We start from the raw sequence: 60,948 nt of genomic DNA, 5'->3' as shown, positions 1-60,948 counted from the left end.
GACCGCAGACTTTACGTATGTGAGTCCCCCAAGTTAAGTCTTTTGTGAATGTGACACCTAGGTATTTTACCGTAAATGCAGATGAGATGCAGCAGTTCCTGACACCCGACTCCTCTTTGTGTCTAAAAAAGTTAAAGGTCCCCGGCCGAACGTGGAAGTGTATTGTGACACTTCATCCGACACGGTACGACCATACCTAACAGCCCCATTCCGCAAATGTGAGTTTAACATGCTACATTCCCGTGCACACCCTGGCATCTGAACCTTTGTCAAGCTGGTTGCCGAGCATTTCGTGTGGCCCTCCCTACTTAAAGATTGCCGCAATTGGGCCCGATCGTGCTTGGAATGCCAATAGTGCAAAATTCATCGCCACGTCCATTCACCTGTCGGGAGTTTCCCTCTTCCGACAGAGCGGTTTCATCATATACATGTGGACATCATTGGCATATGTGGTTGCGTATTAAAATGGCAAAAATTAATAAGTTATTGCACTGTTTATTGGACCTTACGATGAATATCTGTGGAAAAGTACGAAGTCTGTTTCGTAGGATAATAAATACTTCCACGAAGTGAAGTCTGAAACAGCAAAATACATATATCATTACTTCGTTATTATTTTTTTTTTAATGTTTTTGAGGGTACTTTTTCGTTTTTCCTTCAAAGTTATGAACTTAGCTCATGGAATTCAATAGATTATCTAGAATGAAAGAAGAATACTAGGTTATTTCCCCTCGCTTTCTATTTTGTACAACTAGTTTGAATGCATATGCGTCATCATCAGGCCTTAGTCGTAATATGTGTTGAAACTAGTTGTTCCATATAAAACGTTATTATAAAATACCTAGTATTCTCTCATGCCAGATCCACGTAGTCCAGCCTGATGCCGACGTGTGTATAGGTTAGCTACTTAAGGCAGGCAGATACATGTAAAACTAATGTGTGCACAGTTCTCAAATTTTTGCATACTCTTTCACTGATTTACCATTAACTCTCCAGCCATGTTGACCATGTACTCCCAATAATAGAGAAGAATGAATCGGTTTGAATTGTTCTGAACGCCCCCCACTTACATTGTGTGGGTCATTAAAGAGATCTCAGCGATAGAATTGACTGCCGTAGGGTCGATGGGTGGTCATTGAAACGCTGTTGAGGAATATGGGACGAAATTATGATGGGGACGATTGAGAGGAAGACAACAGGATAGCCATTAAATAAGGCAGGGAGGGAAAATTGGTTAGTTTAATTCGAAGTGAATCAAGAAGGTGTTCGAAGAGATGTGGCATCATAGCCGTGATTGGATAAAGGAGTTACGAGGTCGTTATTCTACCGTTTTGAGATATTAATAGACAAGAGACTGAACAGCAATATAATTCTTCGACTCTTCAAGAAACCCCTGATATTCCAATAAACCATCTATTATTTCTGAGGGGTGTTAAGCGTCAGGAAAGGTGATTGGTTGGTTCCGTGTTTAAATTCTTCCTGATTTCCAGCTATGCCCACTTGTCCATCCTCATTTGATGAGTATGGACAAGACATGGAGTTCGTTCTCCGTTTTTTTATGGTTACCAAATTTTCTCCCTTGACACCACTAAGGTGGGCATGAACAGAGAAATGCGATCCGTAGAGAAACTCATTTTGGGAAAAGGGTTTTTTTAGAAACCTGGAACTAACTTTTAGTTGGTAACTTTAGATCTTAAAATATGGTTTTCGTGCGATGTTTGAGGAATGAATAATGAAACGACGGATTGGGCATAATTTTAGCATATATATTTGAGCAGAAAATGGTAACAATATCTTGGGAAGGGCTGAGAGAAGTATTGGAAAGTAGTTGGAAACTGATTAATCCAGATTTACGGATGATCATTTAATCCAAGGGTTTGCAATTACGGAAAATTTTTAGGGACGAAATGGGAATTGATTATAATCGAGGAAGAGATAGGAAAATAGTAAAGATGTTGGACGGTATTAATAAGGGGACATTTATGCGGATTTGTAGAAGAGTTTCAGTGGAGTTGGGTGTTAGGTTTCCTCTTTATAGGCGAGGATAAGAAATGTTGGAGTGCACTGCTTGTGAACTAAGAGGGTATTGCGTTTTCATTTATTCTTTTTAATATCTTCAGATCACGACCTATCGACGGTGATGTCGGCAATAATATCCTCATCGTCAGAGATCATTAGATTGAGTTTCAAGTCCAGAAGAGCGCGTTTAGTAATTTCTCACCATTTTGAATTGAAAGCATTTTAACCGTTCATCTCATCGGAAAACGGCCTAAGTTCTTAACTAATATCACCAGCCACTAAGTGAGATGTCGTCGCTGAGCCTATTGATAACTTTTGGTAAGTAATATTTGTTGCTCTTCGCCCAAATATCTCTAAAAATGTCTGATTCTGGTGTTATATATATTAATATGAAGAGATGGGACTTTTCTGCTCATTTTCTTCTACCTCGTTATTTTGATGATAGATCAGTAACTACTTTATTTGGTAGCTATGGATTTTTGCGGCGTACTTTTTTGCACGAAATAAGAATATTATGGGACCAATATTGCATTTGCTTTGGAGCAGAATAGAATCCATCGACACTAAGTTGCCCAATATTTTACTTTAACGGTGATGAGATTCTTGGTTGTTGTGTTTTAAATCATTTCTCTAAGAAATTTTCCATATGATAAATGATAAAACTAGTGAATACCGCTGACTATAAAAATAGACACCATATGCTTTGTGAGTATTTAAGAATAACACTTTAATTTGTCTCAAAAGAAAATTACCATTGGCTTTCAAGTATTCCAAAATTGAATGTAAAATTATATTATCGGTTAAATTTAAAACATAAATAATATGGTTGACGAGTAGAGAGAAAATTGATTCTAAATATGGTTATAACATACTTTCATACTTTCACCGATTCCTGTTCATCGTTTCTGGCCGAATTCTGGTGAATTACGGTTTCTCTTCGAAATGTTTTTTTCTGCCTGACCCTATTTAAATGACTTAGTTTTCCGCTGGAGTTCATTCCTTAGCATTTTTATGTACATATACCAACAACCTTTAATGTGTATGTTTGTATTTCGTCTGAAAATAAGTTATTTTTCTTCTGTCACCCGAGGCAAGTGGTTTATTGGTCACAAAGTAATTATCTAACACTTTTTCAGTTACATCCATTTCGGTTTGCGACCATGGTTTCCCTATTTTTCGACATTAAAATTTCACTCTGGTTTTTAATCCATTTCTATTTTCATTGCATTTATAAATAATGATCTTCAATCAATTTAATCCCTTAACAATGGGGAAAGGAAAAACTTACCTCTTGTGTGGTTGACACCGAAAAACAGTTTGAAGAGCAATATTGCGCGCGGGAATAAAGGGGAATGGAGGGATAGAGAAATTGTGTCCAGGACGAATATTATTGATGATCCATGTTCTTCCTTTGTCAGGTGTTTTTATTACATTTTCAACAATTGTACTATCTGATTCATTTGAATCATCGCTGGAATACGAGCATTGGAAAGAATATTTCGAATGCCGAAGTAAGATTCGAGTAAGTATTTCTTAAATACTCTTTTAAATATTGGTACAACAAATTATGTCACTATGTTATCATGATTACATGTATAAGAATGAGTAGTAAAGAGTCCGGAAAGTACCAGGGATCAGTCGAGTATTATCAGAGGAGCGAGCTGTTTGCATGTTCGCAATCGCCCGGGAAGTGGTTGCATCGCAGTATGGTAATGGGAGCAAGTATTGTCCATCTATATGAGCACTGCAGTTTTATCCGCTTCCTTCCTAGAGGATAGATGAATGCATGAATTATAAAGTATTTGTTTAGATCACCTTTAGACCAAAACCTTCAAATCCATTCGAGTAGAGTGAAAGAATCGGTTGATATCAACAACATCTGCAACTGGTCACCTTTTTTCGAGGGGACCAAAATAATGAGATGCGTGCAATAATTTAAGTAGTGCGAAAATGCCATCTTTCTTAACAAGAAGGGGCCATTTAAAATCTTCAGCTATTGCAAGTACATACATTAAATAATCTAATGCTAGAAAACAAATCATGATTTTTTTTTAAATATAGTACAACCTTTGTGCAACAAAAGCAAAGGAAAATTATAATATTTTTTCTTATCTAATAACATATTTAATACGAGGTCTGTCCGGAAAATATCCAGCCTTGCATTATTTTGATAAAAATAGCCTTCCTAGAGCAGTGAGTCCTTCGGAATGTTCCCTTTGGATCTCAGTCACTTACTGGGCGTCCCTTCTGATTTTCATAACAGACAGAGTATTCCTTTTTCGGAATGGTCATCTCGTCGCAATCTGCCTTATCTCATCATCCGACTGTTGCAAGACTAGGCTTTTTGTTTCAGGGTGAAAAGGCGTACACTTATGAGTGAGTAACTCACCTTTAGTTAGGACCGTTTTTAGAAAATCTGTGTCATCGGATGCGGCTTGGAGCAAGTCCCCTACAACTGCAGGTCTACATTCACGACGCTGGGACATAAAAGAGAATGCTATGAGGCTACTGATAACCATTCCAAAAGAGGACTGTGCCTATTGTTTTGAAAATATAAAGAGACGCTGGGATATGTGTGTGTGACGCCTCAAGAGGAGTCATTTAAATGAAACTAAAGCCTCCTTGTGCTAAGAAGGCTATTGTTCACAAAATATTGCAGGACTGGATACCATCTGAACAGGCCTCGCATTTAATTTACTTCACTCGTTTTATCGTAGTCTCGAAACTCATCGAAACTTTTTTTTGTAGCGTTCATGAATAATGTATAAATTACTCGTATTATGCATAATTTCTTTTAATCAGAAAATAACCAACACGTTTGGTCAGAGGACGCCGCAAAAAGAAGTGCCGGAGCTCAGTTTGTGCATCACAATTATGGAGGAAAAACTTTGGCGATGACAAGTCACTTATATTTGGTGAGGAAAATCTACATTTGCGTTTTCAAATTACTCGGCCAGGCGCCGAAAGAACGCGTTCCCGGAGTTGTCTCATTTTACAAGGAACTTATGAAACTTCGTTTTTATGTATGCTATCTGTTATATTGCCCGATTGACCAACAAAATTTTGCATGGAATTTATCGATATTACTTTATCGAATTGAAAATTCATTCCGAATTCAACAATTAAAATGTTTAATAGCATTGTATTTAATTGATTGATGCAATCAAACGTCGTCGGGGGTCTTTGCTAATGAGTGCCAGAGAATGTCAAAACCCACCCATAAATTTAAGTCAAGGTTAACTTCACAAATCCTAAATTAATGATGCCTCTGAATAAGAATATTAATACATATTGACTAGCTACATACATTCATTTACACCTAAATGGGATTTTCTATACTACAGTGGAATAACATCACCTTTTTTGCATAGAATATTATTTCAAGGAATAAGTCGAAAGCACAAGTACGCTTTAAAACATCTGAAAGTTTATTACATATACATGTCGTGCCTCTTTCGATAGATGCACGATATCTTTACAAGAGACATTTCAATTCTGTTGAACTTTCTGATATCAATAATCCCTAAACAATTGCGAAAAGAAGGTTTATGTTCTAGTATTTGGGAGATATGGTGTATTTTTGACGCATTGCTATGCTTTGCATTGCGTAGACTGGAGGTTTTTCAAGTGATGGGAGTATATTCTCAGGTAGCTTGTTGCCGGACACATGAAAGAGAGGGATTTTAACATGCATATTCAGGGGCATCATTGATTGAGATAATAAATGGGAGAAGAAGATTTTCAATAGTAATAATATTGAAATGTTCCTAATTCATAAAAATAATTATCGTATTTTTTAATAGTTAACACGAATAATACTTTTTAATTTCAGGCCCAAAGAGATGTATTCGAAGAGTGCACTTCCAGTCACTTTACAGCCTTAGAATTGAATGAGACGCGGCGGATGTATAACAAGATTAATTGCGTCGAGTGCATGCATTCCTGCAGGTGAGAAAATGTTCTTCGTAAAAAAATGGTAAGTTGTGTTTCGCGCAATTATTCTTTAGAAAAAAGGTTTCTTTTGTACAAATGTGCGACTTAAACTGTAGTTTATATTGTCTTAAATTAAAAAAAAATTCCCAATGAAATCCCCTAAAACAATTAAGTTTTGATAGATGATTTAGTATTTTGTAATCATGGCATGCAATGATTTATGAAGTCGCAGTCTTTAAATGCATCAAAGGATCCTAACTAAGTAAATTGCATTTCCACCTGAAAATCAGTTCATTTAGAAACAATATAGGCAGCTGTTATCATTTCCCAAACTGAGAGCAGATTAACAGTTAACTTGAATGTAACAGGATATGTGGGGCTGAAGAATATTGTTCCTAAAGCGTTGCTCGATTCATCCACACACGTATCACTTTGTTACATGTGCATTCGCACTCATTCACACACTCGCCCGTCCATGCTGACAAACTTCTGCTTATGCAGAGATGAGGAAAATATTAATGGAAAACATACATGACGGATCCCCTCTGAAATCTCCTTTAATGTCAACTGAAATCTTTTAAAAATGTTTGAATTATCTATTTCCGGGAACAATGAAAGAGATACGGAAGGGAAGGGGAGTGAGAGGGGCTCTGCTCCAGTGATAAATTGAATGGTGACAAATTGCTCCTAATATGCAAAATGCATTACAAATAATTTCTCCAACACATTTTAGCAGAAATATATTTTAATCATGCTCCTTGTAAATGAATTTGACGGCATAAATAAATGATCCAATCAAGGATTTGATGTAGATTATGCGTATAGATTAGGAATTATTAAGGATAGAATGGGAAAAAAATAATTTGGGAAAGAGCTTATCTCTGGAATCCATATTTAATTGCTCGTAATTGCACGACGAGGTACAGAGTACGTGTGAGATATTCGATTGAGATAAGAATGAGACTGAAGTATATATTAACAGGTAGTGTGGCTTTTTTGAGGTTTAGAAGCAAGGTTATTACCCGAAGTGGAGAGACAGTCAAATGGCAATTTGTGACGCTCGTAAGTAGAAACAGGTAATAAAGATCTGATGAATCATTGAATAGAAGAAACAGTCGTTTTTAAATGTTGAAGTACATGGTCCACATGGTAATGTAAAGAAATGGTTTATGTTTTAATTAGATATTAATACTTTGCAACGTATAATGACAATAATAGTTTAATTATCATTAATAATATCCAAACGCTTATCATTAATTTTATTTGCATCTATGTCATGTATTAAAAACTAATATTGTACCTATTTTATCGCAGAAAGCAAGAAAATATCATGGAGTGCTTTAGGGAGTCCGCCTTGTCCCTGCAGTTACTCTCCAATAGGTCAGCTCACATGATTCCATTTGTGGAAAAGTTTGCCGAAACAGCGCTTACAACCATTTGTGATAATGACGGGAAAATGATTACTGGTAGCAAGTTACTTGATTAAAATAGTCATGAATGAAACTAAGTCTGCTGTAATGCACAGTTGTTTTTATTAATATATTTGCATCTTCTCTCATTTACTCTATTGCACATTTCAGTATATGACGATGAAGATAATAAAAACTGCATTCAAAAGGGTGAGCAGGAATGCAGAGTTCGTTTGGGAATGGTGAATGACTTAGAGAGTGTTGCTTACTGTGACACTGCAGATCCAGAAATTGAAGCTTTTACAAAAGATAACATTTGTCAGTAAGTATGGCCAAAAGAGGCGCACTTTTTTCAAATATTTTCTTAAGCTACCATAACAGCAAGTATTTATTAAGGGTCTTCTACCATGGTTGTAGAATGGCTTCTTCTACCAATAGTAGCTTAATTCTTTAAAAGAACAATTAATATCTTTATTTGATGAATGCTAATTTTAAGTTTTTAGCAAAGTGGGGGAAAGTTATTTATTCATAGAAATCTTTTGAAAACCTTTCCAATTTGACAAATAATTGTACCTTTTCATTAACACATTGCTACAGGAAAATGCTGGACTTCCTGGAATGCGCCGAGAAAAGTGTTAAATCATGTTCAATAGATGTCCAAGATTCTGTATCCATCTTAATGACTAAATTAAGAAATATGGAGCCATGTTCTCAATATTTATGAAGAAAGGAAGAAATGTGCATAAAAAACACTGATATTTGGAAAATTTAGCAGACCTATCTAAGGATTTCTTACTGTAAAGTAATATGCATTTATATCTTTGTAATCAACCAGTGGTTGACCAATGATTTTCCTCATATTTTGTTTGGCATTATTAATAAGGGTTTTACCAATAATTTTTCTAAATAATACAATGTTGTGGATGCTTTGAAAAACACACTTTTCTTCAATAAGGTTATAATTTTTATTTAAAATACTTATTAGCTTACAATGCTTCACAAATGCCAGGAAAATGTCGAATGTTGATATTGAGATTTAAACCAAACAATTTATAATGAAAGAAATTACCTAAGACATATTGTGCATATCTTCATTTTTTACCTATTAAACACAACTCTTTTTCTATCGTAAATACTTTTTTTTGGTAGTGATATGACCGATAGTTTCTCTGAAACCCTTCATATTCATCTTAATTCTTTTACTTTACGTGCTAATCTCGAACCTCACCGCATTAAAATATATGGAATTCATCTCTTCGTATTAGTCCTCTCTAAAATACTCGGAATCTAAAGTCTTTTATGCTCATGAAAATTTTTATCTTGACATAAGCATCAAATTTAGGTTTTTTCAATTGTCCTTATCTTCAATTTATGGGTAGCTGGTCGGAAATTAGGATAAGGAAACTATTCATCAAAGATAAGCAACTTTCAAGGGAAGCGATGAAGTAAAACATGCGTTTTAATATTAATTTAGTTTTTTTTAATATTGAGCACATTTAATATTTTATTGTAGCACATATCACAGGAATCACACTTCCCTTGTAAATGAAAGATTGTAAGAGGGGTAACAAATAGAATACATTCTTTGTCTCAGGCGTGACGTAATGGACCGATATTTCAACCATGGTTATGAAACGGCGCGTAAATTCTGCTTTGTTGCTTAAAACTTTGCTGAACACTCAATTGAAACATCTTCACGAAACTGGTTCTGCTCGAGTGTGAGCAAACGCGGCAGCAATCTTGCACACAGATTTCTCATGTTCAAAATTTCCGTTAATATGCGATAAACCGTACTTTTGTAATGCTTACTATGTCTACTAGCTCGTGCACGGGCAGTCGACGATCATCCAGTGTCACTCGGTGGATTTTGTTCACCGTTTCTGGAGTCGTCACCTCATTTGGTCGACCAATGCGATGCTCGTCTTGACAGCTCGTACGGCCTCGTTTAAACTCTGCTACCCAATATTTGACTGCTGTAAACGAAGGAACAGACTCACCCTGAGTAGAATCCAGTTCAGCTTAAATATTGGTTGACCTAATACAGTGATATTTGTCAAACAAATACCGCCATCTCTAGGTCAGGGGGGTACTTATGGGCTTTCCCATGTACGTTAACAATCTTCCAAATTTTCCGAGAGTTGTTGGAGCAGTTTAGCAGTCTGTCAATATTGTATGTCAGTTTAGCAGTATTGAGAAGGGTCTGGTACGACCTTTTGAGAGATTTGTATTCAAGCTCTAGGTCCTTTTTACAAGAAGATTTATATTGGTTGATTAGGTCCTTGAGGTTCGTTGATAGGGCACGATTTTCATCTGTAATCCATTGATTTTTTTATTTCTCTTTGAAATGTTGCGAGAAGCTAAAGGAAAAGCAACATTAGAATAGTATTTAAATTTTTCATAAAAGAGAGAAAACTTTTTTCAAAGTCATTGCCCACATATACGTCAGTCCATGTTTCTGCATTTAGCAGAAAAATAAACGTGGTAATATTGAGAACAGAATGACTTATAATTTCACACATAACGGATAGAGGTTTGGCTTTGATGGAAAATTAGGCGGCGGGATAATGATCAGATACATCGGAGTGGATAACCTCAGATTTTACATCGTTGGGATCAAGATTTGAAATTGTGAGATCGAGTAAGAGTTGACGAGGAATAGTAGCAGGAGTGGCGTGATTTGTACTGACATTAAAGTTATATGACCTGAGTTAATTGAGGAAAGTTTTTGGTTATTGCCGACACAAAGTAAATTGAAATTGAAGTCATCAGCCAATATAATGAGTTACTAAAGTTTCCAGCTGAACATATGTATAGTCAAGCAAAATATCGAGATTTTGTATAAAAATTAGTAATTCACCCTGTGGATAGCGATAAACACAAATAACAACACATCCAATGTTGGTACAAATATAAGAACTCACAGAATACTCAAAGTTTTTCTCTGACACTAGATAGTCTGGTATCATCGGCGAAGCGATGGAAACTAAACCATCCTTCAACAGGATCACTTTACCACCATTTTTAAAAACAGACCGACATTAAATATCGACTATGGAATATAACCATAAACACAAAGATGGGTGACATCAACAAAAGTGATCCAATGCTTGCATAAACAAAGAAAGTCAGGTTGTAAGTTATCCAATAGAACATCTATCTTAAGCAGCTTATATTTTAAGCATTGAACCTCCATTATCAGTTGGCTTTGCAATATCGGGATTGGGGACAATGTTGGCACTTTTACTTTACCCACCTGCTTCAGCTCTGTCGCCCGTAGAAATCAAGTAAGGCTTCTTTAGTTGGGAAATTTCACTGACTAGAACACATTCGGGCCATACTGAGTAATTCAAGAGCTCATCACACAGCAATAGAGGAATGCTGGCTTTAAAAGAACAATGCACATCGTTCAATGAGAACTCATTGCAGGTCAAGTGATAATTAGGAAATTTCCGATATAGGAAATTTAGGATATCCTGGGATATGTATCTAGAGACACACGACCCACATAAAAAGTGGCTCGTTGAGAAACCCCTGTGAAAGAAACGTTATCAGCAGATTGGGTTTAACTTCCAACAATTACCAAAGAAACTGCGGGAGATACCGAAACATTAACTAATAACGGAGTCATCCGCTAATGTGCATTTCAATGCAACAATTTCAGAGTGTGAAAATCACTCGCCTTGACCGGGATTCGAACCCGGATCCATGTTCGGGAGAGTGCTTTACCGTCGTCACTACTTCCGTCCGCACAGGCACTTGCGGTCTTCGAATTACGAAGAGGATTTGAAATCGTTTCAGAATTAGTCTCTTCGGAAGAAGAAGATGACGCTTTAACTTGCGGCATATGCCCAGATATGACTTGACATATGATGATATGATATGACTGGCAATTGAAAACTTGTTTACTCGTCAGGAGAAACATTTTAAAAAATAAGCCTCGTTCAAGGCTTTTATATAAAATTCACTTAACTTGGAGCACTTACAATGAAAAATATACATATAAGAACCACGAGAAATGAATTTTTCACTCTAATCGACAGCTTTTTGGCAGGAGCCGCAATGCTGACCATTAGATGAACCCACTGTCTTGAAAATCGTCTGGTAATTGTGCATCATGTTTTAATTTAAACATTTTCATCACCTGCACTCCCATTATTATTTCATTTGTATTTATTTGCCTTTGGAATACCATTTTCTTCTTAAAGGTGAGCAAATATATAGCTACTATGCTTAAAATTAGTCATTAAGTATCTACAGGGCATTCTTTTGATTTGTATAATTTGTATTAGCATTCCTTTTTTATTTGTCTTCTGCCAGTCATTTGTTATTTCCTGGGTACATGATTGACTTAACTCTCAAAAAATATCATTTTATTATAGCTCTATGTTCTTGTAAATCTATATTTTCATCCCTATAAAATGGATAAAGAAATGGAGAAAAATATACTTTCCTTTGCTAAAAAACTCAAATTAAACACACGGAATAAAAAATGAGAGTTTCCATGCATTTGTAGATTGAATATTAGGGTCAGGATGGTTTTGTGAGGCGTGCTTTAAAGACTGAGCTGAGGACATTGTGGAAGAGAAGTAGTTAGAGCTCCACATTCAGGTCTTAGTTCATGGGATGGTGGATCAGTCGGAGGAGGATGACCTATTGCATTAACTGATGAGAGGAAGGATTGCTCACGGCGATCATTTAACTGGCGTTCGGGTAGTTCATCAATGACTTTTTTTGGAATTTTGCTGGGATTTTGGGATAATGTTCATGAGGATTCGGGAATTGAAGGTGTCAGGGGTGAAACTAGGACGTTCATATGGCGCTTCTATAGTATTTGTTAATGAATAGTCATTAACGACTGGGCTCAGACCGTGGCAAGAGGCTTGGGGATCCATGGCTAGGATTCCCAGCTAAAGGGGGCCGGTAGAGTACTGTTAGCGTAGAAAAACACAGATGAACAGGAATATGTTCAACAGCAATCGGGAGATTACAACTACCGGGGCCATCTGCTGAATCCCAGTAAATAGAAATTAGTACGGGAGAGATGCATACCTCAAAAGCATTGGAGACTTCAACAGGCAGGGCAACCTGTTGATTCTTAGTCAATGGTTTGTATGATTTGCACGGGTGTCGCCACCGTTGCCGTCTTTAAGGAGGGTGGACTGTAACTCCTAAACGGTAAAACTTAGGACTTTCCAGAGTGAAAAGGAAAAGGTGAAGTGGGGGGCAGAGGGGACTAACAACCCCCACTACAAGTTAAGGCTCTTATAGGGGGAAAAAGTGGGGTTTCAATAATAAAGAAAAAATAAAATGGTAATTAGGTGTGAGTAAAGTGTTATACCCGTTAGTGTATATGAGTGAGTGGAGTAAGTGTGGGCAACTTGAGACGTCCCTATGGGAAGGAAAGGCGGAAAATGGGGGACACCGAGGACACCCCTGCCGATCTGCAAAGCGGGCACAGCAGGTCCGTGGCCAGGTATCTTCCTGCCCTAACGCCCTAAGAAGTGGACCCGCCCGGGTCCCACAGTGCCACTCCGCATTCAGCTGTCCCATGTACATGAGCCCACGGGTCGGGTGACTCGTAATTGGTCCGTGGTGGAGGAGCCTCCCGATTGGTCTCAATGGCCCGCCCCGTCTCTCCAATGTAGGCGTCTCCGCAGGCACACGGGACTTGGTAAATGCCATGGGTCTTTCAGCCGATTGGGTCCTAGGCTTTGACATGAAACTTTCTAATTTTTCCCGGTGGTTTGTGGGCTGCCTCAAATTTGTGTCTTACCAGTATCGTGGATATTTTCCCGGAAATCGAGGACTTATACGGAAAGCAGGCCCTGGCTATTGGCTTCTCTTTTTCCTCCTGAGTCGTGCGCACTTGCGGGATGAAGGACCTTTTTAGGGCCAAAGAGATACCCATTTTGGAGGAAGGTTGTCTTGAGGTGGCTAAAATCTCCTCTGGTAAACTGCTTTTGTCGGCGATGGCTTTGGCTCATTGGAAGAGTGTGCTCAGCACTGCTCGCTGCCGGGCTGGGTTGTGGTGGCTCTTTCCACTAAGAGACAGACCAGTGTGCGTCGGCTTCCGATACACCGCATGTTCGATTGTGCCCTTCTCTTCCGTTGAATCAGGATATCTAGAAAAGGGAGTTTGCCGTCGATTTTCAATTCCATTGTGAAGGAGATATTGGGGTGCTGGCATTTCATGCGCTATAGGAATTCATTTAGGGCATCCTTCCCATGCACAGTAGCACTCATGGCCTGAGGACGATGCACAAGCCGATCATCTAAACGTCGACCAATACAGAACCCCTGACCCGGTGGAATACCCGGGGAAACTTCAAAAAACGTAATTGATTGTTCCCCATTGTTAAGTACGTACCATCGTATGTGAAGCCAAAGGCCAAGTCATATTTTTAAATTTAGATTCATAGGCTTTGTGCTAGTAAATAAAAATACATTTTTATATTGAAAAAACGTATTTTTACCCTTATTGTAATGTTTGCTATTTCACTGCCAATAGCAGTGGCGTATCATGAAATATGGAAACCTCCCGCCGATGAACATAAATTGGGTTAGGATACCGGGATATTAGGGATTGCGATCTCTTTAGAAAAATAAAAGTTGCAATTGCCCAAGAAGGAGAACGATTCATTTGAGTTTGAGGCAAAATGATAGATATTATGCAACTTCTCATTATTTGACTAAGATCCTTTCAAGGGAGGTCCAAATAACGACATTCCACTGAACGACGTTGGTGCCTATCCTTTTGTATTAGAATTTAATCAGAATAACCAGTACTAATGGCTACGTAGTAATTGCAACCAGCAGTTGATTGCAAAATATTTGAATCTACAGTAACATAATATTTGCTATACTGGGGAGACTCTTGAAATCACTTTTTCTCTTGCTCATCAATGATTATGATATGCCTTTTGAATTAACTTAAGCATTTGGGAAGAAGATACTGATAATACGAGTGATAATTTGACATGATTTGTTGGTATCGAAATAATAATTGGTTATCAATAAATGCCTCTGTAAACCTAAGAGTAAGCCCAAAATGGTTTAATTCTCCTATACAAGGCCCAGAAGGTTGAGAATTAGTACAGTTTAATAGCCTTTCATTGCAACATTAGGTCTCCAAACCATAGGAACAGAAGAATGAACTCACAATTTTAGCGATTCCTTGGACAAGATTGAAAAAACTAGTCACCGTTGGTCTTCTCAGAATAATAAAAATAGTATATGGTAAAAATTAATTCTAATAATAGTTAACTTAATTTTACATGAGGACATACCCCCGACGGATTCAAATGTTTCGGAGATGTCGAAAAAAAGTCATTTACAGAGTATCAGAAATCTCAAATGGGTTTCATGGAAGTTGATAAAATACACCTTAGGACAGGGAAAAAATTAGCATAAACTAAAGAGGTTGCAAATAAGACATCCCTCCGTCAAATCCGATTCACTTTAGTGCATCCATCTATCTACCATGCGTGTCTCTACCTTCCTGAGACAAAATTGAAAAGCTATAAATGTATTATTTGTCCTTTTTTCTATCCAATTATTGATGATCCTGAGAACCGATTTACCTGCGAACGATATCAAACTTATCGCTTTTTCTTCACATAAAAAGGCTCTCCAATTTTTGGAGTAGGAACTAAGACTGATTCAAACGAAGTTTTGCGGCCAAATTCCTCTCTATAAGAATTATTCTATAAAAGCCCTTCCTAAATCTTATGTCTTTCCGTGGAAATCCTTTCCTCCACCGCAACCATATTTGATTTCAATTCCTTCAATGCTATCAATATCTTTCAATCAAGTGAATTTAGGAAATGGTAATGTCGTAAATGCTCGTAATCTATCCTCATCAAGGTCACATTTTTTTCTACGGCTAACGTTAACGGTAGCTTAAGTATGTAGGTCATAAATTGCTAAAATGAGTATATCAAAGTGCCCAAGTTCACATCATTTCTATTTCCTAAACGGCGAAGTGAAAAAGATTTTTTTTCTAGTTAATTCGTTTACGGGGGGAGATCATAATCTAGAGTAGGTGGTACTCGTACAGGCATGAAAAATTCGTCTTGCCTCCCATTAGAACGCAAAAACACTGTGGTTAATTAAACTCCAGGTTCCATAATAAATCATCGTTCGATGCCCGCAGGTGATATTATTGCGGAATGATGTTAAGCGGGTGAACAGTTATAGACTTTTCTAGTACGGTGAGGGCACTATCCTACCGGCACTGTCAATATAATTGGAAACAAACGTTCAATACGAGAGTAGAGATTTGCAAAGGGGAAGTAAAAGCCAATGAAAATGCCATAGACAAAAAATAACCACTGTACTGTCGACTAGAGTTAATAAAGTGCATAATTAAGTACGATCTAATCGGGACCGGCTCCATCATGTATGATGGACATGTGTTGTCAAAAGATGATGCGGGTAAATTTAAAACGCAAACTCATGGACCAAAAACAAGGAAGGGCGTGGAAAGTAATGAGGTCTCCCAATCCAGAAAGAATATTCAATATCTTTTTCACGCTTTCACATAAAACACACTTTCGCTCACATTATTATCCTGAAAGGTACTGCTGGAACCCTGGCCTTAATTTATAAGGGTCGATTGTGCCGCAGAAATGGTATGCAAGGTCAACAGATACCGGCCAGATAAAGGTATGTGTTCTCTTACGACGAAGGGGACGTGAGATTGTATAAGCAGGGTAAATTGGCTCGTTTCGAAAATTAATTATCCTTCCAACTTATAAATATCAAATACTTCCAATTTTGAGACATAAAATAATAATTGATACCTCCGGCATTTAGCCTATTTATCCGCGCAGAAAATAATGCACGCTCCCCTATCTTATTTCATCCTGGACTAATTATGTAAAAACATTAGTGGAAACCTTTCTAACCGCAAGGAAATGTTGCGTAACACAACATAGCACTGTTCTGAGCTCAGAGACACAAAATATTTTGACCTTAACAGTAAACGAAAAGTCACGACACAAAAACCAAAAGAATAACTATAAAATTGACGCTTTATAGGCTGAAATTCTAATTACAGTTTATGCAATAAGGTGATTTTAAGTATTAATTCGCATTATAACTAGGAAATATCAACCGTTTCCATTATATGGTCACAAAAGTATTGATTTCTCTTGCATGTCGCCTACTTAACCACTTAGAAAGCGATGCATACTCATATACCTTAGTTATTCCTGGTCAACTACTGCAAAAACATGGTTCTGAAAAATTTTTAATAGTCAGGAGATGTTTCGATGCACTACATAGCACTGGCACTGAGTACAGTGGAACGTAAAATCTTATTACTTTAGCTAAAAACGAATTTACTTTAGAATGACCATTGACTGACGCCCTACAAAATAAGTAAACATATGTCGTGAAAAGTAAATCTTCTGAAAGTTGCACTTTGGTAACTTGGTACATGAAACTGGATTTGAGTGCCCTCCATTCTACAACCTATGCTCTAAGGAGCGGACCTGCCTCGGTCCCCTGTGAGTGACCTAGGTCCCCTAGGAGATTCAAGCCCTCTTCCCAGGGTTGCAAGACAAGACGACCAAACGTGGTGCAAGCTAGGCACCATCCGTAAGTGAGAAGGAGGATTTTAGTTAGCCCCCCCTCCGGATGCCCACGTTGCCTGGGTATATCAAATTGTCACATACCATTATAGAGACCGCTTTGGACGACTTGGGGCCTTTTCTTAATGAGCTACGGCTATTCTTTTTCACTCTTGCTCAAATACAATGAATATTTTTCACGCGGCATCTGGCGTATAGGAAACACAAGGTACGATAGCAATTCAAACTTTAATTCAAGAATTTTGGCCATTGCAATGACGGGCTTGTAAGCTGATGCATTGTCTCGATAATCATTCTAATGATTGGTTCTTTGTAGCCCATACAATGAGTCCACTTCACGGTGGTCATATTTATTGATATCACATTTAGCTTATAATCTGGACTACTTCCGAAGTAAATTAAAATAACTTCCCCAAGATATGTTGAAAAATGTGTTCATACTAGTCATTTTTGTTGAAGACAGCATAAGTCACCGTAGGCAGTTTCAATAGCCCATAAACATTCTAAATTGTATGACATTTACGATGGTCAATTGGTCTCACTCCTTTTAAATGCAAACTCCTTAAAAATATCAACCCTCTTGTTCATGAATACTTGGCATTGGTATCCTTGCGAAACGTTTGGTAATGGTAGTGGTTTATTCATTACGAGGTTCGTCTATTAATTATAAATATGAGGCCCATCAATTATTTTCAAAATTTTTAGAAATTCTAAACATTGTCTTTTGACCCCGGGAAACTTCTCAATTTCTTCATCCACTGTTGAGTTTTCAGACGTTTTGCTAAATTGTTTATGCTAATTTAGTTTATGTAATGTAATTGCTAATTTTGAGTTTCAAGTAATACAACAAGTACATAGTCAAAAGTGGCCAGAAATACTGCCAATCAGACTTCCTTTTTGAAAAATATTTACTGCCGTGTGAGAATTAATCTTGAAAGGTGAATATTTTTATTAACTTGGAATTAGCTATTACTGCAATAATGATGTTTTCCGTGCTTAAACTCTCGTAATTAAGTACAAAAACCATGAATTTCCCATATTCCTTTGCGTAACAAACTGGCTCACCCACATTCAACAACCTTAGAAAATGAATGATTTCAGTCAACGAATATACAGGATTATGTATTCCCGCTATATTACAAGAGTTCCTTTCGGAAAAAGAAGCTGGCACGAGCCAGAAAACTATTGAAGAGTAGTCAATGCCAAATTTGTTGAGCGAAATCAAGCCATTCTCAAACGTCAGGTTTTTGCCACCGCCAGATATGGAGAGTGGTTGGTTGTAAGAAAATGAAGGAACACGACTATTGTGGTCAATGCCATCCAACATAATGAGTCCATTCAGGGCATTGAAAGGAAAATTACGTATAAGTAAATGATCATCATCCTAAGAGTTCGGACTTAGTATGACATGCCCAGCAAAATCCATCACACATGAATTGAGGTGAACATTGAATATACTATGAATAGTAACCACCATCCGCTTCTGAAATAATGCAAAAGTCAAATACCCATATTATCCTATTTGATCCGACCTTACGTTAAAAGAAATATTATTTTGGCTGCTCTACACGGTGTATTTCCCTTTGTGTGCCAGTGGCGTATTTATTTTTCGGCGCAAAAATAATCGAAAAAATGCACGTGAAATAATCCATCCTTATTACTATATTGAAAGGGTTATCTTGAATGAACTAGTGCTATTAATCTTCTAAGATTGATTAGCTATGTTCAAGTTTTTGAAATACTTGGAATTTTATTCTTTTACTGCGGAATATTTGGAGGTCAGATGAGGATGTGTTTACGAAATCCAACTCTTCAGATCTTAAGGTCACGACCTTATTGATGGCGAATACCATACCAAATGGCGAAATTCTAAAAGATTGGGATTGAAAGGAACTCTTTAGAAGGAAGTCTTGAGAAGAACGTTTCATTGGCATGGACGGTTTCGATCTGGAAGTACTTGTGTCGTTCGCCTAAACGAAATACTGGTGAAATCAATATATACGTTACCGATCGTAATACCATTGGCAAGGATGACGTCATTGAATCTATCGTTAATTTTGGGTATGTATTACTCTTATGTTTTGATGTCGAAATACTTACTTATGCTTCTTTATTTTGGGAGGTACATTAGGGGATGAATCATAGGTGACCATGTTTTCAACTGAATTCCCTTGCTGTTATTTTTCATGATTTTCCGTGCTTTCTAGCTTCACCTTTCACAGTGAGTTTCAGACTCTTAGTGGCACAATTAAATACGAAACTCGGATAACAATATTATAGCAGCTTGTAATGATACTGACTATACACTATATCAAAATGAAATACACTATGTTATCCCACAGAAGAGCTTTATTGTACGACCCGGGTTTCGTCGAAGATCGACATCATCAGGTACAGAATATTCCCAGTCTAGGTTTAAATACATTTTTCAAACTGTATACACTATACTTATTCCCTGCCCGCGGTCGGCCAACGTTAGTCTGATTGTGGCTCGTGGGAAAAGGGACATATAGTATAAGATGGCCTTAATATATATTAAGGCCATCTTATACTTAAACACTCTAATTTTAATGTAAGTGATATCTCCTACCGTAATGATAATGTATTGCCAACATCATCACTAAAGAGAATTCCTTCCAGCCTAGTTCCTCTAATATTTTTGGTTTTATGGTAACGTTTTACATATATATTATCTATACGCTCCACGCAATATAATTAGGCGACCAATCGAACTTCAATTGTGTTCCATATGCTAGCAATATATTTTAAATAACATCTAACTAATGAAAGATTAAATTACTCCATAATTTTCCTCGTGATATTAGTCAAATAGTCATAAAATAAATCCTAATTTATTGTTAGCTTGTTCTCATTATTATCATTATAAGATAATCTACCAGCTAACGTAGGTTTTCGATGGACACAACTACCAAATAAATATATTGTGACCCCTAACAAAACAAAATCCAGCAACCTACTCTACATCAGATCCCTCTTCATTGCTGAGTACTTCCTTCCTCCCTTCATCCCGTCCAACATCCCTATCCTGTTCCTGCCCTTTCCTCGCTTGCCTAACAATCTCCCCTCTATAACAGTCTTCAACCTCCCACTGCCGATCAATACACCCTTCATCCATTTTTCCTGCCTCCATAGGGTTTCTCCCAACAAACCCCTCTTTTCGCCCACCATACCAAGTACTTCCTCGTTTGTTTTCCTCTTGGTCCATTTCGCCTTCTACATTCTTCTCCAGACCCACATTTCAAAAGCCTCCAATCTACGTCTACCTTCCTACTTCAATGATCATGTTTCCGCGCCGTACATAGCTACGCTCCATATCAAAGTTTTTACGAGTCTTTTCTTAACATCCTTACTACATGTCCCCGTCATCAACTCCCTCCTCCTAGTGAAAGCCTCTTTGCCTAGATCAATTCTTCTCCTTACGTCCCTACTACTTTGACCGTGTTGGTCCAAAACACTACCGAGATACGTAAACTGTTCTACCTGCTCTAGTTTTTTCCCTCCTATTTTAATGTTAAGCTTGGCCTTTTCCTTCCTAGAAAATCGCATAAGCTTTGTTTTATTAATATTGATTCTCATCCCATACCTGTCGCACTGAATTTCCAATTCACTCAGCAATGCTTGCAACCCCTTGGCTGACTGACACACTAGAGCTTGGTCATCAGCAAACCAAACTTATTTTATGAATTTCCCTCCTACTTTCATTCCTACCTCCAGTTCTTCCCATGCCTCATTAATCATTTCCTCTACATATAGGTTGAACAGCACCTGTGATAATGGACAACCCTACCTTACACCTCTTCCTAACGCTGCCCATCCGGACCCCCCGTTCCACACTCGCACCTGAGCAGTCTGAGACATGTACAGGTTGCGGATTAGCCTCCTTTCCCTCCAATCTATTCCTATTTTCCGCAATATTGTCATTTGTTTTTCCCAATTTTCCCTATCAAACGCTTTTTCGAAACCTACGAAAGAGGCAATTCCATCCTGAGCGTATAGTGATTTGGAAATTCAGTGTTACAGATATGGAATAAGAATCAATTATTATTAAACTAAGGTTATACGATTTTCCAGAAAGAAAAAGGCAAAAATAAACATTAAAATAGGACTGAAAAAATTAGAGCAGGTGGAACAGTTTAGGTATCTCGGAAGTGTTTTGGACCAACATGGTTAAAGTAGTCTACATCTACATATACTTAATACCCCGCAAGCCGCCGCAAGGGCGTGTGGCGGGGGGTGTTAGGCCACCACCCGTAATTTAGAAAGGAAAAAATACCGCATGCAAGAACCACAAATTCATACATTCACAAAAAAATATGGCATACATTCATGCAAGAACAATTACACCCCACACACATGCAAACACTCAAACTACATCTTACATACACATACACCTGAAAGTATACCTCATAGCTTTGCAGTGTTTAACTTTGCTCCGACTTGTAAATACAATGTTGTTAATATTTCTAAAGTGACTTTGGTTTCTTACTATTATGATTTCTCATTGTTCGGGGAAAGAATAAGTATTTGTATCTATGTGTACTGGAATCTATCTCCCTCATTTTATCTTTGAGTTCTGATCTACCTAAGTAGTGTGGGGTAGTAGGGACGTAAGGAGAAGAATTGCGCTAGGCAAAATATGTATATACATTTTTCATGTTTCATATATATATATATATATATATACATTGGTATATAAATAAATATAAAGACATATATGTACATACATATATTGAAGAAGGCCTCTGAGAGGGGCGAAAGCTCGAACAATTTGCCGTGTGAGTGTCCTTTTAAATATTGCTATTCTATTTGTGTTCTATTGTGCCGTCCCATTATTTATATATATATATATATAATATATGTATTATTATTATTATTATTTGGTAATCTACCGGTTAAGGTAGGTTTTTGGATGGACGTAAGTATTAATGAAATAATTTGTGGTCCCTAGCAAAACACAACATCCTACTCTACACCAGGTCCCTCTTCAGCTCTGAGTACTTTTCCTTCCTTCATCCCGTCCAATATCCCTATCCTGTTCCTTCCCTTTCCTCGTTAGCCTAACATTCTCCCATCAATTACAGTCTTCCACATCCCGCTGCCGGTCAATACTCCCTTCAGCCACTTTTCCTGCTTCCATAGGATTGCTCCCAACAAACCCCTCTCTTCGCCCACCATACCAAGTACTTCCTCGTTTGTTTTCTTCTCTGTCCATTTCACCTTCTCCATACTTCTCCTCACCCACATTTCAAAAGCCTCCAATCTACGTCTATCCTCCTGCTCAAATGACCACGTTTCCGCGCCGTACATAGCTACGCTCCAAATTAAAGTTTATACGAGTCTTTTCTTAACATCCTTACTCAATGTCCCCGTCATCAACTCCCTCCTCCTTGTGAAAGCCTCTTTGCCTAGATCAATTCTTCTCCTTACGTCCCTACTACTTTGACCGTGTTGGTCCAAAACACTACCGAGATACGTAAACTGTTCTACCTGCTCTAGTTTTTTCCCTCCTATTTTAATGTTAAGCTTGGCCTTTTTCTTTTTAGAAAATCGCATAACCTTTGTTTTGTTAATATTGATTCTCATCCCATACCTGTCGCACTGAATTTCCAATTCACTCAGCAATGCTTGCAGCCCCTTGGCTGACTGACAAACTAAAGTTTGGTCATCAGAAAACCTAACTGATTTTACGAATTCCCCGCCCACTTTCATTCCTACCTCCAGTTCTTCCCATGCCTCATTAATCATTTCCTCTGCATACAGGTTGAACAGCAACGGTGATAATGGGCCACCCTGCCTTACACCTCTTACTAACACTGCCCAACCGGACTCCCCGTTTCCCACTCGTACCTGAGCAGTGTGAGACATGTACAGGTTGCGGATTAGCCTCCTTTCCCTCCAATATATTCCTATTTTCTGCAGAATACTCATTAGTTTTTCCCAGTTCACTCTGTCAAACGCTTTTTGGAAATCTACGAAACAGGCAAATACCTCCTGGTTGTGTTCCATATTCCTCTCGATTAATAATCTCATTACTGCAATGGCATCACGCGTACCTCTCCCCTTCCTAAACCCAAACTGATCATCCCCCAAGTAATCATTTGCCCTACTCTGTATCCTTTTGTTTATGATCCTGAGAACAACTTTAGCTACGTGGGATATCAAACTAATTGTCCTGTAGTCCTCACATGACGTGGCCTTCACCTTTTTCGGAATAGGAACAAAAACTGATCTCACAAATTCTTCCGGCCAGATTCCCTCCTCATAAATACTATGGATCAGCCCATATAGCCTCTTCCTCCCGCATTTTCCTTAGCATTTTAAAAGTTCCATGGGAATGTTATCTACCCCCACGGCCTTATTTAGTTTCATTTCCCTTAATACCCTTTCTATCTCATTTTCTAGTATGCCTGGACCTAATCTATCTTTCTCTACGTCATTTTCCTTTTCTATGTCTAACTTTGTTGGTCTAAGCTCTTTACTATACAGTTCTTCTATATACTCCTTCCATCTCTCTTGGATCTTTCCTGCGTCAACTATTACCTTACCCGCCTTATCTCTAACTGTTAGCATAGCTCTTCCTTTCTTACTTCCCGATAACGATTTAACTTTGCTGTACAGCGCACCGATTTCACCCTTCCTCTGCAGACTTTCCATATCCTCGCACTGCGTCTTCCACCATGCTTCTTTTGCTTTATTTGTTGCCCGCCTCAATTTATTGTTCAATTCTTTGTACTTCATTTTGCCTATTTCTGTATTTATATTCTTCCATTTTCGCCGCTCATCCATCTTTGTAATCATCTCATCCGTGATCCATGGTTTCCTAGTCCTTTTAGCGTTAACGGTTCCAATAGTGTCTTTTGCGGCTTTAGACAACCCTTTCTTGATCATTTCCCATTTTTCTTCGATAGTACTTAGATCTTTACCATCCTCCATGATTTCCTCGACCGCCTGTTTGTATTCCTTCCTTTTCAAACCATTTAATGCTTCTACATTCCATTTTCTAGCTCGCCGCCCCTGCCTTATCTTTTTGAAACGTACGCTACATTTCATAACAACTAAATTGTGGTCAGAGTCCGCATCCGCTCCCGGGAAGCTGTGCGAATTTATCACACTGTTCCTCAACCTATGTCTAACCAGGATATAATCTAGCTGATATCTTCCTGAGTCACCTGGCATTTTCCATGTATACCTTTACCTGCGTCTTTTATGATGTCTAAACCAAGTGTTGGTGATGACTAACCCCCTACTGCTTTCTCCCGGCGGTCATTCCTCGTGCCTAAACCGTAGTCCCCGACCTCGTCACCATCTCTTCCTTCGCCTACCGTCGCATTCCAATCCCCCATCACTATCAAATGTTTCCCTGCAGGAACACACGCGATCATGTCCTCTAACTGATCGTATATCCTATCGACCTTTTCTTCCTTATGGTTGCTCGGGGGCATGTATACCTGAATAATAACCAAGTTCGTCGGTTCTGCTTTTATCTCTATTAGTAATAATCTATCCGTTACCTGCTTTATGTTGACTGCGCTTCTTCCTACCTCTTTATTTAATTCTATGGCAACCCCTCGTTGGCTCTCGTCCCCACCGCTGTATATTATTCTATACTTATCACTCCAGTAATCCCCGCTATCTTTCCATCTCACCTCGCAAAGACCTAAAATATCGATATTTCCCCTTTCCATCTCACGTTTAACATTCTCCAATTTCCCTGTCTTCATCATTGTCCTAATATTCCACGTTCCTATTCTAACTAATTTTGTCTTCTTCTCCTGCGTGATCCGTCCTGCTGCTGCTGGTTTGTCCTTGCAAGGGTTTCGTGGGATGACGACCGCGGAAGCCTTGCCTCCCCCGCTGCCGGGCACGACACACGGCCGATTGGGCCGAGCCCCGTAGTTGCCAGGACTCAAAATCTCTGTATTGTCCATCATTTAAATATTGTGAATGATAATTGAGGTGGTTTCCCGTTGCCTTCCTCAATAATGTTTTTAACGTGACACCATCACTTACTGGCCGCCCCACAGGGGTCAGACGCCATTGCAGCCGCCTCACTGAGGAACAGACGCTGCGTGGACTACCTTTCGTCTGGCTCCTAACCTTCGACCTATCTGGCATGGGTGACCCTACCAGGAGCAATAATTATCACTCCCGCCAGCACAGCTCTAGGGTCATCGGAACACACAAGCCCTTCCACCACGTCAAGGTTGTAGTCCGAGGAGGGATATATATATATATATATATATATATATATAAAGTCAGATATAGATTTTTAAAGCATTGAAACAGAAAGAAAGAACACTCATATGTAGTTTTGACGTTTCGGTGGTACGACCGTCGTCATCAGAATCGTGCCAATGAAACGTCAAAACTACACATGTTAGTGTCCTTTCTTTGTATTTATATGTTTTGAAAATTTACATCTGTGTTTTTATATATTTTTGCGTTTGAACCGAGGAGCGTACGATTTCGTTGTTATATTATTATATTCAATTAAATTTGATAAGGGTCCGACAGAATATTGTACTTTTAGGTGTAATTTATCGGTATATTTTATTACATTCACATTATTTTGTTTACTTGGCTGAAACATATTATATAATTCTGTTGTGTTGTTGCCCAACAGTTATCAGATTTTTTCGCTACTAACACAAATATACCACTTTTTTATTTGTGCTCAATTTTTACAGTGAAAACTCTCAATTAAAGGTAACATTTCGCGTCCCAATCGTGAATTCCTTAAAAGCTTCATTGCCTATTGCTCTTCTTGTCTCTTGAACATCAGCTGGTTTTTGTTTCTGACACATTTTCTTAAATACTTGTCTCTCGCGTCCTTCTTTATGGGTCGCAAATAATTCTTTCCTAGCGCTTAAAATCTATCGCAGTCATCTTAGTTATCAGTTAATTGCAAGCACATTGCCAGATCAGACTAGTCTATTGTTTGCTTCTTCTGAACAAAAATTTGGAACAGAAACGACTTCTCTCGCTCTTAAAAAATAGTTTTTCATTATATATCATATGATTTTTTTCCATAAAACAGTGAACTACTGTGAATAAACCCCTTTTTTCTCTTTATTATAAAGGAGATAAGCGTGCTTATTACTCTATGCATTATGGATACCTTGCTTGTTTAGTTTTTTTATCACTACTATTTTGAGAGTGATTTCTGCCACCTCAAGTTCGTAGTTGAATGATCGGTTGTTACAAATTTAGATTAACGTACATTTCTCAAACAACAACATCAAAATGCCGCACTCTATCACACGGTCAGGTTCGATTTCAAGAGTACCTGGCTGCATTGACCTACTTGTTTCATCCTCGAATAAATATAAAAAGTTTGTGGAGAAATTTTACGAAACCAATCACACCAATCCAAGTAAGTACTAAAGCACGAGCTCGACTCGTAATTGAGTCCTTACTTGACTAGACTCGTATTAGATTGTATCTGGCTATTGAAATCCTACCAACCTCTCGGTTTAAACCTCTTCTGCTTATATTATTTTGCACTTTCCTCTACTCTTCTCTCAAAAACCAATTACCCATTACGTATTCCTCAACACTTAACCGTTTCCCCTTCCTCAAGCCAATATCCTTTCTCCTCCCTGCCATTCCGTCAGCTACTAATGGTACTATGATGAAGGTGGCTGTGGCGTAATGATAGGGATGGACAGAGGGCTGTTGGTACGCAAATACAAGTGAGGCAAGAAAAAAGCATAATATACAGAAGTAAAGTAGGATTATTGTAAGATAGGGCGTTACCTTAAGTCGTATTGAGTGAAACTTTGAAATGCAGCAGTTGTTAGTCGTTGTGCCTAGCCAAAACATACTTTAACTGGAATATCCGTCACAATTAGTAATAGTCAGTGAATAGTGTATATTTATCCATTTTCCAGCATTACTCAGATTTCCCAGATATCAGGTTCCCATTTTACGTCAGTTGTGAATCCATTCTATGTTAATTCAAATTCTGGGATTCTATATTTTTAATATTAATGTTACAAGCAGGTCGCGGAGGTTCACTGGCGATTGACCGGAATGCCTGGATTTGATCCAGACTTATGCCTTTGAGCATCTAAGGCTTCACCGGAGTTTTCAATTGATAGATCTTCCTGGGAAACAATAGGTGTCACAGAAAATGGCATTGTCTACTCTATCAACCCGAGCACGTGACATTGACACGGACCTCGCGTCAATGTCACGTGCTCGGGTTAATACCCTGGTTACATATAGAAAATGATATCGTAAATATAAAATATTGAATTAATATAAAGTACGGGCATGTGTCCGTATGTTTTCTGCCCACAGAGGAAACTGATGGAAAGAAGACGGGGTGATTGGCAGGTGAGAAGGGATATTACCCGGGAGGGATTGACGGTTATAAGACACTAACATGGCTGTTATGCTTGTCTTTACAGCTGCTTGCATTATCTGTTCTACATTACTTGTCTGCAATGCTTCGCCAACCTCAGTACCTGATAGTGTAATTACAGAATGTCAGAGAAGAGTTAAAGTAAGTACGAATTCAAATTTAATTAAATATTGACAAAATAAATAGATAATTTAATATATCATTTTCTCTACGTAGGTAAATCTGGATAGTTATTTTTGATCTTATTCTATGATCGTAAGGATATATGTGAGAATTCAATTAAGTATGCTATATGTGAGAATTCAATTAAGTATTCAATTAAGTACTTGTATATGGTATATTTTAGGTTACAGTCACATTAGGCAGATAATTTTTTTTAATTTTGAAATTCACAACAGCATCACACTTCGGAATCTATTTTGGTTTTTCCCTGATAAATGAGGACAGAAAAGAGTCGGGGATGATAACATTCTTTGGTTTTCATATGAAGTGGAAGTATGGGGTAGCAAGGAACGATAACACGATAGTAAATAACTACAATTGAATCATAAGATAAGTGATTCTCAATTTTACTAGCACTGACTACAAGTTGAAAGAAATTTTCAGGAAAAAGGAGGCCCCATGGTGAGCTGCATCAACAAGGAGTTTACCGAGGCAGAGATGAATGAAACACTTCGGATGTACAACCACACCGAATGTATTAAATGCAAACATTTCTGCAGGTGAGAAAGGCTCCGTGCCCCAAAGCCCAGGCCTTTATACGAGTATAACATGGTAACACCTTTTCTTCGTTCACAACCATTTTTTACGAGGCAGTTATTCATGTTTCATTCATGTTGTATTCATTTAAACAAGTTTACAAATACTCGGCGCGTGTTTAATTTACGGGCAGACCCAGGAATGGACAAAAATAACTGTTTCTGTGAATCCTTTTGATCCTGTGTTACCGATAAGTATTAAATTAGGTACAAATGGAGGCACCTGTCCTAAAAGTATCAATACAATTAGTATGCACCTCTATCCGTCATTATAGGTTCTACAATTGAAGATATTTTCATTCACATACATATAATACCCTGGTAAAATCAGCTAACAGATTTATTAGCATGATGAAAACGAGTGACCTGTTTTATAAGAAAAATTGCACCAGTAAAATTCTTGCATTACCTATTTGAAAAATAACAATGAGATAATGTGTGAAATTACGTGCAAATACTAATCTATGATTGATTTGCCAAAATTCTTCAATGAAAACTCTTTTTTTGTAAATTATATGAGTAAAATAATCTATTTTAAACTTATTTTTAGTTTATAGTTATTATAATGCTTGATATGAAACGCAGTTATGCATGACTCGGAAACTTGGTTTTTTAGCTAAGAGGATACTCAATCGTGGATTGGAGAATTTTGATATGTGGGCGTGGAGAAGAATGGGGAAAATAAAATTGACAGATAAGAAATAATAGATGATGTTCTGGACATGGTAGTGCCACAGAGACCTCCGTTGGAAGATATTCAATGAAAGCAAGAAGAGGGGAAATAGGAGATATTGAATGGCAATGGAATCTAAGTAACGTAAAATTGCTTTATGATGGATGGGAGCTTAAGCATATTTTGCATCAAAAGGCCCATCAAAAATCTACACTTGCCCGCTAGGGTATTGCTAATAAAGAGAATAGAAAAAGTTATATCTAGTAGTGGTATGTGAAGAAGAACTAATTAGTAGATACACAGATTAAGTATTTGATAATATTGGAGTAGAGATATGCTTTTAGACTTCATTGGTCACCTAAAATACCAAAATATTGCCTTTAAATTAGTGCTTTCATCAGTATTTCTTCTGAGACGAATAATGGACGTTCAATGATATATTCTACTTAGGCAAGAAAAGTCTGAATATTTTCCAAACAATATGCGTGGTAAAGTTATGAAAATAAACACAAATATCTTTCATTCCATTACTTTTAATGATAAATTGTGAAAATATCGGAACATTGGGGCTTGCTGCAATGAATCACGATAAGAAAAACCTGTGTTAATACCGTTGCACTTTTGCTAGTATCGATACTATTATTAAGTTTTAATGATCATCATTAAAATACCGGTATTTTTTATCCAGTTCCATGACCAGTAATTCCCAGTTAATTCAAGTCAACTCGAAATAACACCTCTCATTAACTTTCCCCCGAATATTACCGAAATTATTGTTCAATGAATCAGTTTCCTTATTGCATTTCCATATAGACCCTTAAGATGTAAACCGCTTGTCAGGTTCGATGTGATTTTATCTACCTATTCAACTGAGCCTTCACTTAATGGCTCTTGCGTAACACTACGCTTAGCACACTTAATACCCAGGTGTCAATGAATTAATTTTTATCTTCGTACCTCGCTAATTTCATTCAAAATTGTTATTTTTTCTCCTCCCTCCACCTTGCTTATCCATATTCTCTCCCTATCACAGTCTTCAGCATTTCACCGGCTCTCAATACCTCTTGAAACTACTTTTGAAAAATATACCCATGATAACAGTGATGCAACTTTTAACAATAAGCCTATTTTACGCAGTTCAATTTAAAAATTACGCAATATTATTTTTTGCTAATGTAGCCACATATTTTGTATCGAAATATGCGCAAAATTGGCAACATGAGAAATGGCATCAACTCCCCAACACTAGTTATTCCTTTTTGACAGACGCCAGATAAAATGTAAAAAAATAGCATTAAGATTGAAAACATTAAGCTCGAGCGAGAAATAAATTATTAGATGAGTGTGGAGAATGCGTTTCTAAAATATGAGAATAATATTTAAGTTGTTATAGGTGTTTGAAAAACTGAGTCTTAGGCGTTTATCGTGAAAGAGAGTGTTCAAACATATGTATAATTCCCAATTACTGATCACAAGTTGATAATGACGTTATGCTGCGTTCACTCAGGCATCGCCAGGTTTTCATTGTGTAGAGGGGTCGGGAGTACGCGCATTCAGCAGCATCGTTCCACACATACTCAGTACCTGAGGGATATTTCTTCTCCCGACACTTTTCTTATCCACCTTTCGCCTCACACTTCTCCCGCTGAGTAAGTATCAAGGGGAAATTTTCGGTTTTCATTTATTATCCACACTGTACTTCAGTCACATTCTCATTCCAGTAGTAATTAGCTTTATGAAATAATAGTTAGAGGATGGATAACGTAAATATGAATGCAAAATCGTAAGCTTCACGTTCGAAATTGTCTTTCTGAAACAATTATCCGATACATCTCCACACCAATTTCTTTTACAAAAATACAGGTGAAACATGTTTTCAGTCATACAAAATCTAAACTAGGATTTTTTGTTGGTGTTATCACATGTGTCTTTTCAGGCACAAGAATTTGAAGAGTGTAAAGTAGGAAATAGTTAATGCGCAAAGGAAAACCGCAGGTGGGTGCAGTATTTTTCTTGAGCACTTAAAATCAGCTTTTACCCAGTACGCAATTCACTCCGATGCTGACATGGCCCGGATTCAATTCCCGAGGACGTCTCCGGGCGTCCTCATCTTCAACTAAGGTTCTTTTATTTTTCGGGAGCCAGATCTTTCTGGTTAACCGTAGCAAAGGAAAAAAATGGCTCCATACCCAAATGTGCCAATTTTGCACGCTCAATTGGACTTTGTATATGGTGAGATCTACACTCACCAATCAAACCAACTATCTGGCTAATAATTGTGATTTTTTATTCCAACAGAAAAGAGCAAGCGGTCTTGGATTGCATTAGGAATGGCACGGAAGTCCTGAAAGATGTCTCTAATAAGTCCCAGCAGATGGTACCGTTTTTTGGACAGATAATAGAAAGAATAATCACGTCCATTTGCGAAAACGAAGCAGTACTGGTGAATGGTAGCAATCTATTTCCTTATGTTTATAAAAATCTCTTAATTCTTTGGAGAATATTTCCTTCATATTCTTTTAATCACCGTGCATACTTGTCCAATATTATGATTTTTCACTTTGCAGTGACCAAAGTGGAAGATAAGGGATGTTATCGAGATAGTTTGAAAGAATGCGAACTTAGCATAAACTTCATCGACGAACTAGAGAGTGTCGCGTTCTGTGACTATGAAAATGATCCTTACACATTACAATTTATGTGTCAGTAAGTATGAATAATCAGTCAACCTGAAGTGTTCATAGTTACGTTTTCCAATATCCTTAAGTGTCGAATAAGGGTTTTCTCAATATTTCCTAACTTATATATCCCTTATTTATCACGCTTAAATTCATTCGACATACATTGGATTAAAAAATTAGAGTCATTTAAGTTATAAGACATGATAAGATAACATAATATTTTAAGCGGTACTCTCCTTCATTCGGGTAATACGGTTTAACCACTTCTTTCGGTGGAGAATAAAATTTATTCATAGCAATTTATATGAATGCTGAATCGTTTCACTGATGTCATTGCTCTTTCAATTATTTCATTACAATAGGAAAATACCGGAGTCCATCGAATGTATTGAGAAGACTATCAAATCATGCCCGATTGCGGTTCAAAATTTACTACAAATTCTAACATCCAATTCAAAAATTGAGGAACTATGTGCTTTATCTACAAAAGAGTAGAAGCATCAGCTGATTGCTTTAACTATAAATCATAGCATTAAAGAAAAACTGTTATGCCAATGCAATGTTACCTAATTTTGTGTAATATCTTCCGTCATATAATAAAATGTTATTGCTATACAAGTTTTATTCCCTGAAATTATATAGTATTAACAACGAAAATTTTCTTCAGCTGAGATCTCATAAAATAAAATTTGTAATATGATATTCTTAATCAACTATGGCACGCTTTGCAACACAGAAAGCCCGCCCAACGTACACGTTATAGCAATTTTTTCGTGAGGAGATTTTTCAGAGGTATCTCAAACCTTACTTTTACGTAGCTGTAATGGGGAGACCACATAAATAAGGTGCGTCGGATGAGACGTCAAATGGTGGCCCCCTTGGAGCTTTTCCTTAAGAGTAGAATGCCGACGCTGGCTTTCACTCCACACTCCCCCCACTCCCTGAAACATGCAACTCCTAACAGATTACGCAACTATCCTTTCTGCTATCTATCGTCTCCCCTAATAACTACTACCATTCTGATTGGTCAAATATCTTCTTGGAAAATAAGCACCGTACGAATTGATTTTTCGTCTTCACGTTCAGTGAGCATTGAATACAGAAATACGTACTTATTTTACGGTCAGGCTTTTTCCTGCATCATTTTTATAGATAAATTTTTTGATTAGCGAGCACGAGGGATGAATAAACGTACCAAGGTATATCATTCCTCCTTCGATAAATGTCATCTAAGACGAAGCAAGGATTACAATATTTTTTTGAGAACTCCTCCAAAGTTCGTGAGATCAAAACCTCCTTGGCTGTGAAGGCGAAAATATTCACGTCGTAGATTGAGAAGAGCTCTCCACTCTTATTCACAGTCCCAACCCGGATGGAACTCGACCGTTAGATAACTCGCAGTGCTCTCAAAAGAAATAATCAACGCATGAATGATCCTCTCACCCCCAAGAATGATGTCGTTGAAGATATGGACGATAGTTGGTTGATACATTTTGTACTTTATAGGCAGTGAAATACTTGCTAGTAAATCTTTTGCTTGTGTAGATAAGTAATCGTATGCTTATACACAAAATACCTCTAAATGGCTTGCTTCAGCTTAAAGAAAATGATCTGAATCTTAGGAAAAATCTGTCGTCTTCTTTCCATTAATATGAAAGTCATTTTCACAAAGCCAAATAATTCATTATTTACTCAGATTTTTTCGTAAATATGAAGCGTTCTGCTTCAGTTATAGCAAATAGCCGGTTGATTGCACGAGGAGATATCACAGGGACCATCGAAACCCCGTCATTCAATTACCTGTATTTAATCTCTTCGGGTCACATTAAGTCGTTCGTTTTCGCCAGCCTAGGTGCTGTGCAGGTTCTCAATAGCTCTATTGAGGATCTTTCTCGTGCCTGTCAGGTTGATATTAGTGTTATCCCAGTTTGTACGACGGCTAAAGAGAAATAATTCAAGGCCGTCCTTAATTTAATGAAATCACATTAAAAAGATATTTGTGATTAGATGCAAAAACTTGAAAGGTTATGATACTCACAGTGAAATTCACCTTATCCCAAACTCATTTAACGATTGCATCTACTACTCGAATTCAATTTCCTAAGTCAGCATCGCCGCTATGTTACGAACGCATGATTGCATGTGTCGCATTTCCGTATTATTTATTTATCAATTAATGGACTGTCACTTTTCACATGAAGTCATTCGCACTGTGCTCAATTGTTTACCGCTGAAGTTTTAATTAGTGCCCTATGCTGCCATATGTCTCCAATATCGTTCGAATATGCAAAGAGGGTGAAACCGTCGACGCGATAATGAGTATTGATAGTACTTGTTATTCCATTGAGTTTTGTAGTAACTCACAGTTCCCAACGATAAATTATTCTCACAAACGAAACAAGTATTAGTCGATATTCAAACTGCTTATTAACATATAGGGAGCTCACATTAATAGTGGCCATAACCAAGTCTGTATTGTGGGGAAGGGAGATAGCATTAGGTTTTTTTTGAAATGGTTAATGTCCCCTGTGCATGATGGCAGGGAGTAAACAACTGGCTGGAGATCGTGTTCAACAAATGCAGAGATGTGTTCTGTTAGAGAGTTTCGGGCGGAAACAATCGGACGACCAGGAACGTTGGCTAATAAAATTTTGGGGAATGTAAAAATGAGGGGTACTCGGATTAGACTGGGAGAGAGTTGACATATCCTCGTCAGGCAGGCCTTCATCTGGGAACTCTGTCTTTAAGAAATGATTTGATGTATTTTTGAAAGAAAGGGTTTTGGCCAGAGGGGGTGGCTGCGTATGAGGTATCAATAAGCTGTATCTTGGCCGCTTTTATGTAATCTGTTGTATTAAGTTCTTCAACTGAGGAGCCATAATCTGCTGAAGGGATGAAGGTGCTGAGGTTTTTGATGAGTTTTTTTAAGTAACTGATTCAGATGTGGAAAGATTGTCCTTGGGTTTAAACGAATTGAGGAAGGAAAGACTAGAGATTTTGGATAGTGGGAGGCGGATAAAAACCTCTACTGGATGATTAGGAGAAAAAGTTTCGGTTCGCGGGAGGATGGGTCTCTAAACTGAAGTAGGCGGTGCGGATAATGCTGATCCCTTGTTGGCATATAGGTTAGCATTCCGAAAAGCCTTTCATCTTAAGTTACAGCAAAAATTTAGAGGGTATTTTGGGTGCTTGTGAAAAAGTAAGAGCTTTACTTAGAAGCGATTATTCACTATAGCTAAAGGGGGTCGAAGCAAAGTTTAAGACTTCTTCATCGGAAGTGTGATCAAAGAGATTCGTTTTTTGGTTAATATGGGATGGACGATAAGGATACTTTGTGGGCGTGTGTTAATTTTATCAGTGATAAGACATATATTGACTTTGTATCCCTATCAACTCTTCTTCAATATTTATTTTAATAAGGAAAATTAGAACATACCGGGACTTCTTGGAGATGGGTTTTAGGCCATTTTCACCAGCTGTTAAAAATGCCTAAAGAATACTGAAATCCAATTTTAACAATACAAAATCCTGTGCTAAATATTTAAAGGTATATAGGAAATCAATTTATTGCTTTTGCAGCTGCAAGCCATGCACGACATACTGTCTCTGTTTTCCAATGGAAGGTATCCAAAATTCATTGTAAAATATATCACTTTTTATCAAATATTTTGACTTTTAATTTACTTTTCCGTTTTGATGTTTCTATTTTTGTTATAATTCTTAAGTACACCTGTTGATGGATGAATTTTTTTCTGTTTTTTCCGAATAAATGATATAATCATGTAATTTTTTTGAAAGTAAATTCATAATTTTATTATGCATGCCATGTATTCAAATATTTTGCATGTGAACCGTATTCCAAATGACCTAAAATGGTCCATAACTGCCGACAAATGATCCATAACTGCCGAAGATACCTCGTATAGCATTGGGACGTCAATAGAAGCATTCAGGTGGGAGAAATTCTGATGGAAAAATTAAGTAAGCGTATTTCACCATCGATTTACTCTCATGAAGTCATTTTTTGAAACGCAAACAAACCAGTATAGGTTTTCTTCCATTATTGGGGTTACTTGCGTAGTAAATATGACATCTGATGCTCTAATACGCTTTAATAATTTAATGTTTGTATTTGTCGGTGCTAGGGTATGTTAGCGCTGCGATAACAAATTTTATAATACTTCTTCAAGCTCGCATAAAGGGGATATTCGCATTATTTTTTTAGTTGTCCAGTCGTTTTGCAGTTTTTGTCTGAACGTACAGATCCGCATAAAAATGGTGTTATTTGATACCAAGTTTTCAATATTTAAGCAGGTTTTTCAGCAATTAACTTGATGTGGGTTTGCCTTAATTTGTGGGTTTTGCATGCGATTTTGTTCTTAATTACGGATGGCGACCTAGCACCCCCCCCCCGCCACACGCCCTTGCGGAGGCTTCCAGGGTGCTATGTAGATGTAGAAGAGAAAATGGGAGGACTTATATTACGAAAATTAGATCGAGATGGTGGATTAGGAAACGAGTTCTGTTCTAGGGACAATTAATTTACTAGGATCGTGGAAAATGGAAGGCCAAGACAAACAAAGGACCAAAGGGCACACCACTGCATCCTTATATTCATCAGATCAGCTTTACCGAGTTCTTCCTTCTCTTTCTCCTTCTTTACACCTTTCATCTTTGCTCCTCTTTTCTCATTTCTTCAAATCGTGGCTGAGCAAATCAATATGGAAATTTGAATGCAGTAGAGATTTTATCCACAAAGAAGATTTGATATTTTTAATATATAAATAACTGCACGCTGCGTGTATTAAACTCTGCCGAATCACCGACGTCACACCACCTTCATCTCTTCATCTATCCGAGGACTTAGAAATAACCCTCCCAATAATCCATTTAATTGTCCATTTCTTTAAGCCCCAATATACTATGCTTGACTTGCAATAACGTATTCCAGCACCTAATCCTTTGCCTACTTCTAAAATCTCCTAATTACATTGGTAGGGTCGACAATTAGCAGAAAACTTGAGAGTTAGACTGTCAAACCGATAGATTAAAGTATTCGTATTTCCCGCGCATTATTTGCGACAATAATAAAGGGGAAACACCTAAGAAAATAATATATATACGCTATTGGAAATAGGGGTATCCAAGATTAAATTCCCACAAAACACTCTCCAAGTCTGGCGTCCCAAGCCTGGCGCCTTTTTCCCAGGTGGGGTGTAGGCGAATTTATATCAAGTCTATTGTATTTGTGGATTGTTCGTCCGGAATGTGTAAAATAATAACCGGTAAAAAGTGTCTGAATTGCGAATTTGCATGCCCTCTTTTAATGTATCTTCTTGTCCTCTTTGTGTAGTCATGAGAATAGCTGATAATCATGTAATACTCGTAATATGTTTGGGCACGTTACATGACTGGTGTTCGGTCGCCCGCTTTTCACACGGGTTTTAGTTGATCGCGGGGTTTCAGGTGCATGAGGAAGTATAGGGATTATATGTAGAATGGATGTTGTCCTATCAGCCCCTGCCAAACTTCCTTGCGACAGCTTGTGGAGTATTATGTAGATTTAGATAGAGGCGCTACATCTACATACGAGCGTAGAAATGTAGATGTAAAATCAAGTACAAAATTTTGCCAATGATCTCAAATTTGCATAAATGGATGCAGAGGGAGAAAAATATGTTCATTCAAGTGAAGGGTATTGTTTTTTCATAGGATGCACTGTGCCGAACATTAATTAACTCAATACACATACAGGGAATGATTAACGGAACAATTGATTGAACGATAACACAATAAAGATTCATTCCCTATCCTATGAAGCATCAGTATTGATGAATTATCCTTTCCGAATAGGTATTTTTTTTATATTTTCATTTTCTTATTAAACTGCGTATTGAATGAATCGTTTAAAACGCCCTTTTAGAAGACTTGGACTTTGGCTGTGATAGATTGATGTAGATATCATTTCTGTCCTCAATTTATTCACGCGGGAGTGAGATGTTATTGCGTTTACGACTTCTCACCCTTCGGGACCACGACCTCATTGATGGCTATGACGAAGGACGTTGGTAACATTATCTCCACTGATTAGTTGCCGTTAGTCTTGCATTCTGGTAAGAACATATTCTTTAATCACCCGATTCCCATTGAGCAGTAGCTGGAAGGTTGTTTTCACCGAAAAAGAATATAAAGGACCAAATACTATATCAAACCCACCCGACCTAAAGACCTCACCCAGAAGAATGACGTCGCTCAATATTTTTATCATTTTAGGTAAGCGTTTTTGATATTTTTGGTGAAAAAAATCTATTCCAATTCGATTTTCTCAGCTCATGTTGTTCTCTTTTTACGAGTGCTTTCAAAACTCGGTTTCTCCTAATGGTAAACTTCAAACATTTGTTTGAATTTCATGGTATTGAAAACATGACCAGAATAAGTTTTCGCATGTAAGTCGATGTAGATAAATGTTCGATTTATTTTCTCAGTCATTAATTGCTATATATATAGTATATATGTATAGTATTGCTATATATATAGTGTATATATATATATATATATATATATATATATATATATATATAGCAATATATACTTTTTTTCCAACAGTTTTCATCTCTTTCGCATATCTCTCATTTTCTTACATCAATTAGTAAGAGCTCATTACCCTGTTTTCGAAAATACTTTCAATATATGTGCTTTTGAGTGAATCTCTGTTAAAATATTAATATTTGACATTCAAGTAATCGCCCTGCACTTAGTTATAGGAGTCTTCGATTTGTAACGATTGTTGATTACGAGGTCTGTTCAAAAAGTATCGCGAATTTCGTGTTTTTTTCAAAAATTATTTATTTATTCATGAACATCTATTTTGTCCCCTTCAAAGTAATCCACATTGGATATTATACACTCGTGCCAACGTTTTTTCCAATCCTCGAAGCACTTCAAAAAATCATTTTTGTGATCTTGTTCAGCTCCTCCTACGCTGCAGTCTTTACCTCGTCAATCGTAGCGAGGCGTCGTCCTTTCATAGGCCTCTTTAGTTTCGGGAACAAGAAAAAGTCACTGGGGGCCAGATCTGGTGAATACGGTGGTGTGCTGTATTTAGCCAAAAATTCGCCCACAAGAAACGATGTGTGAGCAGGGGCGTTGTCTTGGTGTAAAAGCCAATTTTTGTCCTTCCACAAACCCGGGCGTTTGTGGCGGATTGCTTCGCGCAAGTTGCGCATAACTTGCAGGTAATATTCCTTATTTACCGCTCTACCCTGTGGCAAGAACTCATGATGCACCGCGCCCCTGCAATCGAAGAAAACTATAAGCAAAACATTCACATTCAACCGAATTTGGCGCGATTTTTTCGGTATTGGCTCGTGCTGTAGCTTCCATTGGGATGACTGAGCTTTAGTTTCCACGTCATAACCATAAACCATTCATCAACAGTTATGACCCTAAGGGGCAAATTTGGATCGTCGCGGACAGAGTCATTTTCAAAGTTAATGAGTTGCTGTTTTTGGTTGAATTTGAGCAATTATGGTACGAATTTCGCGGCGACCCGTGTCATGCCCAAGTCATGGGTAAAAATCGAATGGCTCGAGCCAATCGATATGTTTAGGTCCTCAGCCGAAGTCGAAATCGAAGATAAGCCAAAACACGTACCAGCAAAACAGCTGTCAACAATTAACTGAACATTCAAAATGGCCGAACTTTTCGGCATAAGTGAGAGATATAAGTACCAACATAACGCCACAAAAAATCGAACATCAAATATACGTAACCCGCGAAAATTTAAAATTCGCGATACTTTTCGAACAGAAGTCGTATGTAGCAGAGTAATGATAATGAAAATATGTCACCATATTTACTTACTCATTAGTTATCAATCCATTAATACCGTACAATTTTTTGTTGTCTCAGGCGTAACTTTGTGGAATTTGCATAACATATTGAAATGTAATGAAATAATTGACTTTGTAATTCCACACACTTTATTTAAAAACACACGACCCAGGTTTCGACGTTGAACGTCATCATCACCGTACAATGTTATGACTTTTTTTCTATAGTCTTTCGCCCATATACTCGCAAAATAAAAGCAATGACAGAGTAATACTGTAATTAATGAATCATGATGGTTTTTCGTTCTTATGTCTTTCTTCCATCCATCAGAACACCGTCTGCCAAAACATTTCCTCGATGGTTCAAACGCTCAATTGATTTCATTAATTTGGGACAGTTTAACTATTTTAATTATTTAATTATTCTAGTCTTGCAGAAATGTGCATTTACGCTCCTTAGTCTCGATTTTCTGTGGAAATAGGAAAATAGGGTCCTGTAAACAACGTGCATGAGACTGAAATTTGTACGCACAACAATTTAGAATGGTTGAAAGCGGTATCCTGATAGAAAGAAGTTGGCAGTAGAAGGAGGACAGGGAAATTGGAACTTCTCATGAAGTAGGCCCCGAGTAACGGCCGAAATTGACTCGTTTTATACTTACCTTTAAAGGTGCTTACATAACATATTCAACATGTGTACTCGCCACTCCCGTGGAAACACAATCATCTGAAGAAAACTTTGAAACATGCCGACAAAAGATTTATGTAAGTATATTAAAAATTATTTACAATACTAGCCCAAGATAGCGCATCCTCGGGTCCTTATTCTAGAGCAGTGGTGTAATCGTAATGGCGCTATAGCTTATTATTTTTAAAAAAATATCAATATCCATTAAGATATTAATTTATAAATTATCAAAAATTTTGATTTTTGAGAAATAAAATTTAAACAGTTTTCTTTTCAAAATAAATTGATATTACTACCTTTTAATGGAGTATCAAATTTTGGTTTTGAATACGCGAAAGGTTCTAAAGAACAAAATGTAATCAAAGATTGGAGCATGTTCACGGTTATTCCAACCCACAAAATAATGTATAAATGCATGGTATAAATGTGTAGACACTGCAAACTAGATTAAATGGCCCATTAGGACTTTGTTGTCTTAATAATGTGAAAAGATAAAATACTATTTATGTGAGAGATCAGGGGAGATACTGGCGCGGAAGTTTCTGGTATAACTTACAGTAAACCTTTGTGCTTGCAGGTCTAAAACACTATAATTTTTATTTAAAACTTTTATTATTTACTTTGATAATTTACAGAGTATGCGCTACTTTGCGAGCCAATGTACTCATACGCGTGCATTCCTAAATCAACAACCAAAGTTGCTGAATGATTGATGGTATGATGTCTGAATCTAAGGCATAGCACGAGAGGTCCGGATGTAAAAGTTTTCATTGCAAATTGAATGTAAAAACGACTTAATTGAAACCTCGTGGTAGTGTCGATCGTGGAAATATTAAGCCACTCGATTAGAGCACGTTTACAATAAGACGAGAGAGTAAATAAATAGATTTTAAGATAATCGTACTTACCAAATGATATATTCTTTTAGGTGCATTTGGATGCAGCTCAAAGTTGCATTTCAAATTTGTTTTCTCCCGAGGAAATGAATGAAACAAGAAGGATACATGTTGGGACCAAATGCCCCGAGTGTCATCTCTTCCTCAGGTGAGAAAAGGATCAACTGTAATTCAATAGCCTAAAATCATAAGTATCTTTGATATAATAAATTATTTCCAAGGGATTTAATAGTGAACATGTCGCCTGGCCCACACTTGATAGGAAGGCATTCCTCGCATACAATTAGATCTCAGATTAAATGCTTTAGAATGAAGAGTTTTATGAAATGGAATGGGAGGAGGAAGGCTTTAAACTAAATCTATCTCCCTGCAAGTGGGAGAACAATGGCGAAAATCTCGAGAAAACGGGATTTGTTGAAGCCTCTCTTCGCCCCAGTCAAGGAGGACGACCGGGTCCCGATCCAGGTCGGTACCCGGTCGATGCGTCTCCCGAGTTCCACAGACGATTCAAATAATCGATCCTCTCCCATGTAAACGGGAAAGTTGCCTTTGGGTGAGAATTTGCGCGCTTATTACGGCATTTGTTTACTCATGTTCTGTTTCACATTATCAGCCAATTGATTGCAGCCGTTGAAGTGTATATTTCTGGGCCAATTAGGAAAGCATGGGAGAATGTGAAATCGAAAAACGGTTGGTAAAAGTATACTCAATAAACCCGTGTGATGTATTATTACCATTAATATGTACCATTAATAAAAATTGACTGCTATTCGAACAGATGACGTACATTCAGTATTTTTCCAGTCCTTCTTCCAAAAATGTTCGTAGCGTCGGAAACATGAGGGTAATATTTATAAAAGAGAAAAAAGCATACCAGAAAGAGGTGAATGATGAGAGGAGCTCTAAGTAAAGGCCAAAAAGCAGGACCACGTTGAATTATATAACAGTGCGTAGCGTTCCTAGGTTCAGAGACAGAATTAGATGATGAGATGTTGGATGGCTCTGGAGACATTTGTTTATTGAGGATATTCAAATGCCAAAGAACAGAGGATGATGAATTTAAAAATGGAAATATGAAGTTAATGGGATTAGTTCAAAAGAGGCTCATGTAATAGAAGGAGATATACATTATGTAAATTCGCCATGTACGCGTAGTGGTAATGAAATTCTGAACACAATGATGGAAGTGAGAATGTTCGGTTAGCAGCGAATTGGGGAAATACATGAGGCAAGTGCAAGGAAAATGCATAAATACGATGCAAGGAAATTAGAATGACAGTATGTGATAATAATTTTGAAAAATAATGGAATGAGAATTGAAGACGTGGCGTAGAAAAAGTGCAAGCCAAATACATTTGTACCGGAAGTAACTGCTGTCAGGACCAACGGCGTGTTTAGGTTTTCATAGAAAGTTCAACACATAACTATGATAATAGACGCATTAGTAATGTTTTGTCTGCGTCAGAAACATAATTATCTAGAAGATACTAGAATGTAGGATTGGAGATATCAAATGATGATAGTAATCGCAAAAACATTAAATTTACTGAATAGTCATGGAGTTAGAAATATTGATTGCAAAGGGAAGAGAGAAATGTGTAGCCATAATTGGAAGCAAGTGGAGAAAATATAGTCTTTCAATTATATCAAGGATATATTTAAGACGCACTGGATGCCGAAGGATGAATTGAAAAATATTATTGAAGAGGGAATGTCTAGGAAACTAAAAGGGGGTGCGGAGAATATATACCTTCCTGCAGGATTCACAACGGCAAAAGGATGTGTAATACTGTAATATCCATCGATAATTATTCTTGAAACTCAGACTGTGAAATCAATCAATCAGACTGTTTCAGTCCTCACGTAATGAGGACTGTGCATTTAATACAAAACACGTAATGAGGACTGTGCATGATGTGCATTTAATACAAAACTTTCTCCAAATTCTCCTGTAGGAAAGAAAATGATATCGTGGATTGCATTAAAGATGCTGCAGATCATCTGAAAATATTCTCCAACAAATCGAGAGAAATGGTTCCGTTCATTGCACAGTTCGCTGAAGAAGCACTTTCCGCCTATAGTGAAAATGAAAATGAATTAATGACTGGTAATATTTTATTTAGTCAAAAAACTTGATTAAAATGATTCCCTTTGCTCTAATGGATATTTTTTTACCGGATATATTAGCTTGCATCAATGCTCTTTCTTCATTATCTGCACTTTGCAGTCTTCGGTGATATGGATAACAGAGAGTGTTATCGTAGTGGCCGGGTTGCTTGCCGATCTCATCTGGAATTCCTAGATCATTTGGATAGAACTGTCATGTGTGAATCCTTACATTCAGGAAATGACACCCTTAATCAAAAAACTTTCTGTCAGTAAGTATGAGATAATAACCTGAATTTTAAATTTCGAAAGTAAACTCCAAATATTTTGACTAAGGAAATTATGTCTGTTTAATGCTTCCGACCAATTGATTCGTTGTTGAACTTATCATACGAAAAATGGTTTTAATTACTTTGATGTACAACTGATTTTCATCTTGAAGCATTCACCATTGCATAACACTTTACTGCTGATTTTGATTTTATGAAGCCTGAGTTATGAAAATCATTTTATAACGCACCATAAGTATAAATCTCTTTTGGAAAATACAGTAATTCATAAGATTATGTAATAATGAATAAATATTTTAATTTTTTCAGGCATTTTGATGATTTCCTGGGATGCGCAGACAAAGGTTCTACTACATGCTCCGTGGATATCAGAAATCATTCCTCTAATCTAATATCAAAATTAAGAAATTCAAAATCCTGTTCTAAATATTACCAATAAAACGACGCTAGAAACTTGAAAAAATAATTAACTAATGCAGTTAATGTTGATAAACATTAATCTGTAAGGAAAAATAGGCAGGTTACATTAAACATGGTCTCTTATGAATACATTTTAAGAGACAAATTGACTTGGTATCAATTTAATAGATGATCATGTTACTATAGTTGTACTAGCACTTTTCCCTAAATAAACGTAAGTTAAACCTTTTTCCATTGTTATGAGCGTGTAATTCCTCGAAAAATAAATCCTGACCACCAGACTTCATTGACTTTATTAAAATTGATTTACCCCTTACATATTAATTCTTTATTGTGCGTTTCATAAAAACATTAAGAAGTCAAGAGGGACAATTAGAAAAGCCATTCAGAAAAAATCGAAACTCTGTGATGGGCTTTAGCGATGCACCCAGGCACTGCAAGCCAGATGTTCCTGAGCTGCGACCCGGCATATATTCAGCACGCATGCTGATTTTAACAGAGAGATTATTCAAGAGCCGACGACCCCCCAGTCGGTTCAAAGTTCCCAAAGTGTTTATTTAAATGAGTTATTCGGTTAACATGAACTATCGGTTGACATTCGAGTTTATTTGGCTCTTGTCTATGGACACAATTCAATTGTGGCACGTGATCATTATATGTGACAAGTTTGAAAATGTTAATGCCATTTTGGTTCTGAAAAGTCGTATTTTAATGATATTTTTCTCACATCTGTATGAGTCAAAGCATTTGAGAATGTAAAGACCAGACTTAATCAAATGTGTGGAAATTAAGAGACGGCATATTTTGCCAACACCTGATTCATCCACGCCATGGCATTGGGTGGTTGCAAATCCAATTCAGGTCAGAAATTAAACGATGGACACGGCACTCATCCCTGGAATTATCGGAGGCTTGGGATAATGGAGAGGTTTAGGTCTTCTGAATACTTTTCAGATACATAAACATGAAATGTCCATATATATAATTGTTCGTTTGTAAAGAAGAGTTTCCATGCATGCATATTTATAAAAAACTTTTTAACCTATTTGACGCTGGTCCCGACGCTTTCCAAAGATCTCACACTACCTTTCACACCACAAATCGTCACACTCAAGCCGTCCTCGTCGTCTGGAAAAAATCAATCCAATTGTTTTTGGGTCAGATCTTCTATTGAGAAGAACAGGTGGTTTTGGGCATCCCGTCTCACCATTTTCCAAACGCAACTGCGCAGTCTTAGACATATACAATCTATCCGTCAAGTCTACTGCTATCATCTATGAAATACTTATTCATTGTGCCCAATTTAATCTTTCGTACGCCTTCTCAAAATCTACGATTTGTACAAATCTATCCTCTTCGTACTCTAATACTCCTTTCTAGTGGTGACCTCATAATTTTCATGGCAACACAAACACATCCTCTCTCTTGGTCCAAAATTATCTTCGCCCAATTATCCATACACTCTCTCTTCCATCCTTAAATTGAGTATTCTAAGTAATACCTTTGCCATGTGTGAAATATAACCTATACCTAGTACTCTAGCCCTCACATATATACTACTGCTTTTCTATTTTTTGGAATGGGTATTAAATCTGTTCAAGCCTTTTGATTCCTCATAGATGCTATAGATATATATATATATATATATATATATATATATATATATATATATATATATATATATATATATATATGCTTTCGTAGACGTAACACGGAAGTGCCGAATAGTACAATACACAGTAACACACAATATAGAAACACAAAAAAAGAAGAACACTCACACGTATTTTCTTGATATTTCGACGGAAACAATCCGTCTTCATCTGATGATACAGAAGTCCATCTGAAGATATAGAAGCACTAATATTTTTTTTAAAGTAATCTACCGGTTAAGGTAGGTTTTTGGACGGACACAACTACCAAACAAATATTTTATTACTCCTAACAAAACACAAAATCAATCATCCTACTCTATATCAGGTCCCTCTTCATCTCTGAGTACTTCCTTCCTCCCTTCATCCCGTCCAACAACCCTATCCTGTTCCTTCCCTTTCCTCTTTTGCCCAACATTCTACCCTCTATCACAGTCTTCAACATCCCACTGCCGGTCAACACCCCCTTCATCCACTTTTCCTGCCTCCATAGGATTGCTCCCAACAAACCCCTCTCTTCGCCCACCATACCAAGTACTTCCTCATTTGTTTTCTTCTCTGTCCATTTCACCTTCTCCATTCTTCTCCACACCCACATTTCAAAAGCCTCCAATCTACGTCTATCCTCCTGCTTCAATGACCACGTTTCCGCTCCGTACATAGCTACGCTCCATATCAAAGTTTTTACGAGTCTTTTCTTAACATCCTTACTCAAAGTCCCTGTCATCAACTCCCTCCTCCTTGTGAAAGCCTCTTTGCCTAGCGCAATTCTTCTCCTTACGTCCCTACTACTTGGACCGTGTTGGTCCAAAACACTACCGAGATACGTAAACTGTTCTGCCTGCTCTAGCTTTTGCCCTCCTATTTTAATGTCAAGCTTGGCCTTTTTCTTTCTAGAAAATCGCATAACCTTTGTTTTATTAATATTGATTCTCATCCCATACCTGTTGCACTGAATTTCCAATTCACTAAGCAATGCTTGCAGCCCCTTGGCTGACTGACAAACTAAAGCTTGATCATCAGCAAACCTAACTGATTTTACGAATTCCCCGCCCACTTTCATTCCTACCTCGAGTTCTTCCCATGCCTCTTTGATGATTTCTTCTGCGTACAGGTTGAACAGCAACGGTGATAATGGGCAACCCTGCCTTACACCCCTTCCTAACACTGCCCATCCTGACTCCCCGTTTCCCACCCTCACCTGAGCAGTCTGAGACATGTACAGGTTGCGGATTAGCCTCCTTTCCCTCCAATCTATTCCTATTTTCTGCAATATACTCATTAGTTTTTCCCAATTCACTCTATCAAACGCTTTTTCGAAATGTACGAAACAGGCAAATACCTCCTGGTTGTGTTCTATATTCCTCTCGATTAATAATCTCATTACTGCAATGGCATCACGCGTACCTCTCCCCTTCCTAAACCCAAACTGATCATCCCCTAAGTAATCATTTGCCCTACTCTCTATCCTTTTGTTTATGATCCTGAGAACAACTTTAGCTGCGTGGGATATCAAACTAATTGTCCTATAGTCCTCACATGACGTGGCCTTTACCTTTTTCGGAATAGGAACTAAAATGATCTCACAAAGTGTTCCGGCCAGATTCCCTCCTCATAAATACTACGGATCAGCCCATATAGCCTCTTCCTCCCACATTTTCCCAAGCATTTCAAAAGTTCCACGGGAATGTTATCTACCCCTACGGCCTTATTTAGTTTCATCTCCCTTAATGCCCTTTCTATCTCATTGTCTAGTATGCCTGGACCTAAGCTATCTTCCTCTACGTCATTTTCCTTTTCAATGTCTAACTTTGTTGGTCTAAGCTCTTTACTATACAGTTCTTCTACATATTCCTTCCATCTCTCTTGGATCTTTCCTGCGTCAACTATTACCTTACCCGCCTTATCTCTAGCTGTTAGCATAGCTCTTCCTTCTCTACCGCCTGTTTGTATTCCTTTCTTTTCAACCCATTTAATGCTTCTACATTCCATTTTCTAACTCGCCGCCCCTGCCTTATCTTTTTAAAACGTACGCTACATTTCATAACAACTAAATTGTGGTCTGAGTCCGCATCCGCTCCCGGGAAGCTGTGGGAATTTATCACACTGTTCCTAAACCTGTGTCTAACCAGGATATAATCTAGCTGATATCTTCCCGAGTCACCTGGCATTTTCCATGTATACCTGCGTCTTTTGTGGTGTCTGAACCAAGTGTTGGTGATAACTAAGCCCTGTCTCCTGCAGAACTCAACTGCTTTCTCCCCGCGGTCATTCCTCGTGCCTAAACCGTAATCCCCCACCTCCTCACCATCTCTTCCTTCGCCTACTGTCGCATTCCAATCCCCCATCACTATCAAATGTTTCCCTGCAGGAACACATGCAATCATGTCCTCTAACTGATCGTATATCCTATCGACCTCTTCTTCCCTGTGCCGTGTCCATCATGTTAATCTTGGGAATGATAATTGAGGTGGTTTCCCGTTGCCTTCCTCAATAGTGTTTTTAACGTGACACCATCACTTACTGGCCGCCCCACTGGGGCCATTGCAGCCGCCTCACTGAGGAACAGACGCTGCGTGGACTACCTTTCGTCTGGCTCCTAACCTTCGACCTATCTGGCATGGGTGACCCTACCAGGAGCAATAATTATTACTCCCGCCAGCACAGCTCTAGGGGTCATCGGAACGCACAAGCCCTTCCAACACGTCAAGGTTGTTGTCCGGGGAGGGAGCATGCTCATATACCGTAATCATAAATACTTGTATACCGGGCTACGGTAGGTATGCTGATGCATCGAAATATCCTGTGATAGGAAATTCCACAATTGTGTACTGGTATAATCCTCTTCCTACTTGGCGTACATTGACAATGTGGTAATACAGTATATTTTTTCACATATTCCCTCGACTGTGCCCAATTATGTATAGATAACATTAATTAATTCTAGTTTTACCTATCATGGTCGATTACGAATTTCATTCGAATGCGATTTTGAATAGTTGTCGCGTTCTTAAATGTTTCGCAGCAAACGTGGGGTGTGATAACGATTCCAATTCTACATTTTGGTGTTCACAGGATAGTTTGAGAGCAGTAGTTTTTAACTGGAAAGTGTAATTCCAGACAATAGGGACAATTCGCAAATATAATTCTCGTATTAATGCGCTCTGCGTAATAAGGGCATGACAAGAATGTCAATTTATAGCTATCAAAAGAAGTAAGTACATGCCAAGAATGTTAATTTAGAGCCATTAAATGAGGTCGTCCGAGGTTAGATCTCTTGTCCTTAGTCACAAGTCAAATGACGTGATAACCGCATTATCTTTCCGGTACTCTTCGCCCCTCGACTTCACGTGTGGTGCTGAGTGGTTCGGCAAAACTCTCCCTCTCCCCCGTTCTCTTCTCCAAGCCTTAATGGGCTATCCCATTCGCGATTGCTGTTCTCTCTCTTATACTGCTACGTTTTTCTTCGCTCGGTCTCCGTAACTCCTAGTTTCTCTGCCACTGCCCCATGGCAAACGGCTCTCTTCAGCACCGGACGCAACTTTCAATGTTTTTGAAACTTCACCGTAATGCATGTTTTGGAAAAATTATGAAAAAATCTGCCGGTCAATACCCCCTTCATCCACTTTTCCTGCCTCCGTTGGATTTCTCCCAACAAACCCCTGTCTTCGCCCACCATACCAAGTACTTCCTCATTTATTTTCTTCTCTGTCTATTTCACCTTCTCCATTCTTCTCCACACCCACATTTCAAAAGCCTCCAATCTACGTATATATATATATATATATATATATATATATATATATATATATATATATATATATATATATACAGGTATATATATCTATATGTATATATCTATTAGTATATACACATATATATACATATGTATATACAGCTTCTGGAGTTTATTGTAGTCGTCTGGAAACAATGACATATAACTTATAAAATTTACCTTAAAATTTAGCATTTCCACTTTGCATTTCCACAGAGGAAATTAGGTGCTATCGAAAAAAAATCCTTCCCTAGGATTTTCTCACGGTCCCAAAACATGCTTTGGAATATTCCTACTTTGTATTGTTAATCAATTATTATAATTAATGAAATGGTAAAAATTATTCATCAATATTATTGTTATTCTAACTTTGAACACTTATTCGCAAAATTCGCAGAGGACACAAAGTAAATAACCCATCAAAATCCGGTTTAAGTGTTCTATTCCCTTTCATCATATTTGTGCCTTTCTTTATAAAGGCATACCAGTAACTACGATGAAAAACTATAAAAAAATCACAATAATCGAAACAAAATATGAAAAGAATATATTGCGGTGCTACTTACTCGTATTAGATAGTGCTATAATCCAATATCCCCCTTGATATTACTTTATCATTCTTCCACAATAATATCAAAATGGCAAAGTGGTCAAAACTTTTACTTTTTTACTATGAATTATCTTTTAATATCCATGTCATAAGTCGTTGCAGTAATGGTTATATTTTTACTGTTGGACCCTTTTGGAATTGAAGATTTTTTTATTTCAGCCTTAACGTCAGTTGAACTGTCTTTCTCCTCTCTTAACTTTACTACACATGTATATAATGAGAGTATCAACTATCCCTCATAGCTTTATGTCCATACATGTACAAGTATGCTATGCAGCCCTTGTGATTATATATGGTACTATATTGAATTGACTCCATATTTTTGCATTGATGCAATATCACCTCTTTTGTCCAGTATAACTGCCGACGATAACATAGAGACAACTCGTTTTTAAAAATCTGTGGCTGACTAAGCAGTCAGAAAGTATTCTAATTCTTATCTTTGCAGGAGTTTCTGCTACTCTTGTGCTCTCCGATTCCTTATCAACAACATCCGAGCCTGAGCATGCCGTTGCAGAATGTCGAGGAAAGATGGAGGTAACTATTTTTCCAATTTTAAGTGGTCAGTGAAATGAATAGGGGGCTACCAGCACACATTAGTCACTATCATTGATACGTGAATGGCAATTGATCTCTCCTGCAGTAGCATTAATAGCTATTATATTTGTTGATGACGTTCAACTTGTGTTTAATCATAATCCCTCGATTACCCTTGAAATAGTTAAAAAATAAATATCTGTTGCATTATGAAATGGCAAATAGTAAAATACGCAGGTTTATCAATTCATTATTAAATACCTCTTCACACATAGACATTATCATGCCAATGGAGGCTTAAATTAGTGAAACTTTTCTAAAATATTACAGTGTTTATGTGAAAAAATGTTCATAACTAATTAGAATACCTATATTATTCGAACAAATTAAAAGAAATTAGTTATCTAGAAATTAGACTATCTTTGCCAGCTCTTCATTATATAAGATAGTTGAAAAAAACAGAGAACTTTGAAATTTATAAGCTTAATAGTTTTGTCGCCATGATATAATTACAGTCTATCAGCATGAATAAAACAAGGTTAACTCTAATTCACTGGAAACAACAGTAAAAACTATTAAAATATGAAAATGAAAGTGAGATTCCGTAAATACCATCGGATGTAAAATTCCAGAAAGGCTATGTTTTGCGCGATTATTTAATTAAAATAATGTATATTAGTACAAATTCTGAACTAAACTTATCGCCGTTTGAATAAAAAAATTATGAAAAGTTCTGCTTAAAGCCGTGATAGTTAACGGCACATAAATTACTCTTAAAACATTAACGGTTGTAAAAATATTTTTTATTTTAGGACCAATAAAGAATCGCTGCAGAATGCATTAGCAAGATAAATGAAGAAGAAGAGATGAACGAGACAAATCGGACGGATAACAAAACTGGACATTCATGCAGGTAAGAATAGTCATATCTCATTATTCATCGAAAAAACTGGTAATGTTTTATGGTAGCAAATTATTTCCAGGAAAGATTGAGATTGAGCGTTTAGCCTAATGGCCATCTGTAAGTCTTTTAATCAGTGATATCTTCGCTAATAACTCATTCAGGATTGTTAAAAGCCCGTTATCATATCTTTATCGCTATCATATCTGAGCTTGCTAGAGCACTCGGCTGCACATCGATGGATCTGGGTTCGAGTCTCGGTCAAGACAAATGATTTTTACAATATGAAATTGCTGCATTTTAAATTGTTAGTAGATTCACAAATTACCAAAATATTCAATACACGTAGCAGCAACAACCGATTCCTTCTCTGCTGTTCATATTGTTTTACCACTCCGTAAAAAGAGATATTCATAATATTTTTCTCTTTAATTTGCTTAGCTGTATGGAAAACCTTCCTACCTTGGCCTATTAAGTGTAAATTTAAGTGTGCGAGATATGCAGCTCAAGATGGCTCGTGCAAAAGTCTCCAAAAGCTCTTTTTTTAAGAAAAAAAGTCCTTTGTTCATCTCAGGGCAAATTCCATGTTCATTCCTGTTGAAGAGTCACTCTCAAATGGAAAAGTACTAGCAAGGCCCAGGACAATGTCCACTTTTACACCCAACTTACATGTAATGCAAAGTTGACACACAGAAGCAGGGATATTTTTCTTAACAGTTTAATATCCGATAGTTTCAACAGAGTTAGTTAGGTTGGATACGCAACGGCATAATATTTGTTTGAAATTATTGGCACTTGCCTTTTTGGTAAAAAATTCTCTCTGGGCCGATTATCAATTTTTGTATAAGACTCATTAAGCCTGTAGGCTTGAGCGGTAATGGTCGCGCTCAAATGATCAAATCTTTCATATAAGGCGTTAATTGAGTCACCAAGATTCAGACTTGTTACTTCGTATCTGATTAATTTCACTTAATTAACATTTAAGGTTATTTGATGACTATTTCATACCCATGCTAGTGGAGGGATAGAGAATACTCCCGCCATATCCCTGCTTATTTTAAGTGGTGCCTGAAAAGGGGGAGGAGAAAACTACAAAAACAAGCCATCTATTAGTTTGATAATAGTCTTCAACATGTGGACTGATTGGTTTTAAGAAAACCCTTAACATCTGGGCATGGCCCACCAGCGTGTTTGCCGTGCGTGGTCACCCGTAGATTGGAGAAGAGGATTCTGGCGTCTGAGCATCTAGGTGATGTGAAGGACGTAAGAAACCCCAGGTGTTGGCCTTAGATTCAATTAAAATGACAGTACTGGAAGCCATTTGGCGGCCAATCAACTTCCGTAGGCTACACTTTCCGGTTGGCGAGTGCGGGTGGCACGGAGCCTGCAAGGATAAAGTCGAAGATGCACAGGCTCAGAGAGTCGGTGCACTGTAGATCTATTCTGAAGTGGACGACTATGCAACTGATGCTGTATCCCTTTGATTAGTCCTGGTGACCGTATCAGCTTTTGGAATGGACTCCTATTGAAGGGATAGGGATGGTGTACAGGCATCACACCCAGAGGACCTGGTTTCGATTCATGGAGACGGGAATTTTTTTGGTGGTCCTAACTTGAGGTGCTTTCTGGGAAGCACTTTAAGGAAGTACGCTGTCCGTTGAATGAGTTTAAGAGATTGAAGAAAATGGCGTGATATCCGGAGGAGATTGATCACAAATGATTCACGGGTAAAGGCTTTTCACTCTGGCACACAGGAATGTACCTGAAAAGATTTAGAATTTTAGTAGGCATATTTGGCATTCAGTTAGGATAAAAATGATGCACAGCTGAAGAAGATAATGGTAAAGAGTAACTATTTTTTTAGTGCTCACAATTAAATTCTAAGGTTAACAAGGACGAGTAAAGTTTGCAAAATCCATCGATAAACGAAAACTGAAGCGTTCGTACTTCTATTGGGAAGACTGAATATGAATATTTGTATAATAAATACAAATGTTATAACACCGATTTCAAGCATATAAATACGTACTGTCAAGTAATCCTTGCTAATTTGTCCTGCAGTAGACTTCCCGATATGGTGAATTGCGTTCGAGATGCTGAAGAAAACCTAAAGGTCCTCTCCAACAGTTCAAGAGAAATAATTCCGTTCGCGCAAGAGATGTTAGAAGCAATAATGACCGTTGTGTGTGCAAACAATGGTGAAGTAATATCAGGTAAAATCACTTCCTTTGAAATTGACTAAACCATTTCTTTATTCCATTCTTTAGATATTTTCACCAAACATACGTTTTCCCTGCCATTTTCAGCCTACTCCGATCCACTTAATCATCAGTGCCTACGAACAAGTGAGAGGGAATGCGTATTTCTTACAGAATTATTAAAAGATGCATTTGAATCGGTCATTTGTGATTCTGAAAATCCCAAGCATCAATATTCACCACAATTCATTTGTCAGTAAGTATGAAACAACGACGTCATTAAAGATATTATATTTGCAATTATATAATGTGTATTACAATTTGAAAAATACTAATACAATCCATTTAGTATTAGTATTTTCCACTTTATAAAATGACGTGATAATTGATTATGCTTAGAAATTATTTAAATGAAATTTTAAAATATTTTATGCACATGAAATCAAGGAATTATCTTATATTTTCAATATAAGGTGCATAATTTTTTACATATCAGTAAATAACACTGAAAAATGATGACATTTATATAGTATTTATGGGAAAATTATAATAATGCATGATGAACGGTTGAAATTTTCTTTCTTAGTGCTAATACACATTTATTTCCTTTATTTACTATAATTAGGAAAATGAAAACCTTTTTGGAATGCTTAGAGAAGAATTTAAGATCATGCACGGCTAATATCCAAGCTGCTGCAGGTATTATAAAATCCACATTTATGGGTATAAAATTCTGTGCAAAGTACTTTATAGAGGTAATATAGATGTAATCAATGCATTACTTTCACTGTTAGAAGTCATGTCCGACATTACATGTATATGATTAAGAAATATATCATATGAATTATAATATTTTATCTTGTAAATCACGTTGTCGCTTAAATGTTTTATTCCTGTGATTAGTACAATATCTCTCACTTTTATGAGCACTAAATATTCTGGCATTTCACAATAAATATTATAAAATGTTAATTGTATCGATAATAAGTGCATTATTTAATAAAAATATGTTTTACTCCAACTATTTTGCAAGTGATATTTGAAGCTGGAAAAATGAAGTAAACTTACAATGAAACTCATGCAGATAATTAATTTTAAAGTAAAAAATGGAACGCTGTCATAAGTAAAAATAGGTTTAGTTTCAAATAAGGAACGAGGAAGTATATTGAAGAGCAAAAGAGGATAGGACCACGTGGAGAACTCTACGGCAAAGAAGAAATAGATGGCTTGGATACACATTATTATTTCGAACCAATTATTATTTCGATACCAACAAATCATTTCGAATAATTACTCGTATTGTCAGAATCTTATTCCCAAATGCTTAAGTTAATTCAAAAGGCATATCATAATCATTGATGAGCGAGAGAAAAAGTGATTTCAAGAGTCTCCCCACTATAGCAAATATTATGTTACTCTAGATTCAAATATTTTGCATTCAACTGCTGGTTGCAATTACTACGTAGCCATTAGTACTGGTTATTCTGATTAAATTCTAATACAAAAGGATAGGCACCAACGTCGTTTAGTGGAATGTCGTTATTTGGACCTCCCTTGAAAGGATCTTAGTCAAATAATGAGAAGTTGCATAATATCTATCCTTTTGCCTCAAACTCGAATGAATCGTTCTCTTTCTTGAGCACTTGTGAATATTACTTTTTCTAAAGGAATCGCAATCCCAAATATGTCGGTATCCTAACTCAATTCATATTCTTCGGCGGGAGGTTTGCATTTTTCATGGTACGCCACTGTTACTGGCAGTGAAATAACACTGATTACAATAAGGGTAAAAAAACGTTTTCAATATAAAAATGTATTTTTATTTACTAACACCAAGCCTATGAATCTAAATTTAAAAATATGACTTGGCCTTTGGCTTCACATACGATGGTACGTACTTAACAATGGGGAACAATCAATTACGTTTTTTGAAGTTTCCCCGGGTATTCCACCGGGTCAGGGGTTCTGTATTGGTCGACGTTTAGATGATCGGCTTGTGCATCGTCCTCAGGCCATGAGTGCTACTGTGCATGGGAAGGATGCCCTAAATGAATTCCTATAGCGCATGAAATGCCAGCACCCCAATATCTCCTTCACAATGGAATTGAAAATCGACGGCAAACTCCCTTTTCTAGATATCCTGATTCAACGGAAGAGAATGGCACAATCGAACATGCGGTGTATCGGAAGCCGACGCACACTGGTCTGTCTCTTAGTGGAAAGAGCCACCACAACCCAGCCCGGCAGCGAGCAGTGCTGAGCACACTCTTCCAATGAGCCAAAGCCATCGCCGACAAAAGCAGTTTACCAGAGGAGATTTTAGCCACCTCAAGACAACCTTCCTCCAAAATGGGTATCTCTTTGGCCCTAAAAAGGTCCTTCATCCCGCAAGTGCGCACGACTCAGGAGGAAAAAGAGAAGCCAATAGCCAGGGCCTGCTTTCCGTATAAGTCCTCGATTTCCGGGAAAATATCCACGATACTGGTAAGACACAAATTTGAGGCAGCCCACAAACCACCGGGAAAAATTAGATATTTTCTTGTCAGAGCCAAGGACCCAGTCGGCCTAAAGACCCCAGGCATTTACCAAGTCCCGTGTGCCTGCGGAGACCTCTTCATTGGAGAGACGGGACGGGCCATTGAGACCAGGTTATAGGAACACCAAAGACACCCACGGCTGGGGCAGCTGGAGAAATCGGCCTTCGTTGAACAAGGCATCGGGATGGATCATTCCATAAACTTCGATGGGACGAATTTCGTGGCCCCGAAGGTGGTTACTGCGACCGAATTATTAAAGAAGTAATTGTATTCGTAATAAGAATGGCCAACAGGGACTCCGGCTATTCCCTCAGCAACGCGTGGAAACCGGTGCTGATGAAGAAAATATTAGAAACGGAAGGAGCACAACACAACGCCATTGTGGCCAACCGGGAGGCTCCTCCACCACGGACCAATCACGAGTCACCTGACCCGTGGGCTCATGTATATGAGACAGCTGAATGCAGAGTGACACTGTGGGACCCGGGCGGGTCCACTTCTTTGGGCGTTAGGGCAGGAAGATACCTGGGCACGTACCTGCTGTGCCCGCTTTGCGGATCGGCAGGGGTGTCCTCGATGTCCCCCATTTTCCACCTTTCCTTCCCATAGGAACGTCTCAAGTCGCCCACACACACTCCACTCACTCATATACACTCACGGGTATAACCCTTTACACACACCTTATTACCATTTTGTTTTTTCTTTATTTTTGGAACCCCACTTTTTCCTTCTTTGAGGGCCATAACTTGTAGTGAGGGTTGTTAGTACCCTTTGCCCCCCACTTCACCTTTTAATTTTCACTCTGGAAAGTCCTAAGTTTTACCGTTTAGGAGTTACAGTCCACCCTCCTTAAAGACGGCAACGGTGGCGACACCCGTGCAAATCATACAAACCATTGACTAAGAATCAACAGGTTGCCCTGCCTGTTGAAGTCTCCAATGCTTTTGAGGTATGCATCTCTCCCGTACTAATTTCTATTTACTGGGATTCAGCAGATGGCCCCGGTAGTTGTAATCTCCCGATTGCTGTTGAACATATTCCTGTTCATCTGTGTTTTTCTACGCTAACATTACTCTACCGGCCCCCTTTAGCTGGGAATCCTAGCCATGGATCCCCAAGCCTCTTGCCACGGTCTGAGCCCAGTCGTTAATGACTATTCATTAACAAATACTACAGAAGCGTCATATGTAGTTCCTAGTTTGACCCCTGAACCCTCCCATCTCCGAATCCTAATGTACCTTATCCAAAAACTCCAGCCAAATTCCATAAAAAGTCCTTAATGAACGACCCGAACACCAATTTAAAGGATCCCCGTGTGCAATCCTTCCTCTCATCAGTTAAAACAATAGGTAATACTCCTCCGACTGACCCTTAATCACATGAACTAAAACCTGAATGTGGAGCTCCAACTACTTCTCTTCCACAATGTCCTCAGCTCAGTCTTTAAAGCACGCCTGACAAAACCATATTGACCAATCTCTACTCCCTTCAGACCCTACTAATCCTCAATCAATGCTCCTAACCCGAACTCCTACCATAAAACACTCTGCTTTTACTGACGAACCTTTCTGGGCAGTCATAACCAAACGGAAAGCGTGAAATCACACAAGGGTACAGTGCTTCAATCCGGACATATGAAACTTTAGTTTAAAGCGAATTTATTTCAAATATACAATTGAAAATGAAAAGCCTTTCACATAAAAGTTGTGGTGTCTGTCAAGAGTAACATTACTAAATGTAACCTCCTTCAGCAGGAATGACCGCCTCCAAACTTGTCCTGAATCGATCGCACGCACTCTTTAAAACAGCGCTGTCCACATTCGCGGATGCTGCTCCGATAGCGGTGCGTAGAGATGTGACATTAGGGTGCCTCGTCTAATTGGCAACCTTTCGACTACGCTTCACACATAATAGTCGTGCGGGGTTCAAGTCCGGGCTATTCGGGGGCCAGAACTCCTTTGACCAGAACATGTCAATGTTATTTGAACGCCAATTTTGGACTAAATTACTCGTATGAGCTGGTGCACCGTCCTGTTGAAAGACATATTGTCTCCCTGAGGCCACAGCCACCTTCCACAGTTTCACGACATTATTCAAAATTTGCAGACTTCTTTTGTGATAGTTTGTCCCTTTTCAAAGAAATGTGGCGGCATGATATCATCCACACTGGACACAACGCCTAGGAAGCGAAAACTTGCCGGAAATTTTGTTCGAGCAACAATCGGGACGTTCTCGGGGTCGTGGGCTATCCAGCGGTCATTTCTCCGGTTGATCGCGTCAATGTTGAAAAGTTTTTCATCAGAAAATAATCTGATTCACCCCACAGCTTCATTTTTTAGAGAACACAATTGCTGGTTGCAGCGAGATCTGCTTTGTTCTGGCAGCCTCAGACAGTATCTGTCGCTTCTTTATTGTGGACGACTTGTATCGTAGGTCCTCCTCTGCCATTTAACGCATTGTTCACTCGCTAACATTCAATTCTGACGCCAATTTCCTAAGCGATCGCCATGGGTCCTTTGAAATCAGCGCCTGAGCCTTCTTGACGACAGCCGCAGCTCGTGACACGCGTTTCCTCGAATGAGGTTTCCTCGTCGGGTCAATGAAACCTTACCCAGACCCCTACGAAGCATTTTACTTAGCCACGATATCGTAAACAATTGATCTGGGGCACCCGAAGAATCGAAATATTTCACTGGGCGAATGCCCAGCGTGAACAAAGTCGATAATAGCGGCTCTTCGATTGTACTCCGCACGTGTACGTAACACCTCGGCTATTTTGAGGTTATGACTGTTACTAGATGCCTATAGCTTTCATGAACGCCAATCGCGACCTCCAGTGGAACTAAAATATGGCGGTAAATTCAAAATTAATTTTGTCTATATTTATCATTCCATCACTCCTCTCTTGCCAGCATCGCAGGCTCTACGCTCCCACAAGATATTCTGCATCTAATCTCTTTAAGACACAAGAGGAGAACTCTCTTGAAACCGACCCCGCTTCGCCACGACAAAAACCGTTTCTGTGCACCGTAACTTGGTCACTTCCAAAATTAAACGTCATAAAGAGACAACATGGCACAATAAAATCAGCTCCCTCTCACACAACGACAACTCTCTGTGGAACCTAGCACGCTGCCTCCGCTGGAAAAAACAACCCATTTCCCCATTACTGTATGATGGAAAGGCACTTTACGCAGATGATGATAAAGCAAACGCATTTAATGATTCCCTACAGTCAATCTTCTCAAATTCGAACACTTCTCAGCTGGATAGAGAAGCCTCAGACGGCCCACTCTAAAACCAAATCCTCACCTGGCCAAGACCAAATCTCCTACCTGCACCTTAAAAATCTTCTGAAAACCTTCATCCTTCATCTACTAACCATCCTTAACTCCTGCCTCCAACAATCTTACTTCTCCACCACCTGGAAAAAAACTAAAGTTGTACTGATCTCAAAACCTGGAAAAAATCTCTCTGACATCCTTAACTACAGACCCATCAGCCTGCTCCCCTGTATGGGTAAATTCCCGGAAAAATGCATCATCACCAAGCTGCAAGAAGAGATTTACTCTCTAATCTTACTTAGACCAGAACCAACTGGTTTCCGTTGCCACCACTGAACAAAAAAACCAATTTCAAAATTGGTCAAACAAATACAGTTCCGATTCAACAAACACAAACACACACAGGTAGCCTTTCTCAACCTCCACCAGGCCTTCGACAAAGTCTGGCATGAAGACCTCATACACAAATTCTCATCAACAAATATCTCTATGTACCCACGAAAACTCATCCACTCATTCTTAACCAACTGCACCCTCTTCATCACCCTAAATAAATCTCAACTACCCGTCCCATCTCAGCCGGCGTCCCACAGGGAACCCTCCTATCACCTGTTCTCGAAACTCTCAGTAAATCTACCAAATGCATCAATGGTGAATACGCCCGAAAATGGGTAAATCCAAACAGTACCCCTATATACTATGGCAATGACCAAATCCCCTAGGCATCAGCGGCAAAATTTCTTGAAGTACAACTCGACAAAAAACTAACCTGGAAAACTCACATTGATTACATGCTAATAAAGCCAACTCCACCCTTTTTTTCAATTCACCTGCTCATAAAACTTGCCAGTCCCCTTCATCTCCTTACCAAAGTGATACTATGATTCATGATTAATGATTCATCCAATTCTAACATATGGATACCCAACCTGGGGCACTGCACCTGCTGCCCACATAACCAAATTAACCAAATTCCCATACAAAATTCCATGGTTCGTCCGAAACTACATCATCCACTGCGACCTCAGAATCACAGAACTCTCAACCTACCTCAGAAACCTAGCCTCTTGATTCAAATACTCACATGAATACTCTGGAAGTCCTCTTCTCGAGGCCCTATGGAACTTTTTAGAAAATCCTCACTATAATACAAGGGTGCCAAAACAACCCTTCATGTCTCACTTTAACCACTAAATATTAATTTGCAACCCTATCCTTCACCCTTATCCTTCATAATAATCACGTCCTTTGATCATCAAAATACAAATACCATTAATCAGCATTGCTGGGAATCAGTAATAGATGCACCTACCGGCACAGCCAATTATTGGTCTAGTCAGGGGCACTCATCTACCCTGAGGACGATTTACGAGTGGAGCATCGAAACGTCGGCCAATATGGAGCCCCTGACCCAGTGGAAGAAGACCTGAGAAAACTTCATCAAGCTAATACGCTGGGAAAACACCAGTTCTTACTTCATTAAGTTACAGTTTAGCACGGGGGGCCTGTTGTTGAGTAAGATTGGGGTGTGTTTTATTAGGATGGACAGGATATTTATTTGGTAGTTGTATCCACCTAAAACCTACCTTAACTGGTAGATTGTTTTCAAAAATATATATTTATGAACAGTTCCAGGGCTAAGGAAAATGAAGGAAATTTTAATGGATGAGTGGAGATAGCACAAAAATTTTTACATTCAAACATTAAAATACCATTTATAAATTTTGATTTTGTGAATTTAAAAACTTTAAAGATAGCTGAGGTATTTC

At 38.0% G+C, this 60,948-nt stretch overlaps 3 protein-coding genes across 3 annotated transcripts; all 3 read left to right on the top strand.

Moving 5' to 3' along the window:
• Positions 1 to 2,212: 2,212 nt before the first annotated feature.
• On the top strand, positions 2,213 to 8,439 carry LOC139687967 (uncharacterized). Its single transcript, XM_071585342.1, has 6 exons — positions 2,213 to 2,337; positions 3,438 to 3,541; positions 5,852 to 5,967; positions 7,267 to 7,418; positions 7,533 to 7,683; positions 7,959 to 8,439. Exons 1-6 carry the CDS (start codon positions 2,307 to 2,309, stop codon positions 8,083 to 8,085), a joined length of 681 nt encoding a protein of 226 aa, XP_071441443.1. The 5' UTR covers positions 2,213 to 2,306; the 3' UTR covers positions 8,086 to 8,439.
• Positions 8,440 to 18,914: 10,475 nt separating this feature from the next.
• LOC139687859 (uncharacterized) lies at positions 18,915 to 32,039 on the top strand. The gene is made up of 6 exons (XM_071585193.1): positions 18,915 to 19,015; positions 27,388 to 27,482; positions 27,948 to 28,063; positions 31,071 to 31,222; positions 31,340 to 31,478; positions 31,816 to 32,039. Exons 1-6 carry the CDS (start codon positions 18,985 to 18,987, stop codon positions 31,946 to 31,948), a joined length of 666 nt encoding a protein of 221 aa, XP_071441294.1. The 5' UTR covers positions 18,915 to 18,984; the 3' UTR covers positions 31,949 to 32,039.
• A 5,473-nt stretch (positions 32,040 to 37,512) lies between these two features.
• LOC139687688 (uncharacterized) lies at positions 37,513 to 43,913 on the top strand. The gene is made up of 6 exons (XM_071584937.1): positions 37,513 to 37,726; positions 39,956 to 40,050; positions 40,902 to 41,017; positions 42,825 to 42,976; positions 43,097 to 43,247; positions 43,575 to 43,913. Exons 1-6 carry the CDS (start codon positions 37,696 to 37,698, stop codon positions 43,702 to 43,704), a joined length of 675 nt encoding a protein of 224 aa, XP_071441038.1. The 5' UTR covers positions 37,513 to 37,695; the 3' UTR covers positions 43,705 to 43,913.
• The last annotated feature ends 17,035 nt before the right edge of the window (positions 43,914 to 60,948 follow it).

Source organism: Hetaerina americana, unplaced genomic scaffold (genome assembly GCF_022747635.1).
Source record: "Hetaerina americana unplaced genomic scaffold, ioHetAmer1.1.p SCAF_2, whole genome shotgun sequence".
Taxonomy (NCBI): Eukaryota; Metazoa; Arthropoda; class Insecta; order Odonata; family Calopterygidae; genus Hetaerina; species Hetaerina americana.
Note: the sequence above shows the minus strand (reverse complement) of the source record. Positions and strands in the feature narration are given on the sequence as shown.

What these genes read in the sequence shown, in the direction of transcription:
- LOC139687967 (XM_071585342.1), top strand. Translation starts at nt 2,307, where the DNA reads ATGTCGTCGCTGAGCCTATTGATAACTTTTG. An exon ending in AATGCCGAAGTAAGATTCGA is followed by an intron (nt 3,542 to 5,851) that starts GTAAGTATTTCT and finishes TTTTAATTTCAG; the next exon opens with GCCCAAAGAGATGTATTCGA. An exon ending in GAGTGCATGCATTCCTGCAG is followed by an intron (nt 5,968 to 7,266) that starts GTGAGAAAATGT and finishes ATTTTATCGCAG; the next exon opens with AAAGCAAGAAAATATCATGG.
- LOC139687688 (XM_071584937.1), top strand. Translation starts at nt 37,696, where the DNA reads ATGACGTCGCTCAATATTTTTATCATTTTAG. An exon ending in GAGTGTCATCTCTTCCTCAG is followed by an intron (nt 41,018 to 42,824) that starts GTGAGAAAAGGA and finishes ATTCTCCTGTAG; the next exon opens with GAAAGAAAATGATATCGTGG. An exon ending in TGAAAATGAATTAATGACTG is followed by an intron (nt 42,977 to 43,096) that starts GTAATATTTTAT and finishes TGCACTTTGCAG; the next exon opens with TCTTCGGTGATATGGATAAC.
- LOC139687859 (XM_071585193.1), top strand. Translation starts at nt 18,985, where the DNA reads ATGACGTCATTGAATCTATCGTTAATTTTGG. An exon ending in AATGTCAGAGAAGAGTTAAA is followed by an intron (nt 27,483 to 27,947) that starts GTAAGTACGAAT and finishes AGAAATTTTCAG; the next exon opens with GAAAAAGGAGGCCCCATGGT. An exon ending in ACATTACAATTTATGTGTCA is followed by an intron (nt 31,479 to 31,815) that starts GTAAGTATGAAT and finishes TCATTACAATAG; the next exon opens with GAAAATACCGGAGTCCATCG.